At 34.6% G+C, this 72,089-nt stretch overlaps 3 protein-coding genes across 3 annotated transcripts; all 3 read right to left on the bottom strand.

The window, feature by feature from the left end:
- Positions 3,301 to 3,726, bottom strand: LOC108661598 (glycine-rich cell wall structural protein 1.8-like). Its single transcript, XM_018119048.1, has one exon. It carries the CDS (start codon positions 3,724 to 3,726, stop codon positions 3,301 to 3,303), a length of 426 nt encoding a protein of 141 aa, XP_017974537.1.
- LOC108661597 lies at positions 20,802 to 21,773 on the bottom strand. Its single transcript, XM_018119047.1, has 2 exons — positions 21,261 to 21,773; positions 20,802 to 21,167 (listed from the first exon to the last, which is right to left on the bottom strand). The coding sequence occupies exons 1-2, from the start codon at positions 21,771 to 21,773 to the stop codon at positions 20,802 to 20,804; spliced, it is 879 nt and encodes a 292-aa protein (XP_017974536.1).
- LOC18601909 (protease Do-like 7) lies at positions 43,359 to 62,303 on the bottom strand. The gene is made up of 24 exons (XM_007033002.2): positions 61,829 to 62,303; positions 61,341 to 61,411; positions 60,867 to 61,001; positions 60,493 to 60,551; positions 59,729 to 59,765; positions 58,744 to 58,869; positions 57,672 to 57,761; positions 56,744 to 56,809; positions 56,592 to 56,648; positions 56,420 to 56,485; positions 55,705 to 55,812; positions 54,453 to 54,533; positions 54,215 to 54,264; positions 53,582 to 53,747; positions 50,983 to 51,447; positions 50,512 to 50,694; positions 50,334 to 50,439; positions 49,809 to 49,979; positions 49,637 to 49,716; positions 49,286 to 49,513; positions 48,903 to 49,115; positions 48,543 to 48,700; positions 45,533 to 45,644; positions 43,359 to 44,029 (listed from the first exon to the last, which is right to left on the bottom strand). Exons 1-24 carry the CDS (start codon positions 62,112 to 62,114, stop codon positions 43,862 to 43,864), a joined length of 3,282 nt encoding a protein of 1,093 aa, XP_007033064.2. The 5' UTR covers positions 62,115 to 62,303; the 3' UTR covers positions 43,359 to 43,861.

Below are 72,089 nucleotides of genomic sequence, written 5' to 3'. Positions count from 1 at the left end.
CTTGCATTTTTTTCTCATTTCCATGCAAAATTAGAAAGTGGGTATGGACACCCATGTTGGCCAAACCTCCATGGATGAGTTTTGAGCTTGAGTTTTAGTTAATTTTAATTGAATTAAGTGATTTTAGTTAGGTTATATTGTAATATAGCAAAAATAAGCTTTAGAAATAATTTTCTCCCATTGAAACCCATTATGCCGAATTTTCCAAGGAGGAAAGTGAGCTGATTTTGATGATTTTAGAAGGTTATTGGCTGATATTTAATGGTTAGAAATGTTGGAGAGAAAATGGGACAATTTAGAGCTAAAATGGTGCGCGTTAGCAATTTATAGGGTAAAGTGTCAAAAATAGGTTAATACTATGTTTAAGCCGTTTTAGGTTATTGCATTTCATACCATGCATTAGTATAGGATTTAAGTCAGTTATATAGTGATTTAGCATCAATGTGGTGAATTGTGTAATTTTTGCAATGTGTCTAAGAGGAGAGCCTTCTGGTAAAGGCAAAGAAGTCGTACCCGACGAACAATGATCTGAGCACGTAGAAAGCATTTAATTTGTACAAACGGTCAGTAAACCTATTATTATTGTAAATTATCTAGAGTTTATTTTTAAATGCTCTTTATGTATTTTATGAAACGAAAATGAGATTAAAATTGGACTTTTGATGTTTTAGAAATAAATGTGACAAATAAATATATTGTGTTGATTATCTGAAATAAGAAACTTTTGATTATGAAATTGAGTAAATGGGAGGCTGCCAATTGTCTTGAAAAATATATTTTCCTATGAATGGCTTATTATATATGAGTATATGAAGCTATATTTTATAATTGCATTGAAAATTTATATAAGCTGTCTTTTACTATGCAGGCTGGGTAAATAAATAAAAACCACGTTATACTGTCGAAATTTTATTAAAGTTGGTGGGTTTAGTCACTGCAATGATGGGTTTTCGTGGACTGCCTATTAGTGGGGCACGATAAACCCGGTTATATAGTTACTCCGGTTGTAGAGGCGAGGAGGGTAACTCCCAGGGTAGTGTTAGAGTTCACTTCACGTCGAACCCCCACGTGAATGTGTAACTCGGCTAACGCCAAGGAACATCTTGTTTTCAAAACTAACATGTGTTTAACATGTGAATATTTTAACAACCTTGACGGACTCAGTTAGATGCCTCGGCCAAGGTGTCTTCGAGGATTAGTTTTTGGCTTGAGCCCTGTTTTTAATCAAAGTCATAAGCCTTAACAACTATTTTGGTAAATTACAAATATTTTATATTTTAAGAAATAAATTGAAAACCTTATGAAATGGTTTGTGATTTGTTGTTTAAACTTGCCTCTATTTTACTCGCCTTTAAATATTTATAATAATATCTGTTTACTCATTGGGATTGCAAACTCTCACCCACCTCCTTTCCAAATATTTCAGGCCTGTGGTAGCTTGTAGATACCCGATTTTGTTGAAGATTCCAGTTGACTCCTCTATCTCACAGACAATAGGTTACTATCACCAACACTTAGTGTATTTACAGGCCACTTGTCATTGTAATTATTATTGTACATTATAACTTTGTAAATGATTGTATGTATGAATTTATTTTACTTCCACGTTACAAAAGATTACTTACACATGTTTCTATAAATATTGTTTTATATAAAAATATTATATTTTAATCAATATTTTGAATAGTAATATTTGTCTATAAATCCTTTTAAAAAACAAAAATAATAAAATAATTTTTGTCTTTTGATTTACTTGAGCTGGAAACGACTGGTAATTGTTTAAAACGGAATGTTTAACAACGATTGCTCACAAGAAAGGCAAGAAACTGATACGTAAGCCTTGCGGGGTTCCGATTGGCATTCCGGGTAATGAGTGTAAATCGGGACGTCGCGGCGGTTGTCATGGACTCGAGGGAGGTTTCGGGTCGTGACATGTCTAGTAAGGACAACACCTAATACTTGTTGAGATTTTTTGTAAATCAAAGAGCTCTATATGAAGATTGTGTAAGAGCCGTGTGTTTTAAAAGGAAATGGCTTTGAACTTTGGTTGTTCCTACTGGTAGGTTGCTACGGTTTAGGTGTGTTCTATTTCATTATACACAACTTATTTCATATTAGGAGTATGTCCTATATGTTTTTGCTACAATACTACCAAAATGAGTTAGCTTTTGTACACATCTATTAAGGAATGAAATTTTATAGAATGTTTTTCAAAAAATAAAAATTAAAAAGATAAAAGAGAAGTGAAGAAAAAAAGAAGAGAGAGAAAGAGGAGTAGAGAAATAAAGTTGAATAGGACTTATTACGTCATTTTATTATTTTTTATGTATATTAACTATTTAATAAAAAATTATTTTGAAGGGAATTAAAAAATATATAATAATTAAACATTAAAAATTTTGAGGGTCACAACCCTAATAAATATACTATCTTTCACCCCTAATTAAAAATTATATAATGAATAAAATATTTTAAGAATTTTGAAGGGACCACGACCCCTATCACTTAACTACTCTCCATCACTGCCTTGTGATGACATTATTATATAAAAAAATTAAAATTGCGAATGGGGATAAATTTATCACAATTGAAATATATAATCATAATTTTTATTTTATTTAATTTTTTATAAATTAAATTTAATGATTACGATTAAATCTAACTGCGACAACAAAGTTAAATATATTCTTAATTATCACTACTACATATATTATCATGAGTAGAGAAAGGAAATTATCACTTCTATTTCTATCTATCTTTATCTAGGTTTTATAGATTATAAAAGTACATATATATATATATACCCTCTTTATCGGCAATTAAAACAAGTACTTAAGTTCAAGGCTTGAAAGCATTTTTAGCATATACATGTAGGGTAAAGTTATGCAATTCAATTTGTATCTCAAAGAGAGATTTATGCAATACCTTAAATACGTATTCAATAGGTTTAATTAATAATTCAACCATCCTCACTAATTAATCACCTCAAGTGGGCCAAATACACCCTCCCCAGTCCTTCTTCACATGCATTTCTCTTAATTTATAATTACCACTCTCTCAAAAGGCAAATAGTGACCCATTTTTACACCCTATAAATCTTTTTATCAATATTTTTTATAGCAATAATTAAGCTCCTATAGGTTGCTTTCATAATTTCTTGTAATACTTCAGTCATCCATATTCCTTTAAAGCTCGAGCAATTTCAACAGATCACCACACATATCACACCCCCACTCAGCCTCTTCTCTCCCTCTCATCTTTCCAAGGCCATAATCATCAAATCATGGCCCAAAAATTCAATCAAGAAATCTTTGCCTCAGTCTTGGTCATTTTCTTACTGAATTTTCCTGCCTCAACCTTTTCAGAACCTGAAATTTCTGACCGAAGCAAAACAATTGAATGCGCCAACCCTTGTCTACCTCCACCTATACCCGTTAACTGCCCACCACCACCACCACCACCATTACCGCCAGGGCCACCACAGCCACCACCATTGCCACCAGGACCACCACTACCGCCAGGGCCACCGCTGCCACCACCATTTCCAGTCCCCCCATGGCCGCCATTTCCATTGCCACCACCTCCACCATGGCCAATGTATGCACCTCCACCTCCTAACCCCATTTGGCCTTTCTTTCCGTGGTACTTCAAGAATCCTCCGCCACCACCAGATTTTTCATCAGCGAGGCGTGTTGAAATACTCTCTTTGGTTATGGCTCCATGCATGGTTTTCCTAGCAATATTATTCTCTTTCTTCTTCTAATTGGGTGGTACATTTTCTTCTTATATTTTGTAACTTTGACTATCAATTGGAAGAATTTTATGCTTTTCCATACTTTTAGCAGGTCGTATCTACATTGAAGATCGTGCACATTGGATTAATTTCTTGCTTTTTGATATATTTTTATTAGATGGAAAAAACGAAAGGAAATGATTTTGTCTCCCACCACGTGTTGAAGATCATGGCATCTCTAATAGTAACCAATTGCATCGTGCCAAGTCGCAGTTAACCTTATGGTTTCAGATTTGTAGGTTTGGAAGTATACATTTGCCCCTTTTTGCCATATTCTGCAACTCAACGCTGATACTGCCAAAGGGGCAGTGGTCACCGACAGATTCTCTTGTTTTGGGAATGTTACCAATTGCAGCAATGTGCCACGAACCTTATTCATCACACTTTTTTTATCATGATAGTGTAAGGATGTCAATTAATAAGGTGTTGGTTATTTTTTTAAGTATTTTATCTTGAATTTTATTAATTTATAAGATATTTCAATTTTATAAATATTTAATTAAATTTTAAAAAAAATCACTCAAATACATATCATAATATGTTAAAATTACTTGTTCAATACTCCAACAAGTTAAATATTTATTTAATTGTTTCTAGATTTTTCCTTTTTTTCTCAACTCTCAGTCTCTTTCTTCTCTCCTTTCAGAAAGCATATACTCAAATATCCACAAAATCCACAACCAAAAAATAACGCCCACTACCCAAACTTACAAACAATTGTAGCCAACAATCAACCATAATTTCAATTAAAAAATAAATTTTAAATTCTAAGTTTTTTGTGTATATGTATAAGTAAAAATTAAGAAGTAAAAAGGAGAGAGGAATTTTTAAGGGGGTAAATTTGGGGTGATACCTTGTCGAGAATAAGAGAGAAAGAAAAAAAAAGGAAAAAGAAGAAGAAGAAGAAGCAAAGATTTTACAGAAAGTGGAGAGAAGAGCTGAACTAGGATTTTAAAAAAAAAAAAAGATGATTGAGGATGGAAAGAAAAAAAAAGGAAGGAGCAGAAAAGAGCGGTAGCAGAAAAAAGATGTTAATGATGAAAAAGCTATGAATTACAAAAGCCTTAATTAAAGAAAGGACACATGATATGCACATTGTATAGGTAAAACAAAGAGCACATGACTATCATGTGTAAGCTGTAAATTTGCACAGCAGTAAATTTGTACGGCCAAAATTATTATTACTAATTTTTAGCCTAGGATTTTTCTCTTTCAATTCCAAGGAATTAGAAGGACTTCTAAATGGTTTTGACAAGTCATATAAATGTAACCGTATATTCATTCAATGGTGCTTTGAGAAATAAAGCAATACTTTTTTGAGTCATTTCATTCTTGATCAATGTCTATTCTCCCAAAATGACATGTTATCAAAGCATGTTAGAGTTCTTGGGTGTAAAGGATTTACAGCTTTAGGCTTTTCATTGGTGCTAGTTTCTTGATGCAAATCCACTAACTGTTTGTTGATTTGTCAAAATGACATTTGGTATGTTGATTGTACATGATTTCTTTCTAGACCTACTTGCCATTGATTCCTAAATTTTACCTTGAATCATTTCTTTATTGTTGCTTACCGTATTAGTTGTCTTTGAGTTTTTGAACCAAGCTTTGTTAATGACAACCTCTGAAAAAAATACACCAGTTGCATCTAGTGCTTCCAATTCGAGATCAACCTTTTCATAGATCCAGATACACGCTATCCATATTACCTTCACCATATTGATCTCATGGCTCAATGGTTATAACACTTAAGTTGACTTCAACCAATTTTGTGACTTGGAGTCATTCCTTTATGTTGGCACTATCTATCAGGAATAAATAAGGATTTCTTGATGTTTTATCCCTAAACCAGATTTGTCTGATGACTTATATGTCCCTTGGAAGAGATGTAACAACTTGATTGTAGCTTGGCTGCTAGAATCCATTACCCCTTCTATAGCTTCAATAGTCTTTTATATGGATTTAACCCTAGAAATATAGGACACGTTACAACAGAGATTTGCATAGCTTAATGACACAATAATTTGTAATCTGCAATACTTTTTAGGCAACATTACTCAAGGCATTAGACTAGTGGATGCCTACTTCACTGAGCTGAATTGCATTTGGGACGAACTCAAGTCATACTATCCCCTACCTTACTGTGAGTGTGGAACTTGCAATCAAAAATGCTTCAGAAGGTTTTCAGAGCAATACCAGAAAGACACAATGTTCAGATTCCTTAATGGACTCAATGAGTCTTATTCAGCCTTTAGGTCCTAGATAATTTTAATGGAACCTTTTCCTACTCTAAACAAAGCCAACAATATGGTGTTGTGAGAGGAATCACAAAGGAAGCTACTAATACAATCACAACCTTTATTAGAATCTGCTGCTATGTTGGTGACTACTTATAGGAAAAGAAAAGGGAAACCAGATATCACTTTTGCACATTGTGGGAAGAAAGAATACTTTAAAGAGAAATGCTTCATATTGATAGGCTTTTTAGAAGATTTTAAATTTAACAAAGGCAAGAATAGTCTCAAAAGGAGGAATCCTAATCACTTTGGTAGCAAATCAGTGAATAGTGTTATGACTACTGATGATTCCCATTTTGATCAAGATGAGAATTCAGGCACTAACTCCATGTCTTAGATGTCTTTTGCAAGGACTCAATTTTAGAAACTACTTGCTATCATCAAAGAAAATGATTAGATAGTGAGGTTGGTATTTCCCAAAACACTCAACAGACTAGGCCTTCCTTGGTAAACTCAACTCTCACAAGTATCATTTTTTACCATTATTGCTTAAACATATTTTATTCTCATTCAAATAGCTCATTGAATTTCAATAATTTCATGATTAAACAAGTTCTTGGATTACGGACACTGGTGCATTGGATCACATAGCTTGTAGTTTTGATAATTTTATTTCTTACCATCAGTAAATAATCTTTTTGTTCACTTACCAAATAGAGCTAAGGCAGCCATTTCACATATAGGTACAATTAGGTTAAGTCCAATCTTGATATTATACAATGTCCTATGTGTTCTTACTTTCAGATTCAATCTTTTGTTAGTAAGTTAGTTTACAAAATCCAAAAATAATTGCCTATTTTTTATTGATACTTGTTGTGTCATTCAAGACCTCAAAACATGGGCAGTGATTAGGGTTGCTAAGCTTACATCAAGACTTTACTTTTTGCTAAACAAAAATGATGCACAATATCTAAAGTAATTTAAGTTTGAGAACACTGTCAAATTTCCTTCAAATGTCTGTGTTAATGATTTCAAAATAGATTCTACATGTTTTGACGTATGGCATTATAGGCTTGGACATGTGGCTATTGATAAAATAAAGATGATTCACAAATTTTTTCCAGAAATTTCTTATAATAGTGAATTACCATGTGAGGTTTGCCTTCTAGCAAAACAAAAGAGATTATCTTTTCCTAAACATGTTCAACGCACTACATTTGCTTTTGAGTTAATTCATATTGATATTTGGGGACCTTATACTACTGCTACATTAGGAGGTCATCATTATTTCCTTATAATAGTTGATGATTTTTCAAGGTTCACATGGATATGTTTAATGAGAGCAAAATCAGATGTATTATCATTAGTCCCTTCCATTTATAACTTGATTCAAAATCAGTTTAAGTTTCCATTACATTGATAAGATCAGACAATGGCTCAAAATTCAACTTAACTCAATTTTATGCATCTAAATGTATTGTGCATCAATTGTCCCATGTAGAAACACCACAGCAAAATGATGTTGTTGAAAAAAAACACCAAACATTGCTAATGGTTGCAAGATCCTTGCTATTTCATTCTTGTATGCCAATTAAATTTTAGAGGGAAGCCATTCTTACTGCAGCCCATATAATAAACAGAATTCCTTCATCTATCCTTAGGAATGTATCTCTATATGAAAAGTTATTTGAAAAACCCCATTTTTACAATCACCTTAGAGTATTTGGATGTCTTTGTTTCACATCTACTTTGACACCTAATAGGAAGAAATTTGATAAAAAGAGCATCCAAATGTGTCTTCCTCGGTTATCCAGCTAGTGTTAAAGGTTACAAAGTGTATGACGTCGATGCACACAAGGTCTTTATTTCAAGGAATGTGGTTTTTCATGAAAGTTCCTTTCCATTCCACACCATTACTATATCTACATTACTATTTGACTTTTCACAAAGATCTACTCTGCATGAGTCCCATCTTCATATTTTTGACACTTTTCTTGACAATTTCCTTTCTAGCCAGAATTCAATGTCACAAACAGATTCTCTTGAGTCAACCACTTCACCTAGTTCAGTTCTTGTCCTTGAAACTAATCTTAATTCTCCTACTTTACATCAAGAAAATTATTTGCTTGATGATTCTGTTTCACCTCAAACTCAGGAAAACATATCCTTTGTTGATCATTTAGTTCCTAGGAAAAGTACTAGAGTTAGACATTTGCCTAGATATTTGGAAGCCTACCAGCATAACCTTGACCCTTAATCTAACAATGTCATAGCATATCCAATTACTAGATATCTATCAGATGCTAAACTGTCACCTGCACATAGGATTTTTACTGCCTCTCTATCACATATACCTAAACCTTAATATTACCACCAATTTGTCAAACATTCTCAATGGAGGGTAGCAATGAAATTGAAATTGCAAGCTTTGGAAGATAATGGTACATGGAGTATGTCGTAACGTGCCGGGTCTAGGAACCCGACCGTTAGATGTGAGGTATTTTAGGGAGTCGCCATTAATCTTTTGTTACCTAGGTGTGATTTGCCACCTATTAAATTTGTTTTATTTGACGAAGTTCTAAATCGATTTTAGATCCGTCTAAGGAACAACAAACTGGTCTATGTATTTTATTTAAAGTTGGGTTCGCGAGTATAGTTACTTATAGGGAAGGATTATGTCACGACCTAAATTTCGGGCCATGACTAGCACATGGACCCAATGGACATAGCCCACTAAGCCCAAGCAAGCCTATCTATATGACCTGTTCATCATTCCATCAAAAGTTGCTAAAGTTATATTTCATAATTCCAATTCAAAATAATGCTAACCATTACCATTTCATAGTGGCATTACTAATAAAAAATACATATATTGTCTAAAACATATATCTTAATAATTTATATCAAGTTTGCCTATACACAACCAAAGGGATACTCAACTCCCACCTGAGAGACCCGGGCAAAAGTACAACTATTGAATGTTGAGATACCTACAAAGGAGACCAGTCTATAAGGACACCTTGATTTAGTTACTAGCTACCTCCTGATCTGAAAACATGAAGTTGAAAATGGTGAGTACAAACCCAGTGAGTGAACATAGGAAAGGAACAAGCAAACGATAAGGAAAATTTAAAGAAATCATGATGCATTTATCTTCAACAACTATGTAATTTAGTTTAGTTCTTATTAAACCCTTCATCAAACCTTTAATGAGTTAATCACTAGACGATAAAGGGTCCATGCACAACAAAGGGTTTGAAGAGTGAAAACTTTAATAGCATTCAAGCAAGTCAAGTAAAATGATAGGTCTGCAGCGAGAATGAATTTTCACTGCAGCGAAATTTGGCTCAATTTATCAACTGACCGAGGGTTTCTCACCAAACCTCCTCATTTCAAACTTAATTAATTAATTCCTTAATGTTGGAAGTCCATGCTCAACTATGGTACCAAAGAAGTGAAAAATAGGGCAGCAACCGAACGAGATAACAAGTAAGACAGAAAGTTTCTCGCTACAGCGAGAAGCTTCAACGACTTTCTCAATGCAGTGAGAATCAAGCCAATGTAATCCTCTAAACCCGAGAGCTTTTCGTTGCAGCAAGATTCATTCTCGTTGTAACGAGAAACAGGACATCAACAATAAGTTTTCATTCTCTCAAGAAAAGGCCATTTAGCTACAAAGACAAAATCAACTTGAACATGCTTAGAAATTTCCGAGGTTCAACATGCAATATTCACACATATTACAACCATATACCATACTCATGAACTTTCTATAACACACATATTTATATATATATACATCATCATGCATACCATCCCACCACACTTCGCTCATGTGCACTCCTTACTCGCACATAGCTAGGTTATCATTATCACACAAAAAGGAACATCCAATGCATATTATACATATCAACATATTGTGATAACACATAAACCATTTATATGGCACATTTTCACAAGATAGAAACATTTCACCAAAGGCTTATTCCTCAGGTATATTTTTAAAGAAAAGTTGGATAAAATCATTCAAATGTTTTACCCCAAATACATATACATTTCCCAAAGAAATTTTGAAATGCAAGTTCACTCACCGGTATTCGTTAAATCTTTACTCAACTCCAACTTCCTCTAATGGTCCAAATGGGGCGGTGGGGCTTCGTTGGAACCTATCATCACATTGGCATCACAATTAACTCAATTCACACAACTATAAATTCTAAAAGCTATCTCCTAACTAGCATCCAATAGCATTCAGTAGCTATCTATTTTCACTATTCTAATCACTCTAAAATGAATGAACAACCTCAACTACAAAACACTCACAAGTCTAATCACTAGTCATTCTCAATACTTAAAAATCAACTTTAATTTACTACTCACCTTGGTAGCTTTGTAAATTTGAAATTCTTTTCAATAATTTTTCAAGCTATTATAGAAGCTCCCTCTTTCTCTCTCTAAAATACCTAGCTAGTGAGAGAAAGTACGAAAGTAAGACCTTTCAAGGGTTTTAAAGTGAGAAAGTGAAAGAGCACAAAGGTTATATGCGAAAGTGCACAAAAGCATGAAAATTAAAGCAATCTTGTGAAAAGTTATGGAGGTTTCAAAACAAGCTTCCATGGAGGATGAAAGCAACGTGAGATGGGTGGAAGAAGAAGAAGCTACTGGAAGATGATATTTATAGCTCAAGCTTATCCAACTCCACTTAAATTACGAAAATTTCCTTAACAAGTTGGCTTGTTCTCCTCTAATCTTTGATGCAATCTTTTTACTCTTTTAACACTAGGACAAGGTCCATAATATTCTAGAAATACTAGGGTTCACAAAACTTAAAAATTTTGATCCGAGACAAAAAATGACCATTTTGCCCCTATCTTGGGAATCATCATTATTTTTGTTTCCTTCATCATTTTTTCCTAATTTTCATCATTCATTTATGGCTTAGGCCTACTTAGGCCTTAATATTGTTTAAAAACTTACTTTTAGGGGCTAACTAAAGAAATAACAAAATTACCCCTAGTTAGTGATATCGTGTCTACTTGTAGGTATGAGTCTATAAAGGTCAAGGTCTCACAAATTAGCACCCCTATGATGCTTGTTCCATGAACAGTACCACTTAATCATATATTATCCTAACCCATTAATTTTATTTTTATGTTTCCTTACTTTGATTTATTTAATTCATCTTTTATTCTTTTAACAAGTTAAAATGTTTCATTTGGTTTTACAGATTTGACATGCACTTTGATGTAATTGTGAAATGCATGGCATAAAATCGAGATAATGCCAAATGAAAACCTTTTATTGAGCGTACTTTTTAAATTCGCCCATCATACTAGTGGGATCCGAGAGTATTCTCTCACCAAGGGAAGTACCCGGGGAATTCACCTTCGTAAATTTACTAGGTAGATACCATCATTGGGATAGTCGTTTATGAGTAAAAATAGTATTTTCATGAATGAAAATCCTAATACGGGGCAAAAGCTTTTTATTAAAGATATTTCTCTAAACCCTCCCATCATACTGGTGGGATCCAAGGGTATCTTTTCACTTAACGAGTTTACCGAATAAACTTGCCTTCACGAGCTTCCTTGGAAAGTCCCATCATCAGGGCTTACACTCACACACAGAATATGTCTATATGCCATGACATTTAACAATGCAACCATGGTACGTGATGCACTTATAATTCTAATGTTTGTTCCTTATTTTATTATTTCTCAGTGTGAGCATATATACCATGACTAAATATTTTATATTTACTTATTGCTCCATTTTTATTTCGTTATGTATTTTGCTATATAACTACTTATTTATTTTACTATATGAAATTTTCCAAAATCATATTTTTAGATCAAGTTTTTCTATTATTCTTAATTATTATTATTTATGCATATGTATTTTATCTATTTTTGTATTATTATGATTAACAAATTTATTGTTATCATTAATTTTCTATTTCTTTTATTTGTAGATTTTGATTAATTGGTGATTAATTATGTATAGTTTTTTTATTTATTTAAAATTAGGAACATTGAAATTTCAAATTAGGACCCTCCCATCGTACTGGTGGAGTTTTAATCGAAATCCCTAACCTAAGGAAATTCACTTAGAATTGAGACTTCTCACGTTCCGAATGGACATCCTATCATCGATCTCGATCCTAAAACTATTTTTACATTTTTCTACATCATTTTTATTGTTATCATTATTTATCATTATTTTCTTAATTATCATTATTATTATTTTTGTTCATTATTTTTATTTCATTTTTGTTGTTTGCTTTGTTATACGCACATGTATTATATTTTTTATTATTATTGACTATTCACTTTTGCTTTATTATTTTATCGTTCTTATATATATATATATATATATATATATATATTTAGCCTTAGTTAAATCTACTTATTTCCTATTTATATAAACCTCACCTGTTTAAATCTTTTTTTTTTTGCAAATAAATATTTATTTAGGTTTTGGTTTACCTAACATGTTTGAAACTAATTTTCTATTTTATTTTTATTTTCATTGTTACTTTCACTACTATTTTTTTCTATTTTCTATTTATTTTAATTTCCTAACACTCAAATTGACATTTATATATATATATATATAACCTTGTCCTACAATGATTTAAATTAAACCAAAATTACATTTTAATTAAGCAAAATAACTGGACCCAAAACTAATTAAAACAAGCCCAAATCAAAGAAAAATGTTATACCTTTTCTAGGTTGAGATTAACCCAGCTCAAAGATCCATGACAGGCCCAAGCCCGCTACACCAAGCCCACTCCTTTAAGTCCATAAGGCTGCACTCCAAACGCACCATTTTGGTGCTTGAATGGTTGGCTGTTCTTTCTCTTCTTCTCTCTTTCTTTTTCCTTTCTTTCTTTCCTTCCTTCTCTCTTTCCTTTTTTCTTTCTTTCCTTCTCTTTCTTCTTTCTCTCCTTTCCCCCTTGTCGTCGGCCTCTTCTCTGTCTTCTTCTTTCTTTTTCTTTTTTCCTTCCCTTTCTTCCTAGCCTTTCTTTCTTTCTTTCTTCCTTTTTTCTTTTCCTTCCTTCTCTCTTTCTTCTTCTCTCTTTCTCTTTTTTCCTCGTCGGCATCTTGTCTCAACGTCGGTGACTCTTCCTTTCTCTCTTTTTTTCTTTTTATCTCTCTTCTTTTTTCTTTTTCAGATTTTCCCTTCTCTCCTTCAAACTTCCAACCTTAGTCCTCTCTCCTACTCCCATAAAAAACTCACCACCAACTCACCTTCCCTACCATTAACCCATATAACAAATTTCAAATCTGGCTCTTTATTTTATTACTTTTTGGTATTTTTTGTTTTTTATTGTTGTAATTTTTTTTCTTTGATTGTGGCTAAGGTAGTCTGCTGGTAGAACTTAGGATTTTTGTTACTATTTTTTTTTTATTTGAAGAAGGTGGGATCTTTTTTGTTGTTGCTATTGAATCTATTTTTGGTTTCTGGAAGATTTTTTTTGGATTGTTTTCTGGTTTTCAAAAATCTTCCTTCGCCGTTTGTTTGAGAACTCCTTTTAAGAGTTGGATTGTCCAAAAATTTAGACAATCCAGAGGTGAAATCATGCTATTTTGAGCATGATTTTAGAAGGCTTTGGCACAAATTGGGGGGTTAGTAGCTGAAGGTGACCATTCCTCCCTAAATCTAGTTGTTTCCCAAGGGCATTAAATGCCCTACAATGATTAACAAGAAAGGGAGGCTGAGCATACGCTCAGTCATTGCCCTTCTCTGTTCTCTTTTATTATTATTATTATTATTATTATTATTCTATTATATTATTATTTTTATTTATTTTTGGATGATTTTGAATGGGTGTCTATAGAGTGTAGTTCATTTACCTCATGATTCACATGCAATAGGCTGTAACTGGGTCTATAAAGTGAAGATGAACTCAGATGGCACAATGGAAAGGTACAAGGCTCGATTGTTTGCCAAAGGGTATAGCCAAAGAAAAGGTTTTGACTACCAAGAAACCTTCAGTCTAGTGGCTAAGAAAACCATTGTTAGAGTCTTCTTGGAACTTGCAGTAGCTCATAATTGGTTCTTGTCACAACTTGATATCAACAATGCATTCTTGAATGGAGATTTGGAAGAAACCGTCTACATGGAGCTTCTTCAAAGGTATGTGTCTAAAAGGGAGTGCTCATCTAATTCAGGAATGGTGTGCAAGCTACACAAGTCCTTATATGGGCTTAACCAAGCTTCCAAGCAGTGGAACTCTAAACTCAATGCTTCCTTGATTCAATATGGATTTTGTCAGTCAAAGTCTAATTACTCATTATTTACCATGACCAAGAATAATGATTATGTTGCAATTTTGGTGTATATTGATGATATTCTTATTGGAAGCTCGTCCATGGGTGTGAGATCTTGACCTTTATAGACTCGTAACTAGAAGTAGACGCGATATCACTAACTAGGGGTAATTTCATCATTTTCTTAGTGAGCCTCTACAAGTAAGCTTTCAAATAATATTAAGGCCTAAGTAAGCCTAAGGCATAAATGCATGATGAAAATAAGGGTAAAATCACGAAGAAAATAAAAATAATGATGATTTCCAAGGTAAAGGCAAAATGGTCATTTTTCATCTTAAGTTGAAATTTTAATTTTTCATGAACCTGAGTATTTTTAGACTATTATTGTCATGATCCAAATTCCGGACCATGACTGGTGCATGGGCCCAATGGACATAGTCCACTAAGCCCAAGCAAGCCTATCAATCTGACATGTTCATCATTCCATCATAAACTGCTAAGTCATATTTCATAACTTAGAATCAAAATAAAATTAAACATTTGCCACCTCATACTGGCATACTGAACAAGTGTATATACGTTATCTACAACATGTATCTTAATAATTTACATAAGGTTTGTCTATACACAACAAAAGAATACTCGACTTCTAGCGGAGGGACTCGGACGAATGTACAGCTATTGAATGCCGAGACACCTACCAAAAGATGGATACAAGTCTACACGGACACCTCGTCCTAGTTATCGGTTGCCTCGTGATCTGAAAACATGAAGTTGAAAACGGTGAGTATAAACCCAATGAGTGAACAAGGAAGGGAACAAGCAACAACAAGGGAGAATTTAAAATCATGATGCACTTGTTTCAAAACAATGCAATTTAGTTCCATTCGTACTAAAAACCCCTCATCAAGCCTTTAAATGATTAATCATTTGAAAATCATGAACCCATACATAACGAACCATTTGAAGAATGAAAGCTTCAATGATACGCAAGCAAGTCAAATATGACAAAAAATCTTCGCTGCAGCGGAAAGGCATTCTCGCTGCAGCGACGTTGGGATTAAGTTATTAGTCGAACGAGGGTTTCTCACTAAACCTCCTCATTTTAAACTTAACTCATTTAGTCCTTAATGTTGGAAGTCCATGCTCAACTATGGTAGCAAAGAAGTGAAAAATAGGGCAACAATTGGACAAGATAGGAGACAAAATAAAAAGTTTTTTGCTGAAGCGCGAATTAATCTCGCTGCAGCGAAATTGTAACCTAAAAACAGAAAGTTTCTTATTGCAACGAGAATGAATTTCGCTGCAGCGAAATTGTAACCCAGAAACAAAAAGTTTCTCGCTGCAGCGAGAAGCTTCAGTGTTATTCTCGCTGCAGCGAGTTTTCGACCAGTTTACCCCTCCAAACCCGAGAGTTTCTCGCTGCAGTGAAAATGATTCTTGCTGCAGCGAGAAACAGGGCACCAATGAAGAATTTCCCCTTCTTCCCAAAGAAAACCACCTTGCTGAAATGTCCAAACCAACATGAAACGCATAACAATTTTTCACAGTTTAACATGTCAAGTTTCACATGCATTACAACCATATACCATTACTCATTAAGTTCCTATAACACACATATTTACATATGTATATATGTATACGTATACCCATCATCATCATCATCACCAGCTCATGCGCACTCCTAACTCACACATGGCTGGGTCATCACCGAGTTATGTGCACTCCCTACTCGCACATAATCGGGTCATCCTCGGCTTATGCGCACTCCCTACTCGCACATAGTTGAGTCAATATAATTACACAAGACTATACTCAAACATATATGTATATCAACATAATGCTGTAGCATAGAGATCCATGATAACCACAAGTCATAACATAAAAATTGATTTATCAAAGGCTTGTTCCCAAGGCACTTGTTTTAACAAAAGTTGTATAGAATCATTCAAATACTTTGTACAAAACGATCATATTCCCAAAACAATTTTGATAAGCAGTCCACTCACCGGTTAATTGTAGAGCCTTTAGCTGACTCTAATTCCCTTAATGATCCAATTGGGATGATTGGGTTTCCTTGGAACCTACCATCACATTAACATCACCATTATGTTAATTCACATACTATAAACCCTAAAAGCTATCTCTTAACTAGCTTTCAATTGTCACTTTAAATGGCTATTTATGTTCACTATCTTAATCACTATAAAATGAATGAACATACGCAATAATAAAATAGCTCATAATCCCAATTACTAGCTATTATTCACAACTAAAAATCAAGTTTAGTTTATCACTTACCCTAGGGCTCTTTTGTAGTTGAATTCTCTTCCAATAGCTTCCACACAAATGGGGTAATTCTCTTTTTCTCTCTCTAGAACTTCCAACTAGTGAGAGAAAGTATGGAAATAAGATTTTTCAAGAGTTTTAAGGAGAGAGAGTGGAAAAATACAAGGGTTCTAGTCATAAGGGCACAAAGGTATGAAAACTAAAGCTAGAGAGAGAAAATCATGCAAGCTTCATATCAAGCTTCTATGGAGGTTGGAAGCAATGTGAAAGAGAAGAAGGAGGAAAAAGAAGAAGCTGCTAGAAAATGGGAGAAGAAGCTGCTGGAAGAAAGATATTTATAGCCAATCTTATCTATTCCACTTAAATTACCAAAATGCCCCTCCACCAATTAATTTACTCTCCTTCAACTCTTTATGAAATCTTTTTACTCCTTTGACACTGGGACAAGGTCCATAATGGTCTAGACATACTCGGGTTCATGAAAACTTAAAATTCTAACCCAAGATAAAAAATGACCATTTTGCCCTTACCGTGAAAATCATCAAACTTTTGGTTTTCTTTCCATTTTACCCCTAATTTCACCATCCATTTATGCCTTAGGCCTACTTAGGCCATAATATTATTTAAAAATCTTACTTTTATGGGCTTACTAAGAAAATAACGAAATTACCCCTGATCAGGGATATCGCGTATACTTCCCTTTATGAGTCTATAAAGGTCAAGGTCTCACATTCTCCCCCACTTAAAGAAATTCGATCCCCGAATTTGAATTCACTGTAAGGTAACGTACCTCTAAATATCAAAGAGATAGGGATACTTTGTTCGTATTTCCTCCTCGGCTTCCCACATTACCTTTTCACTAGTGTGGTTTCGCCACAACACTTTCACGATGCTACTTCCTTTGAACAGAGCTTTTTGACTTGCCGATCAAGGATAGCTACCGGTTGCTCCTTATAGGTCAAATAATCTTTTAGTTAGAGGTCTCATACAGTATTACATGAGAGGGATCCGGGTTGTACTTCTTAAGCATGGACACATGAAACACAGAGTGAATATTCGAGAGGTCTGGTGGTAACGCTAAACGACAAGACACTACTCCAACCCTTTCTAAGATCTCGAAGGGTCCTATATACCGAGGGCTTAATTTTCCTTTCTTGCCAAACCTCATTACCCTTTTAGTTGGTGAGACCTTCAGGAATACGTGATCTCCCACTTGAAACTCTAAATCTCTCCGTCTATTATCAGCATATGACTTCTGTCTACTTTGTGCTGACAACATCCTCTGCCGAATTATATGTATCTTCTCAGTGGCGTTCTGCACCAACTCAAGCCCCAAAAGTTTCTTTTCTCCCACCTCTAGCCATCCAATAGGTGACATACATCTCCCTCCATATAATGCCTCAAATGGTGCCATTTGGATGCTAGTTTGGAAACTATTATTGTAGGTAAATTCTACTAAGGGTAGATATTGATCCCACCTAACCCCAAGGTCTATCACACAGGCCCTCAACATATCTTCCAAAGTTTGTATTGTCCATTCAAACTGTCCATCAGTCTGTGGGTGAAAAGCTGTGCTAAAGTCCAACCTAGTGCCCAATGCTTCCTGCAACTTTCCCCAAAACCTACTGGTGAACTGAGCTCTTCTATTCGATACTATGAAATAGGGATACCATGCAGTCATACTATCTCATCCACATAAACTCGAGCGTACTGGGCAACCCCGTAAATAGTCTTAATCGAAAGAAAATGGGCTGACTTCGTTAACCGATCTACTATGATTTAAATCGAGTTGTAGCCCCCACTAGTTTGAGGCAAACCCGTTACAAAGTCTATGGCAATATGCTCCCACTTTCACTCGGGCACTAGTAATGGCTGTAGCAGTCCCGCGGGCCTTTGATGCTCGGCCTTAACTTGCTGACAAACCAGGCACTTGGAGACGAACTCAACTACATCTCTCTTAAGTCCTTCCCACCAATACACCTCCTTCAAATCTTGATACATCTTTGTAGCCCTTGGATGTACCACATAGCCTGCCATGTGAGCTTCCTCCAATATTTCTCTCCTCAACCCGTCACCATCAGGCACATAAAGTCTGGTTCCATACCTCAACACTCCATCGGTGCCTTTGGTAAACATTTTTCCTTTCTTTCCCTGAGGATCCTTTAAGGCCTTAGCCACAAACTCATATTTACCTTGTACTTTTTTAATCTTGTCCATTAAGATAGGCCGCACTCTAAAATGTGCTAGCAATGCATTTGCCTCTGAAACATCCAAATGCACTCTTATGTCTCCCAAGCTATGAATCTCCTTAATCAAGGATCTCCTATCTGTAAAAATATGTGCCAGACTTCCCATCAATTTTTGACTCAAGGCATTCGCCACTACATTTGCCTTACCAGGATGGTAGAGAATAGTGCAATCATAATCCTTTAGCAACTCCATCCATCTACGTTGCTACAAGTTAAGATCCCTATGCTGGAATATATACTTCAAACTTTTGGGGTCCGTCTATATCTCATAAGTCTCACCATACAAATAATGTCTCCAAATTTTCAAGGCAAACACGATTGCTACCATTTCCAAATCGTGTGCGGGGTAGTTCTACTCATGCCTTTTAAGTTGCCTTGATGCATACGTAATCACCTTCCCATTCTGCATTAATACACACCCTAAACCAACCCGCGATGCATCACAGAATATCGTATAACCCCTTGTGCCTTGCGATAGGCTTAATACTGGAGCTGTGGTGAGACATGCCTTAAACTTATCAAAGCTATCCTCACAAGCATCAGACCACTCAAATTTTGTATCCTTACGTGTCAGCTTAGTCAGAGGGGTGACTATTTTAGAGAAGTCCTTCACAAAACGACGATAATAGCCAGCCAAACCCAAAAAGCTTCTAATCTCCGTAACTGATGTTGGCCTTGGCCACATTTCCACTGCTTCAACTTTATTTGAATCAACTTGTACCCCATCTTTAGATACCACATGCCCAAAAAATACAACACTTTCAAGCTAAAACTCACACTTAGAGAACTTAGCATACAATAGATGTCCTCTCAAAATTTAGAGCACTATCTTAAGATGCTGCTCATGCTCCTCCCTACTCCTCGAGTATAACAAGATATCATCAATAAACACTACTACGAACTTATCCAAATAAGGCTTGAACACTTGATTCATCAAATCCATAAAGGCTGCAGGAGCATTCGTGAGTCCAAATGACATCACCAAGAACTCATAGTGCCCATACCTTGTTTGAAATACGGTCTTTGGTACATCTTTATTTCGGATCCTCAAGTGATGGTACCCAGATCATAAATCTATCTTAGAGAAACATTGTGCTCCTTGTAATTGATCAAATAAATCATCTGTCCTTGGAAGAGGATACTTATTCTTCACTGTCACTTTATTAAGCTGTCGATAGTCAATGCACAGCCTAAGTGACCCATCTTTCTTTTTCACAAATAACACCGGTGCTCCCTATAGGGATACACTAGGACGAATGAAACCTTTATCCAACAAATCTTTTAACTAATCCTTAAACTCTTTAAGCTCTACAGGCGCTATTCTATATGGGGGTATGGATATAGGTTTAGTGTCAGGAATTAAATCTATGCAAAATTTAATCTCCCGCTCGGGAGGTCAACTTGGTAATTTCTTAGGAAATACATCCATGAACTCATTCACCACTGACACTTGGCTTACATTTTCAACCTTCGCCTGAGTATCCCTTACTACAACCAAATAACATAAACAACCCTGTCGTAATAATCTTCTGGTAGATATAACTGATATCAAATTGGTTGGAGCATTACTCCTATCCCCTTGAATACTAAATGATGGTTCACCAGAGTAATCAAATCTAACCAATTTATGATAGCAATCCACACTAGCATGACAGGGTGATAACCAATCCATCCCCAAGATCACATCAAAGTCTAAGGTGTCTAACACCACTAGATTCATCGAAGTGTCTTTGTCTTTGACTTGCATTACACAGGACTCATATTCCCATTCGATCACAAATACCTCCTTTAAAGGAGTAGACACCACTAATTGTTCCTCTCTCCTAACACGATCTATACTCAACCAAGATGCAAAACATGGAGAGATAAAAGAGTGGGTAGCACCAGGATCAAACAAGACTCGAGCATTCATATTACAAACCGAAAGTATACTTGAGACCACTGCATTAGATGTCTAGGCCTATTGTTGTGTTAAAGCAAACACCTTTGCTTGGCCCCTACCGGTAGAACTCTGACTTTCGGACCTAGATGGGCTACCTTGAAAAGAAGTACCAGCACCTCTACCCCTTGATCCACTAGCCACTCGACCCGATGGAGCAGCAACAAAAGAAGCAAATGAAATTGGTTGGGTAGAACCACGAGTAGAATCTGGTGATTGATGTGCCATCTGACAATCCCTCCTAATATGCCCAGGTTGATCGCACTCAAAACAAGTTCTTGTAGTAAGGAAGCATCGTCCATTATGTCGTCTCCCACAAGTATCACAAAGGTGGGTGACTTGACTACTTCGTCTAGAATCTTGTTGCCTCCTAGAATTGAAAGTTCTCTGTCCCACCCCAACATTAGCACTAAGTGAGTCACTCCCCCTCTAGGGTAATCGTGAGCCCCTTTGTGGACCCTAATGGCTAGAAGATGACACCCCACCGCTAAAATTTCTACGGCCTTGATAACCCTCTGTTTTGGTCCTTTTTGCTCTATCTCTCGCAGCCCTACTCTCACTGGTCCTCATCTTAATGCGTTGAGTACAATCCACTACTGTAGAATAGGTAGTAAAATCTCGGGATGCCACAGCCCTAAATAATGGCTCCACTAGCCCATCCATAAACCTCTGAATCTTCATCTCCTCAATAGAAACGAGATAGGGTGCATAGCGAGCCAGCTGCGTGAACTTGATGTCATAATCGGACACCGTCATACTCGAAGTCTGTACTAAAGTCTCGAACTTTCTAGCTCTAGCATTACGAACACTAAGTGATAGAAATCGATCCAAAAAAGTTGTACTGAACTCACTCCAAGCCAACGGTGCTGCATCCATCGGTCTGCCTCTACACAAAGAGTTATACCACTCCTGCGCCACATCCTCTAATTGGAAGGCAGCTAGCTCAACTGACCGAACACTAGAACATCCTAAAGCTTTACAAATCTTTTCCATCTTATCTAAGAAAACCTAGGGTTTCTCTGATGCATCAAACCCTGAAAATGATGGAGGCTTAAGCTTGAGAAAATTAGGAAGAGAAATATCTAGATTTCCCTTCTCAACCTCATGCTGTTGGCGATCGGCCTGTCCTTGGGAGCTAGAAGATTCTTGTACTGTAGGTCTCCCCTCTTCTACCTTCTGTATATCTTCCATACGGGTCGCCATCATCTCTACAACCCGATTGACTCCTTGTAGGCTTGTCATCAAATCCTCAATGGTAATACCCCCAGCTAGGTGTCTATCTATATCACTTGAGGACTGTCCCTCCTCTCGCCTACTCACAAGAGTATCGGCCCTCACTAGCCTAGTGGCCCTGCCACATCTACCTCGGCCCCTAAGGGTAGATGCCTGTGGCCTATCTGTCAACTCGATAGGAGCATCTTGCTCCCTCATCAGTCTTGAGGCGGCTCGTGTCTTAGGTTGCATTCTTACCTAGATAAGAGCAAACACTCGTTATAAAGCACATTTAGAGTCACACGTAAGGAAAAAAGTTGGTTTCTAAGATGGGAAATCTATGAGGTCACTTGGTTGTAAAATGTGCCGCGGTTCACACCTCACAACTAGAGTTCCCACCTCACAACTAGAGTTCCCACATAAAAACCCGACTCTCCGCTGGACCAACAAAAGGAAGTCCTAGAACCTAAATAAACCTAGAGCTTTGATACCAACATTATCACGATCCAAATTCCAGGCCATGACCGGCTCATGGGCCCAATGGACGTAGTCCACTAAGCCCAAGCAAGCCTGTCAATCTGACATGTTCATCATTCCATCATAAACTGCTAAGTCATATTTCATAACTTAGAATCAAAATAAAATTAAACATTTGCCACCTCATACTAGCATACTAAACAAGTGTATATACATTATCTATAACATGTATCTTAATAATTTACATAAGGTTTGTCTATACACAACAAAAGAATACTCGACTTCCAGCGGAGGGACTCGGACGAATGTACAACTACTGAATGTCGAGACACCTATCAAAAGATGGATACAAGTCTACAAGGACACCTCGTCCTAGTTACCGACTGCCTCGTGATTTGAAAACATGAAGTTGAAAATGGTGAGTATAAACCCAGTGAGTGAACAAGGAAGAGAACAAGCAACAACAAGGGAGAATTTAAAATCATGATGCACTTGTTTCAAAACAATGCAATTTAGTTCCATTCATATTAAAAACCCCTCATCAAGCCCTTAAATGATTAATCATTTGAAAATCGTGAACCCATACATAACGAACCATTTGAAGAATGAAAGCTTCAATGATACGCAAGCAAGTCAAATACGACAACGAATCTTCGCTGCAGCGGAAAGGCATTCTCGCTGCAACGACGTTAAGATTAAGCTATTAGCTGAACGAGGGTTTCTCAACTGGCCGAAGATTTCTCACTAAACCCCTTCATTTTAAACTTAACTCATTTAGTCCTTAATGTTGGAAGTCCATGCTCAGATACGGTAGTAAAGAAGTGAAAAATAGGGTAGCAATTGGACAAGATAGGAGACAAAAAAGAAAGTTTTTCGCTATAGCGAGATTAACCCAAAAACAGAAAGTTTCTTGCTGTAGTGAAATTGTAACCCAGAAATAGAAAGTTTCTTGCTGCAACGAAATTGTAACCCAGAAACAGAAAGTTTCTCGCTGCAGCGAAATTATAATCCAGAAACAAAAAGTTTCTCGCTGCAGCGAGAATGAATTTCGCTGCAGCGAGAAGCTACAGTATCATTGTCGCTGCAGCAAAAATGCATTCTCATTGCAGCGAGTTTTTGGCCAGTCTACCCCTCCAAACTCGAGAGTTTCTCGCTGCAGCGAAAATGATTCTCGCTGCAGCAAGAAACAGGGCACCAATGAAGAATTTGCCTTTCTTCCCAAAGAAAAACCACCCTACTGAAATGTCTAAACCAACATGAAACGCATAACAATTTTTCACAGTTTAACATGTCAAGTTTCACATGCATTACAACCATATACCATTACTCATTAATTTCCTATAACACACATATTTACATATGTATATATGTATACGTATACCCATCATCATCATGCACACTATCACATCATCATCATCATTAGCTCATGCGCACTCCCTACTCGCACATGGCTGGATCATCACCGGGATATGCACACTCCCTACTTGCACATAGCCGAGTCAATATAATTACACAACACTACATTCAAACATATATGTATATCAACATAATGCTACAGCATAGAGATCCATGATAACCACAAGTCATAACATAAAAATTGATTTATCAAAGCCTTGTTCCCAAGGCACTTGTTTTAACAAAAGTTGTATAGAATCATTCAAATACTTTGTACAAAATGGTCATATTCCCAAAACGATTTTGATAAGCAGTCCACTCATCGATTGATTGTAGAGCCTCTAGCTGACTCTAATTTCCTTAATGATCCAATTGGGATGATGGGGCTTCCTTGGAACCTACCATCACATTAACATCACCATTATGTTAATTCACATACTATAAACCCTAAAAGCTATCTCTTAACTAACTTTCAATTATCACTTTAAATGGCTATCTATGTTCACTATCTTAATCACTATAAAATGAATGAACATACTCAACAATAAAACAGCTCATAATCCCAATTACTAGCCATTATTCACAGCTAAAAATTAAGCTTAATTCATCACTTACCCTAGGGCTCATTTGTAGTTGAATTCTCTTCCAATAGCTTCTACACAAATGGGGTAATTCTCTCTTTCTCTCTCTAAAAAGTCCAACTAGTGAGAGAAAATATGAAAATAAGATTTTTCAAGGGTTTTAAGGAGAGAGAGTGGAAGAATACAAGGGTTCTAATCATAAGGGCACAAAGGTATGAAAACTAGAGCTAGAGAGAGAAAATCATGCAAGCTCCATATCAAGCTTCCATGGAGGTTGGAAGCAACGTGAAAGAGAAGAAGGAGGAAGAAGAAGAAGCTACTGGAAAATGGGAGAAGAAGCTGCTAGAAGAAAGATATTTATAGCCAATCTTATCCATTCCACTTAAATTACCAAAATGCCCTTTCACCAATTAACTTACTCTCCTCCAACCCTTTATGAAATCTTTTTACTCCTTTAACACTGGGACAAGGTCCATAATGGTCTAGACATACTCGGGTTCATGAAAACTTAAAATTCTAACCCGAGGTGAAAAATGACCATTTTGCCCCTACCATGAAAATCATCAAAATTTTGGTTTTCTTTCCATTTTACCCATAATTTCACCATCCATTTATGCCTTAGGCCTACTTAGGCCATAATATTGTTTAAAAATCTTACTTTTATGGGCTTACTAAGAAAATGACGAAATTACCCCTGATCAAGGATATCGCGTATACTTCCCTTTACGAGTCTATAAAGGTCAAAGTCTCACAATTATGGACCTTGTCCCAATGTCAAAAGAGTAAAAAGATTGCACAAAGGATTAGAGGAGAACGAGCTAACTTGTTAAGGGCATTTTCGTAATTTAAAGAGAGATTGGATAAGCTTTAACTATAAATATCATTTGTTCCAGTAGCTTTTTCATTTCTCTAGTAGTTTCTTCTTCTTCCTCCTCCCATCTCACGTTGCTTTCATCCTTCATGGAAGCTTGTTTTGAAACCTTCATAACTTCTCTCATGCTAGCTCCAATTGTCATGCTTTTGTGCACCCTTTCATAAAACCTTTTGTGCTCTTTCACTCTCTCACTTTGAAACCCTTAAAAAGTCTTACTTTCATACTTCCTCTCACTAGCTAGGTGTTTAGAAAGAGAAAGAGGGAGCTTCTATAATAGCTTGAAAATTTTTTGGAAGAATTTCAAATTTACAAAGCTACCAAGTTGAATAGTGAATTAAAGTTGATTTTAAGTGTTGAGAATGGCTAGTGGTTAGACTTGTGAATGTTTTGTAGTTGAGGTTGTTCATTCATTTTAGAGTGATTAGGATAGTGAAAATAAATGGCCACTTAATGGCAATTGGAAGCTAGTTTGGAGATAGTTTTTAAAATTTATAGTTATGTGAATTGAGTTAATTGTGATGCTAATGTGATGATAGGTTCCAATGAAGCCCCATCACCCCATTTGGACCATTAGAGGAAATTGGAGTTGAGTAAAGATTCAACGAATACCGATGAGTGAACTTGTATTAAAATGTTTTGGGATTAGGGCATATGTGTTTGACTAAATCCATTAAAATATTTTATTTGTTTTCTCTAAAATATGCATGGGAACAAGCTTTTGAATGAAACATTTTGCGTTGTGGAATGCAATTGTGATGAAGCCATGTGCCCTATGTTATGTTGATATATATGTATATTTTAAATATATATGATATGTATTGATAGTAATATTGTTTGTAATTATAATCGAGTCTGTGCGCGATGTAGGGGAGCACATACCGGTGATGATGGGTATGGGAGTGTGGATGATGATATTACTTATGGGGGATGCACATGGTGGTATTAGCTGTGCACGATGTGGGGAATGCACACGATGACTTCAGCTATGTGCTCGATGTGGGGGTTGCATATGAGCTGGGTGAGACGGTGGTGGTATTGGTGTTTACATATGTAATATATATATATATATATATATATATATATATATATATATATATGTTTATGCAATAAAAAGTTCATGAATATGGTATATGGTTGCAATGCATGTGAAATCTTGCATGTTGAACCTTGAAAATTTCTAAGTATTTCAAGTTGATTTTGTCATTGCAGCAAAATGGCCTTTTCTTGAGAGAAAGAAAACTTTTTTTTGGTGTCCTGTCTCTCCCTGCAGTGAGAATGATTCTCACTGCAGCGAAAAACTCTCAGGTTTTTTGGGGTTACACTGGCCTGGTTCTCGCTCCAACGAGATTTATTCTCGCTACAGCGAGAAACATTATGTTTTGCTTGCTACCTTGTATGGTTGTTGCCCTATTTTCCACTTCTTTAGCACCATAGTTGATCATAGACTTCCAACATTAAAGAATTAATTAATTAAGTTTGAAATGAAGGGTTTTAGTGAGAAACCCTAAGCTAGCTAAGAAACCCTCGGCCAGCTGATAAATTGAGCCCAAAGATGCTGCAGTGAGAATGCTTTTCAGCTGCAGCAAGGACCCGTCATTTCACTTGACTTACTTAAATGCTACTAAAGTTTTCACTCCTCATATTCTTTGTTATGTATGGATCATCATCATCAAGTGACTAACCAATTAAGGGTTTAATGAAGGGTTTTAATAAGAATTAAACTAAATTGCATTGTTTTTTAAAATAAGTGCATCATGATTTCTTAAACTTTTCTTATTGTTTTCTTGTTTCCTTTCTTTGTTCACTCATTGGGTTTATACTCATTGTTTTCAACTTTATGTTTTCAGATCAGGAGGTAGTCGGTAACTAGGGCGAGGTGTCCTCATAGATTCTTTTCCTTAGTAGGTACCTCGGCATTCAATAACAGTACTTTCACCCAGGTCTCTCCGCTGGAAGTCGAGTATCCTTTTTGTTGTGTATAGACAAACCTAATGTAAATTATTAAGATATATGTTTTAGATAATATATGTATATTTTGATTGGTAATGCCAGTATGAGATGGCAATGGTTAGCATTATTTTGAATTGGAATTACGAAATATAACTTTAGCAACTTTGATGGAATGATGAGCAGGTCATATAGATAGGCTTGCTTGGGCTTAGTGGGCTATGTCCATTAGGCTCATGTGCCGGTCATAGCCCAGAATTTGGGTCGTGACAATCAGAGTTGCCAATGAAGTCAAAAGTTACTTAAATGCACAATTCAAGTTGAAGGACTTAGGAATGCTGAAATATTTCCTAGGACTTGAAGTTGCAAAACCAATTGAAGGAATATCTATTTGTGAAAGAAAATACGCACTAGACCTCTTAGAAGAGCATGGCTTGCTAGGTACAAAACCAGTGTCCACTCCCATTGACTATAATCATAAGTTGTCCAAGGCTACAAATGAAGAACAACTACAAATCCCATAACTTACAGACAACTCATTGGTAAGCTATTATATCTTACTTTTACTAGACCTGATATCTCATATAGTGTTCAAGTTTTATCTCAATTTACAGATAAACCAGGGCATGAACACTTAATGGCAGCATACAGAGTATTGAAGTATTTAAAATCTACACCTAGACAAGGACTTTTGATGAAAACTGATTCAAAAATGGAGATCACAACATATGCAGATAGGGATTAGGGGGGATGTCCTAACACAAGGAAATCTATCACAGGTTTCAGTATTTTTATTGGAAATTCCTTAGTTAGTTGGAAATCTAAAAAGCAATTTGTAATGGCATGCAGTTCAACAAAGGCTGAGTACCGATCGATAGCACTCAGATGTTGTGAAATTGTGTGGTTAAAGTCATTGCTAACAGATTTTGGTTTTGAACATAAAAGCGCAATAAAGCTATATTGTGACAACTAATCTACCCTCCATATTCCCAAGAATCCCATGTTTCATGAGCAGACAAAACATATGGAGATTGAATGCCATTTCATTCGAGATAAGGTGTTGGAAAGTATAATCGAACCATTGCATATACATACTAATTCACAAATTGTTGACTTATTCACAAAAGCATTACAACTACGACAATTCCATCATTTACTCGGTAAGATGTTTGTTCACGACATTCACATACATTTTAAGGGGGAATGTTAATGATGAAAAAACTGTGAATTACAAGTCCTTAATTGAAGAAAAGACATGTGATATGCATATTGTACAGGCAAAACAAAGAGCACATGACTATCATGTATAAGTAGTAAATTTGCACAGTAATAAATTTGTAGAGCCAAAATTATTGTTACTGATTTTTTGCCTAGGATTTTTCTCTTTCCATTCCAAGGCGTTGAAGGACTTCTAGATGGTTCTGACTAGTCATATAAATGTAACCCTACATTCATTCGATGGTGCTTTGAGAAATAAAGCAATATTTTTTTAGTCATTTCATTCTTGATCAATGTCTAATCTCCCAAAATGACAAAAGAAAGGTAGACTGGTGTGGATATGTTAGGGTTAGAGAAAAAAAAAACATATATTTCTTTAGTTATGTGGGAATTTGGTTATATTGCCAAGGCTTTTGGTTGTCCAAGAGCATTACCTCAGTTTCATCTCCCTAATTCCTTTTGAAGCATACAAATATATATATATAAACGAGTTTGGATATCAAGTATGTAAAACTTGATATTCGTACCTTACTCGAACTCAAGATGAGTAGTAAAATTTCTACTCGAACCCATCCCGAACATAAAACATAAACTCTATTAATTGGTTCGAATATTCATGAGTATCCAGTTATTATATACCCGTTGACATCCTTAGACACATGTGATCGTAATTTCATCTTTGCATAAATTTCATTTCAAAATTTGAACTCTATTATTACACATGATCATGATTCATTAGGGTTATTATATTAGTATTTATATATTTCAAACTAATTGTTCAACCAATGTCTTCATTGGGTCGTATGTGAAATATAAGCCTACGATTTATTGGGCTCACACATAAAAGTGCTTGTTAAAAATTAAATATTAAAGTTGGACTAACAGCGGGGTAATTGCTCACCTAACTACATATATACCTAGAACTCCACCTTCAAGAAAGCATTGCATGTATTTCCTCAAACATGGGCTAAGCATAGCTCTATACTAAAGATGGGAGCTTAAGAAAGCGAAAGCATGAGACCAATATTGTTAAGGTTGAACAATCCATGGGACCTATAGCTTGGTTTGCATTTTGAAGCCTTAGCAATTTGAAAGAAACCCTAATGAGTCTACATTGCCAGCCTCGTTTGTTATTGGCTTCTTCCTAGAGGCCAAGACTAGCAGCAGCAGCAGCTGCTTCCTCTATATATATATATATATATATATGTAAACCTTTTAAGAGTGAAATCCCATTCAACTACTTCATTTGTTATGGTTTTAGGTTGAATTATCACTACTTTTTAGAAGCTTTGACAAGATACAGTAGGTCGTCTCCTTTTTTTTTCTTTCTTAGCCCCGTTTATGATAAGTTTGTTATTCAATTGATTTTTAAGTTTTTTTTTTTAAGCTAGTATCAATGATTGTAGGATTTCAAGTTAAATGCTCATCATAATTTGATGGCATCGACCACTAATATTAAGGGTTTGGAGTGCAATTTGATTTAATCAAGAATTAATTTTAGTGGAAAAGTTTAAATAAATTTATTTGTTTACTTTCTCTTACACTTGTTTTCCAATGAATTGTGATGGTCTTGAATTGAGTACAATATAACATGAATTTCTATATCAATCATCTAAGTTTGGAGTAAGAAATAACAAAAAAATATAAAAAAATTTCCAATAAAAAGTAAATTTTTATATTAATTAATAAGCAGAAGGCTTGGAAACACGACTACAATATTATAGCAGAAAAATAATTAACTACATAAAGTAATCTAAAAGTACCCTTTATTACTTCTTTTTTTAGAAAAAAAGCTAAATGCAAACATCTCTAAAATATTCTTACTTGAGATCCTTAAGGGCTAAGGCCTAAAAATAGAAGAATAATACTAAAGAAAACATGCATAAAAAAAGAGTTCTTTTGTTAAATGGGTCCTATGCATAAGATGTTTCTGACAATAGACCTCTTTATAATTTTAACTGTTTTTAACCAAGAGAATTAAAATTTGGACAAAATTACCCTTAATGAAATCGATCCATTTATTTGGCTCTGAGCCTTAATACGAAATCTATTAACGGGTTAAGTGTGTTTAGGTCTGCGCCTCAAACTGACTCATATTCTTTGAGCTTTCCTTTTCAGACTATTCATCTCTAAAGTATTCCTTACCAGAAAGAAAAACGTTTAAGCATTTTGAACATTTTAGAGTAGTTTTTAATGCACGAAGAAAACCTGTGAGCGTTTTGAGCATTTTTAAGTATTTTGGAATGATTTTTGATGTATAAAGAAAAACTTTTGAACATTTTGAGCATTCTTTGTGAAGTAGGCATATTCATTAATTATGTTGTTAAATGAAATATGGTGTATCGTTTGAAGTTATTGATCTTGTTAAATGGAATTCAATAGTTTTGGTGATTTTTGAGAATCACATGACTAGTTTTTAGGCATTAGGTGACTGACTTTGGACATTACGTGACTGACTTTCGGCATTGCCTGACTAGTTTTTTATAAGGCATTGTGTGACTAGTTGATAAGCATTGCATGACTTGTTAGTAAAGCATTCCGTGACTAGTTAGTAAGGCATTGCATGACTTAGGCATTACTTAAAAATCAGTCACGCAATACCTAAAACCAATCACGCAGTGATTAAGTCACGCAATGCCTAAAAATCATTCTTGTAATACTTAAAAATCAATCTAATCAATTTCACCTCTTTAACTTTGAGATTCTATGAATAAACCAATAAACTCAAGAACCTAAAACACATACTTTTTTTTTTTACTAAACCATGAAATTGTGCATTTCATAAAAAATAGGTTACAAAACTCCATAACCTTCCAAAGCAAGACAAAATAAAGCCCTATCAATAGAGCCTTGCTCACTCCCTTTATGCAAAAACAAAATATATTCCCTTTACAAAATATTCCTTGAACAACTTCAATTCAAAATCCCATAAAAAAATCAAAATCTCCAGCAAACATACTTAACAATCATCCCAATCCCAGACACAATAAAACTGCGAACCACCATAAAACCCATCAAACATACTTTAGTTATTTCTTCTCCCTGAGCCCATCATCTAAACCAATCTAATCCAACTCATCAACACAAGCACCTCCATTGCAGCAAATGTTTTGAACTAAGTCATCACCAGAAAGCATCCAATTACTAAATTCATCATGCTACCTGCAATCACCATAGAAGAGCAAAATTGCTATTCATCATCCTTGAAAACCCCAAGATCCACCATCTAAAAAAAATAAAACAAAATAAGAAAGAGCTTGATGTCATCTCTGGATGGTGAGATAGACAATATTTGACCAGAGAGAGAATCGAGATTTAATTTTAAAATTTTAGTTTGGATGGCGGAATAGAGAAAACTGAAATTATTTTAATTTGTCTGAAATTGTTTAAAGGGTATTGTTGTCAACTCATGTTAAAAATTGTATAAAAATAGTTAAAATTATAAAAAAAATGATATTTTTGAATTGAGCTTATGAGGAAGGTTATTTCTCACAATTTCCTCTAAACTCCTGTGTTTGATTGCTTGACAGTAATGGTCGATGAACAGTTCTTCTTATTTTCCTTTTCCCTCTTTTTCTCCACTTTCTTCTTATTCTTTTCCTCCTTTTTTCTCTCTTTCTCCTCCTCATTCCTCTCTTTTTCGACCTCCAAAGAGAGCTACTAAGACTCTGCGAGAGGTGAAGATGTTGGTGTAGGTTTGCTGTTGTTTCTGCTGACCATATTCATGGGCTGTGAAGATGATGCTTGTTGAAATCGATATAAAGGCTGATCATGGTCAAAATGCATGGTTTGGGGCATTGAGGTGGAAGCAAAACAATGACCCAAACTAGGATAAAATATGCTTGGCTTAACATCTTTGCCATGGTGGTGCTGCTGCTAAAGCTTTGGTTGAGACGTGAGATAATAACAAGAGACTTTGGCTTTAATTGTATGTTTATGTATATACATGTATAGGGATTAGTCAACAGGGATTTATATTAATAGTTCTTAGGTTTTATTTAGGGTTTTATGATTGTTCATCTTATTTTAGTGAAGCAGCTGCAAAGGCATTATATGTTTAAAAATGGAAAGCACACATATTTTAATACCCGTTTCATTTTGAATTCGATATCTATCTTTTTCCTTTTTTAATGTAATAAATATTACATTCTCTTTTTCTTTGTTTATACATTTAATGCACTTCTTAATTTTCATGATTTTTTAAAAAATTTTTGTCATAAAAAATCATGCCTAGAAATACTATAAAAAATTAAAATTTTAAAATCAAATATCTTGAAGTCAAAGTTATTTTTTTTATAATTTTTGTAATAAGTGAAACTTGAAAATTTTATTTAAAATGAAGCGAGTGTTAACATAATGTAGAAAGAGAAAATTTTATCCATTTACAAGATGCCACATGTCTTTTGAAATTTATTATAATTAGTAAATTTTTTAAAGACAAATTATGCATCATCATGTGGCTTTTATGACATCATTTAAGTTAAGCATATAATTAATTATAAAATAATTAATTTTTTGACCAATTTAAGATAAATACACATAATTTGATCAATCAAAATTCACTTATGAGTAACCCAACTTATTTTTAAATTAATTACCATAATTTAGAAATAAATAATATAGGTAATAGTACAAGTCCAAGGCTTTGGTGGGGCTAAAAAATATGTGACCCATTACTCGCAATTGGCAGAGGGATCATTTTGGAGACATGTAGTGGAAAATAGAAGCTTTGGAGGGGAAACTACATGATTTAGACTTGGAATGACAGTTGATGGTGACTTCAAAAAATGACAAAAGGTAACTCATAAACTTTCACAATTATGATTATTATATCGTATTGAGGAGCGATCATAGAAATAGAAGTCAAGACCAAGTGGATTACAGACAGTGATAGAAACACAAGATATTTCCATGCCAGAGTCTCGGCCAAAAGAAGATCTAACCTAATGGACGTCTTGAAGATAAATGATAAGTTGGTGGATCATCCTAGCAAAATTAAAAAGGAGGTGGCAAAACACTTCACAAAACTTTTCAGCAACAGGAAAGTTCTAAAACTTGATGATATATAGTGTGACTTTGGAAAGTTAAAGGAAGATTCTGCTCAAGAATTGGAGGCACCTTTCACGGAAAAGATGTTTGGGAGACAATTGGTGATTTTGATGGAAATAAAGCCCCGTGACCTAATGGCTACAATTTTAATTCCTTAAAAGCCAATGGTCCATTGTGAAAACAGTGGTCATGGAATTTCTGGATGATTTTTTCAGAAGAGATTGAAACTTTTGTTACTTTAATTCTTAAGGTGGTCAATCTTGCAACAATCGTTGAGTGTAGACCTATTAGTTTGGTGGGTAGCATTTACAAAACTCTTGCCAACATATTGAAGAAAGTGGTGGGAGATATTATTGGAACTCATCAGTATGGTTTTGTAAAAGAGAGATAATTACTAAATTGTTCTTTGATTGCTAATGAGATGATTGACTATTTGAAGAAGAATGGTGAAAAAGGGTCTTCTGTTAAAGATGGACTTTGAAAAGGCGTACAATTATGTGAACTGAGAGTTCTTAAATTTAATTACGGAGAAGATGAAATTCGGTATGAAATGGTGTGGATGGATTATGGAATGTGCCTCTACTGCAGCTTCAATTTATGTACTCATTAATGACACCCCAATGAAATAAATTAAAATAGAGGTTTTAGTCAAGATTGCCTTCTATCTCTTTTCCTTTTTAATATAGTTGCTAAAGCATTCAGTTGTCTTGTGATGAAAACAGGAATTGAGCAAATTTGCCAAGGCATATCCCAATTGGCAATTAATGGTGGCCTACAATGATCACACCTACATATGCTGATGATATGCTACTGTTTTGCCAGCCTAACATCAATAATTTGATGAAAATGAAGCGTGTATTGAAGTGTTTACAATTGATTTCTAGATTAAAAATTAATTTTTTGAAAAAGCAATTTAATTAGTGTAGATGTTGAATACTCGGGGTTACAGGAATGGTCAAATCAAATGGCTTGCAAGGTGGGGGCGCTACCTACATCTTATCTTGGTCTTTCTTTAAGAGCTAGTGGTACGTACCCTCCTAAGGATATGGAGGTTGGTGGTGGAGAGATTTGAGGTCAAATTAGTCGGATGGAAGTCAAAATTATTATCCATTGGTGGTCGGATTACACTCTTAACATCTGTGCTAAGCAAGTTGTCAATCTTCTTTATGTCAATGTTCAAAATGCCCATAGGAGTTAAAAATAAACTAGATAAAATACAAAGGAGGTTCTTATGGAATGGGGTGGTAAATAAAAATAAAACCCACTATGTGAATTAGCATAATGCATATAATTATAAGGAGTTTGGGCATAGTGGATTTGGAGATTAAAGATCTTCTTTTACTCAATAAATGGTTATGGAAAGGGGTGGAGTTAGTCAATTTTTTTTAGGGGGGCTAAAGGCTAAGAAGAATAAAAATTAAAAATTTTTAAAACTAATATATTGAACTTAACCATTAATAATTAAAAGATTTATAATAGACAATAATTTTATATAACATGTAGATCAAAAGAAACAAAAAAAAAACTTATAATAGTGCTCGAGGAAAATTTTGTTAGACAATGGCAATATCTTTCTTAATATAAACAACTAAATTATCTGTAAAAAATTTATCATCTATTTTATTTTGGAGTCTTGTCTTTCTCAATATAAACGACTAAAAAATTAATCTAGTCAACATTCAATATTCTTATTCTATTATATTTAAGCTTATAATACTAAATATTAAACTATAAAGCATAAAATATAAATAGTTAAATATGATATACATAATTAATAATTTTTTCTTAGACTCAAGATAATTTTCTTTCAATTAAATATAAAACGTAAAGCACATTAAAAATATATACTCAAGATAATTTTTTTATATAATTAGGATTAATAAAAAATAATATATTGGTGAAATTTTAAACAATAACCAATAATAGATGGCACACGTTAAGGCAATTTTACTAACTTACACCCCGAATCTCCAAAAACCCAAGTTCAGTCTCTTGACCACCTTTGCATGGAGGCGGACGTATTTGGTGACCCTCCACCAGATTCTGGGGGAAGATCTCCCTTATCTGTTAATCATGTGGGATCCAAAAGGATTCGATCTGGATTAGAAACTGAAGATCCTAGAAGTCAACCTATGGATACCCTGCCTTAAAACTAAAATGTACTACCTGGTGCTTTACCTTGTTTGTCTTACCATCATGTTCTATTTAATGAAAATCAAGAACATGATACGAATGGGGAAGCCTTTGACGATGAAGAAGAGAAGGCTGAAGTACCTGAGTTTGATGAGGAAGATACTGATCTGAATATTGGTGGCCATATATTCGATTAACACAGGAAGAAAAGCTAATTTGGAAACCTTGGAAAAATACCCTAATAGTTAAACTATTGGGTAGCAACATTAGCTACACCTATCTTTGTACTAGGGTAAAATAGATGTGGGGTTTGGTTGGTGATTTCCAAGCGGTTGATCTCAATAACGAATTCTATTGCTTTCGTTTTGACAAAGAATCTAATTATCTTCATGTGCTAACAGATGGGCCATGGACCATAGCAGATCATTATCTCATTGTTCAAAGATGGTGTCTAGGATTTAGATCAGATGAGGCCTCAGTCGAATCAGTAGTAGCATGGGTTCATTTGCCTGGGATGCCTCTTGAGTACTATGATAGGGAGATATTGGCTCGTATAAGTTATAGGATTGGAAAAACAGTCAAGATTGACCAAACTACTTATTCCCAATCAAAAGGGAAATTTGCTAGACTATGTGTGGCAATTGATTTCAAGAAACTACTTATACCAAAAATCTTCATTGGAGGCAGGTGGCAAAAAATCAAATATGAGGGACTGAAAATGTTAAGCTTTCATTACGGGAAACTTGGGTATAGTGAAGTGCGATGTGTCATGAAGCAGAAAGAAAAAGAGGGATTATCTGAAGAGCAATCGTTGAAACTATCAGAGTCCCATAAAATTGTTCAAAAAGATTACGAAACAACCAAGTTTGGTCCCTAGATGGCTGTGAAGAAGAATAACAGAAAAACTATAATGCAAAAGGCCAAAGCAACCACACAAGCGAAAAAACTACAACCTACTTCCAACTTGGGTTCACGGTTTATTGTGTTGGACAATGAAGATATGGAGCAAGATGAAGATGTGGTGATACCAAAGACTATAGAGAATGCCACTATAATGCCAGAAGTGATTAGAACAAAGAAAAGCATGACTGCAACTTATACAAAAAAGTAACTCAAGGAAAACTTGCAATCTTTCGCAAGTGTGTCGAATAAAGACCCTACATCTTCATCTAAGGTCCAAGGCAAAAAACAAGTCCCTAAAGACCCAAAAATAGCCTTTTATAGTGGTATTATTAGGCCTACCCAATAATCAAATCTAGAGATGGTTGAAAGTGTGGTACAAGGACCCTTATCATCGCCTCAATTACAAATTCAACACTAAAAAATGGCCATGTTCTTGGAAAGTGGCGGAGATAAAAATGAACAAGGTGTTGGAGTTAATGGTGCAACTCGTGAAAAGATAACAAAACCAATGGAACATGATAACCCTATTACTCGAGGAACAGATGATCTCTCTTGCTCCATGGAAATACCAAGTTTTATCATGCCATGGTGAAGAGTAAACAGAGGAGGAAACATATCTCTACCCTCAAACTGGAAGACAATACTTAGTGCGCGAAACCATCAAAAATTGAAAATCTAGTGGTTAGTTTTTTCATGAATTTATACACAAATGATGGGATTCACAAAACTCTTCCGCCAACTCCAAATTGGAGATCGAATATTGAAAAATCATCAACATTGGTCGTGCCTCTTACGAGTGAAGAAATTAAACAAGCTCTTTTTGCAATGAATCCCAACAAAAGTTCGAGATATGATGGGTTTCTTGCAAGCTTTTTTCAGAAAAATTGAAAGACTACTGGTAATGACCTTATTATATTTGCACAAGATGCTTACCTAAAAGGTTCCTTTCCACCATCATTGAACCACACACTTATTACTCATATCCCTAAATTGGAAAGACCAAAAAAAGTGAGCCAATTTCGCCCTATAAGCCTAAATTCAGTTCCATTGAAATTGCTCAGCAAAATTCTTGTAAATCGTTTATGACCAATGCTAACAGAGCTAATTGGAAATACCCAGAACAGCTTTATAATGAGGCGACAAGCTTCTGATAATGTCATTGTAGTGCAAGAGGCCATTCATACAATACGGACTATGAAAAGAAAGAAAGGAGTTTTGGCAATCAAAATCAACCTAGAAAAAGCTTATGATAGAGTCAAGTGGTCATTTCTTCAAGAGGTTTTTATGGAGATAGGCCTTCCCTCAAAATGGATATCATTAATTACACATATTGTCTAGACCCCTACATTTTCTGTCTTATGAAATGGTAAGCAATTGGAAATATTTGTGCCATTGAGAGGCATCAGGCAGGGAGATCTACTATCTCCCTATCTTTTTATATTATGTTTGGAGAAATTGTTATAGTTAATTAATGAAGAAGTTACACTAGGGAATTGGCAACCTCTCTTACTGACAAAAAATGGAACGGCTCTCTCTTACCTATGTTTTGCAAAAAACATTATGTTGTTTGGAACAGCTACTCAGACCCAAGTACAAGTTATGATGTGGGTTATTTAAAAGTTTTGTTCAGCATCAAGACAAAAAGTAAGTCTTGAGAAATCTAGAATACTTGTCTCCTCAAATGTTCACTCATTCAAAGCCAAAGCATTAGGTCGTGTTGCTTGCATTAGCCTCGCAAAAGATTTTGGCAAATATTTAGGGACCCCGATGCTTCATGGTAAGGTTACAAAAGCCACTTACTCTAATTTATGCAGCAAAGTGAGGAGGATGCTTGAACAGTGGAGTAATAAATTCCTTTCAATGGCGAAGAAAGTCTCCTTAGTGCAAGCAATTACTAGTACAATGGCTTCGTACGTTATGCAAACCACATTACTTCCAAACAACATGGCCATGGAAATCGATAAGTTAAATAGGAATTTCATCTGGGGTCAAGTAGGTGGAGAGAGGAAGATCAATGTAATAAACTGAAACACCTTTTGTTTACCTAAAGAACTTGGAGGTTTACGGATTAGAGAGACTAAAAAATTTAATTTGGCTCTACTTACCAAGCTTGGTTGGCAATTGTGGCAAGGAAACGAATCTTTATGGGTTGAAATCTTACAGAAGAAATATCTAAGGAATCACGTGCTTTTTTCAGTCCCAGCTAAATCATCTGATTCCCACATTTGGCATAGCATATTAAAAAGTAAGAAGGTTTTTGCAAGGGATTAGGGAAAGGTAGTAAATAATAGTCTCCATATGAAATTATGGTTGGGCTCTTGGTTACCTTGTGGCCCATCAATTAACTTTGCTACCAAAAACTTGTCCCTAGTTGAAATAAAGTTACCAATAGCATGTTTCTATGATAAATATGGAAACTGGGACTTAGATTCTCTTACAGATTTCTTACCAATGGAGGTTCTTCAGAAGATTGTTTCATATTCCATTAATTCCAGTAATACCGACACTGACAAATGCTTTTGGATTTTGACAAGTAATGAAGAATTCTCTATAAAATTTGCCTATGAAAGTCAATCTGCAACAAATCTTTCTGAGAAGAATAAATAGAGACAAGTATGGCATTAAAAGAATTGTAGGAAGGTCAAAATGTTTATATGGCGTGTTTTGCATGAATCTCTTCCAACAACAGCATGGTTGATGTCAAGGAACCTAGGCACTTCGAGTGTTTGTAGTAGATGAACTAATGATACAAAAAATCTTATACATGCCCTGCAAGATTGCTCTTCATCTAGAGACACATGGTTGGCAATTAAACCAAATTTGACTTTCGGGGATTTTTCTTGTGTTAGACTTGTAGCAATGGATCCAATCAAATATGACTAGCAATGTCCTACATGATTCTCTACCCTGGAATGTTATCTTCATTCATACACTTTGGATGCTCTAGCATTGGAGGAACTTGAGTATATTTGAAACAGACTTTCAATGGCTAGTTAATGCATCACAAAAGGTCTGGCTAAAAGCCAAGGAAGCTTGGGATATTCTAGATTGCTGTGAGCTGAACATGAGTTACGAAATTCCTGCAAGCTGGGTTAAACCAAATTTTTCTTATGTGAAGCTGAATATGGATGGTAGTGCGAAAGGACAACCAAAGAATGCTGTTGCTGGAGGCTTAGTCAAGGATGAAAAGGGAAACTGGTTGTTGGGTTTTGCTTTCAATATAGTTACTTCCTTCTCCCTTGGAGCAGAGCTTTGGGCAATTTTAAAAGGTCTTGAACTATGCTGGGAGAGAGGCTTTAGGAAGGTCTTGGTAAAAACGGATTCTAAACTTTCTATTTAAAGGGCAAACCGATTAGGCTCTCATCTGGAACCATATTCCAATATTGTGGAAACAATACAAGAAATGCTCCAGCAAGATTGGTCTTGCTCAATCATTCACGTATTCCGTGAAGCCAATAGTTGTGCAAACTAAATGGCAACCAACTGTAATAATCTTCCATTAGGACTACATACATTTGAGACTCCTACTTCTAATATGTCTTCTCTATTGTTAGCTAATAAATTAGGCCTATCCTGGCCTAGACTCTTGTAATTTGTTTTGAACTAATTAGATTTCTCCCTTAAAAAAAATAACCAATAATGTAACGTTAGAACTTATATTTGAGAATTACATATACAATAATATTTTAATTTTTAAAAATTAAAATTATTAAAAATAAAATCTACATAACAGAAAAAAAAAAGAAAAAGAAAAACATGATAAGTAGAAGATAAACCTACATAATAGAAAAAAAAAAGAATATGGTTGATGATTCATAGAAATTTAAAAAAGAAAATCTATAGAAACTTAAAACATATGAGCAAATAGAATAGAATTGAAAAAATAATAATAATAATAATATAAAGAGAAAAAATTAAATAAAAACTTTACTTCTTTATAATTTCACAATACAAGGACAAAAAAAAGAAAGGGAAAGATGGGTAGAGAAACGTAAAAAATTTAAAAATTTGAATAAAATTGAATGAGACTTGTAAGGTCATTTTATTATTTTTTAATTATATTAATTATTTAATAAAAAATTATTTTGAGAAGTCATTATGGTTATGGACGTATGAAAATGAAAGAGAGAGATTCTAGAGAGATTTCCTTACTGCCAAGAATGGAATTGAACTTGATGCTTCGCTGCCAGAAGCTATGTTACCCAAAAATACTCAAATGTGTGGAAAAAGATAGTTCTTCCATTATTTTCTATTATCAAAATTTTTTTGCAAGTTTTATTCAATTTTAGTGTAGTAGTTGATGATGGCAAAAGCATATGATTGTGGCATGATGAGTGGATCAAAAGTACCGTTTTTAAATTAGATTATTCAATAATTTTTGCTTTACCATTGAATATGAATGGTAAACTTACTGATTTTAAGTCATGGGTAGAGGAGAGTTCGCAATGGAAAATCGAACTTAAAAGATGATTATTTGAAGGAGAAACATGTCAATGGTCTTCTTTATGGGATAGATTAAAGGATCAGATTTTGGAAAAAAAATTTTACTGATTGTGTGATTTGGAAAAGGATAACGAGTGAATGCTATTCATCAAAATCGTTTTGTAGGATGGTCCTTGAAAGTGAGAGTGAAAAGAGTGAAATTTGGAACACATTTGGGGAGGTACACATTACATAGAGTATAAGTGTTTTCATGGTAATTAATGCTAAGAAAGGTTGCAATAAAGAGTGAACTTGCCAAAAGAAGTCTTGTCAGAGATAACCAGTACATTTGTTTATTGTGTAAACCTGAGCAGGAAACAGTTAATCACCTTTTTCTTTACGAGTCTTGAAAAATTTGAAACTTTTGGTGCCAAGAATAGGGCTACACATGGGTTGGACGCAATGAACCTAAATCCTCTCTACTATCCCGGAATGCGGTGCAACTACAACAAAGAACTTAATAGGCATGGAAACTGGGGCACTTTACCATTGGGATGCATAGTAGGTGTTGGAGTTAGTAAAGCTGCGAGTTGCAGCATAGGCAAAAGGAAAGTGACCTGAAGGGAATGATTTTACTGCTGATTTATTTTATAATCCAATTAATTTGGTAGTTTCGTAAAAGATCACAGAATCAGAGTCAAATGTGTCCTAGCAACCATCATCAAAAAGATAATTGAAATTTAATATAGATGGTGCGGCATCCGGTGATACAAGTTAAAAAAGCATTGGAAGGCTATTGAGGGACAACAATGGTAGGATTAAAGCTATGTTCTTCAAATCTATTGGGATAGGTTATTCCAGTTTAGCCGAAGTTTTTGCCTTTAGAGAAGCATTTATAATCTTTGCTGCATCAGAACGGAATAACTCGTTTAAGCTAATGATTGAAAGTGACTCTACAAATATTGTGCCATGAACCAACAAAATCTACTAGAGGTCCATGTTGATTGGGGAAATGGCTTTTACATTTAGAGCAACTCAAAGCTCAGGTGGTGGATTGGAAGATCTCACATATTTTTAGGGAGGTAAATATGGATGCAGACTACCTTGCAAAAGTTGGTGTACAACGTGACTCGAACTTATTGCGGACTTTTAATCCGAGAGTGGTAATCTCAGAGATAGAATAATTTGTTTAGTGCACATTTAGTTCTGAATTTAGTCACTGGATCCAATGTGGCCAGATGTCCATGATGGTATGGAATTGGCACGACTAGCGCATGAGAAGGGCGTGAGTTTTTTGAGAGAATTTGATTATTCTGGAAGTCAAAAGTATGGGAACAATAAGCAAGCTACTGATTAGGCAGGCCAGCAAACAAGGACAACATCAACATTCCAGAAAGAGTGGAAGAGGTTGTTAGTGGTCTTCAACCATTCCTATCTAATCATCTAGAGATAAGAAGTTATCAAGGTTTACATTTTCCTCGTTGTGTTTGATGTGCCAAATTTCGTCTCACTTGTAACATGTTGTCATCTTCCACCTCTAGGAAAACTACCACTGCTCAACCGTCTTGTATTATAGAAGCCATGGATGCAATGAAACACTGTAGTTAACGGGGAATAAAATGGAAATGGGATTAACTAGCTCGTTCCCGTCATTGGGGAGCCTCAGTGTTCATTCCATGTCTAACAGTAAATGGAAGAGAAATGTTTCATTGACTTCATGGCTTGTGTCTCAGCCACTGCCCAAAACAATAAAAGATTTGGAGAATCAATATTTTGCCAATTAGGTTAGCGACGTATCTTACATCTCTTTGCATTTGTGATCTTCCTAGCTCGACAATGGATTGTCGCAAAATCATACACTTCTTGTGGAGTTTAGTGTGTATGGCCTACCTAATCTCGAGTCTCCGTCTAATCAAACTAGATAATATGCTTCTTAAGAGGATAATGTATATATATTTCGTGTAAATATGTTTTCAGAGCCTGTAAGTGGACACATGAACTTTCAAGAAGGATTCTGGGAGATCACAAGGAACATGCTGGAGGATGGGCAGCATGGATTTGGTAACAAAAACTGTCTAGCATAGATAGACAGATATCTGTATCAATGCGGTGATCTGTGGTCTAACATTGTTTGAGCAAATGCATTGTTTCATTGTGCATCATTGCCATGGTTTATGCACTCTATGATTACTTATTATGATGACTGTATAACTGTAATATACTATAGCCATTAACAAATCTCCTCCAATATTGGCAACACAGCTTTAGCTTCTTCATTTCCTATGTTTCGTATGATTTTGTTTGATTACATATGAGAAAGTTCAGAGGAGAGAAATAGGAAGAAAACAAAGAACAGACGCATGTGCATCTGGCAAGAAGGAATTCAAGGAAAAGTGGAAAACCGTGTCAATATCATCAAGTCATTTTGCTTCAAATCCAGAGGAGATGGGGACAAGTGAATGAGAACTCAAAATGGAAGCTATTAACTTCTCTGCCACCATACATGCAACCCAAATGGACTACACTACAGAAATTTTATTCTTTTATTTTTGTCCAACCATTTACCTATGTCTATAATTGATTTTACACAATATAATTATCTTTCAATACAATATATTATTTGCTGACAGATTTCGTGCTAAATAAGTGCTTAGCCCTCACCGGATTGTCGTAAACTTATGCTGAAACCTATAGCTCCCAAGATGATGGCACCAATTCTCTATATAATCGAACCAACTGTAAAAGTCATTCCAGCACCAACCCTCTGCCCAAATTGACAATTGCCCGCAGGCCATATCAAGAAAAGTATCTGATTCCCTCGTACAGCAGCTGCCTCACCAACAACAAATAGAAATTCCCATTCATGAGTTTCAACAATCCAAGGTCTTGATCACCCTTCGACGCCAAATTGCAGTTTCTGGATCAAATCTCAGTTCCCATGTAGGCCAGTAGTGCAGATCCTGCTTCAATGTTAAAACTCGAGGCTTTCCATTCAAATGGACTGTCCTCACACGAACAAACTCCCCATGTTCCAATTCCTGTTAATATAGAAAGATCACAAAAATATTATTCAAGTAAACTGACTAGAGAAGAAATTTAACAAACCAAAAAAATAGCAATGGAACACAAAAAACAACTAATTAACCATTCAGTCTGAGTTGGTTAACTGTCTTACAAGTTTTCTGATAGCTTAAATCTTGCACAATTTGAAATACACAGTAACACGAGTATGAAACAGAGACTTTGTTTCTTGTGTCATTGCTCACAAACCAAACTAACAATTCCAGTAATGTGTTGGAAAATCATTATGCTTAAAACATTAAAACCCAACTCAACTAAGACTGTTGATCAAAGAACAAATAATAATTCAATCATGGCCTAAGTCTATTTAAGTTCAAAATTGCAATATGTAGGTAAGAATAAAGACACGAAACAAGAAAGAATAAAAATTTAACTAATGCAAAGTACGCTTCCTATCAAAAGCAAAAACACTCTTATGCACTCCATCAAACCCAATTGATTTGAAAAAATTTCAATGTTACAGTACTAGCAATGACAGATACACAATATTGAATACAAGTATTTGCAAAATATAATAATGTGTTTGCAAGTTTCGAGAGATATAAAAATAGGATAAATGGGTAGGAGGATGGAGAGTAGTGGAGTGGAAGAATTTCCTCTTCACCTTGTGTAGGAAATAGAGATAAGAAGGGTTTACTGCTATTTCAGTAATAATCCAGTTAGACTAAATTAAACTTCAGTAGTATTTTGCAAGAGAGTGACCATAAGAAGAAACCATTAACCAAACCCCTCTTCTTCCAAATCTCTCGATCCAAAGAACTTTAAAAAGTGACATTTCGACAAAGTTTGAAAGTTTTAATCAACCTCAAAGCCACTATATGGAAACCTCTTCAACAGAGAATGGTCCAACCTTTACTCCCTCCAATCTAGTCTCCTCAACCCTCCTCCCTCCCCTTGACCCCCCACCCCTGCCCCCCAAAAAAATTGACACTCAGTAATTAGGGCCAACTAAATCTTCACATTGCTTAAAGGTGCCTACTTAGCGGCTTAAGAACAATCTACTGCTATTGCCCTCAAGGCACTCAATGGTAGGATTTATCCTAGCATATGTGACACCAATGAACCACACCCATACAAATACTGCAAGCACTTATTAACTCCTACATGTTCTGTATATAATCTCCAATCTGTCATGTAAGAGCTTTGTGCATCTCATACAGTATAAATAAATACAACAAATGCTTGTCCCAACAGTAAAAACTCAGGAAACTCAAGTTAAAGTCTTAAGTTAAAATCTTAGGAAGTCCGTTTAAACTTATGGAATGAAAGAGGCTATTTGCTGTTGTGTAGTTGAAAACCAAATAGGCTTCAAAATAACCATTAAACATTCAAAATCTAAAACGTGATGAAGAAAAGGAAAAGATTTTAACTTCCAACAGCACACCATACAATCATATAACTAAACTTTTATGTATGAAGCACAATATACAAAGAGGGAAAAAGGAGGCAACTAGGCTTACCTTTGTCACATTAACAAAAGCATCTAAATCAGGAGTTGCTTTTCCATTAACCTCAACAATCCATTGTAGAGCATATAACCCATATCTATGAACAGGACTACCATGACACCACCTGAGAAAAGAACAAATTGTCAAGACCAATACCAACAAATTGAATATTACTAGCATAAACTTCTGTTGATTAAAAATTATCATTCTTAGAATAATTGTAGATAGAGTATTGTAAAAGCCCCTTAGCATAGCATGGGGTCCCTTAATTTCTAATAATTAGCATGTGGAGTTTTATTAAATAATTTCATAAACAAGAGACTTAGAGGCAAAATTAGTGTTGACAATAGTTAACTTCGTAGCCAAATTAACCAATGTAAAAACGAAAAAAGGATACATTATAAATGTCTTTTCTGTAGGGTTGGAGATTGTGCAAGATCAAGCTTGAAGATAAAAAAATCAGAAATCATAGTCGGATTTCTCTTTTCAAGAGTAAAAACCATCTTATTGACAGTAAAATTTCCTTCAGGCTGTTAGGGATTTAGGATTAAAATTTGTTAAAAAGCTACAAAATTTCTGTGATTTACATTTCTTCTTGTATAAACTAATTAAATCGAGTACTAGATATTATTCAAATCATTCAAAGAAGTTATAATGATTAAAATTAGGCATAATACCCAAAAAGGCTCCTGAGCTATTCAGAAAAATTTAAATAAACCTTTATTCCTTTATTGCTTTCAATTAAGCCCTAGTACTTTTATTTTGAGCCAAACAAACCTTTATGACTAATATTTAACTAACTGATGTTAGTCAAAATGCCACTTGTCATTCTATGTCACATGGCGTTGATGTAACATTCTAACATGTCATACTAGCTGTGGTATTTCACCCTCCATGTCAGCACTAAGTCAACATCACGTGAGTTTAAAATGACAAATGGTATTTTTGACTAATAACAATTAGTCAATTGTTAATCACAAGAGCTTATTTGATCCAAAATAAAAATACAATGGCTTGATTGAACGCAAAAGAAGGATAAGGATTTATTTGAATTTTTCTTTTTTGAATAGTTTAGGAGCTTTTTTAAGCATTATGCCATTAAATTATTATGGGATTAAGGCTTGAGCATGAAAGGAATTATAAGGAGCACCACAAGATCTGCCATTATATTAACTGAAATCCTTACAACACTTAAGTTTAAATAATATTCTTGTATTAATCCATGAAGTTTGACCAACCAAAATTTTATGTGGTCAAGCTATTTAAGTCTAGCTTTTAACAGATCAAGGAAAATGAATTTGGAGTTGCCTAAGTTCAGTTAAGCCATTATCTTTGTAGGGTGCATATGCTGTCAGGCAGCAACACCAAGGGCTAATCTCAAGATTTCTTTGTGTACTCTAGGTTGAATTATGGGTTGTTGAATTAGAAACAAGACTAAATAGGCTTTTCAGTCATACAAGGCTCCAGGTTAGACACAAGACTCAATAGCTTTAAAGTCATATAAAGCTCTAACCATAACTCAACTTAGAGAATTTGCATCCTGAAATTGTTCCTAGATGCTATAGCCTAACAACATTTGCACCCAACAAAGAAAAGTGGCAAATCTCAATGTAAAAAACCCCAAATTCAATTCTGTTTGATCCCATTATAAACTAGACTCAACTAGCACTCAACGCATACAAAATTCAGATCATAAAACTTGAAGTTTATACTGAAACTTTTTTTATTGCAATACAGAAACTCACATGTTAGGATTTTTGTGGTTTTGTGATACTCCTTGTGAACCCTAATTCTTCCATATTCCAGTTCTTAATCCCATAAAAAATTCATCCTTGTATCTTTTTTGAATGAGCAGAATAATTCCTAGTTATCCAATTAAATTAGATTATACAACAGCGAATCAGAATCACATAAATTTTGAAGTTTTTTAACAAATTTTAATCCTAAATCCCTTACAAGTCAATAAAAGTTTTCCTATATATAAGAGAGTTTTCACACACGTTAAAAAGAGATACAATTACGGCTACTGATCTTCAAACATTCAAAAATTATAAGGATGGCCCTAATTTTGCAGGGAAGTCCCTCGCTTACAAAATTATTGCAACAAATATCCACATTAATTATCAAATACTAAGGAAGGGCTTTTATAGTACTTAAACACAAATGATACTTGGGCTGGGGTATTACACCTAAAATGTCCTTGGACCAAATTTTAATTGGTTTGGGGTTGTAAATATACCTCTCATTTTGTTTCTTTCTAATAATTGAAAGGGTGGCCTATTTCCAAGTACACTTTTTCAAATTCAAATCAGCCATATTTATTGACATGTGGGTCTCACCTGTTTACTCACATGATAACCGAATTTTGGGTTGAAGAAACTTAAACATGCGTGGAAATAAGCTCACCCTAATTGAGAATATAATTTAAATATCATAGAATGATCTTTAATATTTGGTTGATATTGGTGCATATATTTCTTTTACAGCAGCTATCTTACGTGAACTTTTACTTATTGAAACTCCTTTCAGAAAAGTATGAAAAACACTAAACTAATTATTTTTCAAATGCAGCTATATTTAAACATCAAAATCCTTCTGTGAATCAGTCAAAAAGAGGTTCAACTAATTCTAAAAGGTATCTGATTGTCACTCCCTTGTACTCAGGCAATAAGGGACAGCAATCTCTTAATATATGCCAGATCCTTAAGCAATCAATTCATGAAAACTATGATTTATAACTGCCTTCAAACGTACAAGTTAAATTAGATTGATATCGTGTTTGCTTTATTAGATGCCGATTGCAGCCACAAGCAATCAAACTTGCAAGCATTTTACTACCTTCAGGTATGTTCATGAGTTTTCTGGTTAAGGAATTCAATTAGTAGTGTAGCAGTGTTCTAATGCCTTCAAATATATTGAGGCTAAAATGGTTCCACTGCCTTACTGCCACCTTCTACGTTCTCATCATTATTTTCCAACAAAAATGAATATGAAAACATTTTACTAAGAGAAAAACCCTTACCGTGCCACATAAACACCATGACCTTCTTCAGGAAGAAATCCAAGAGCACGCACGGCTGGATGAGGATCCTGAACAATACACCCACACCAATTAATCACTCGTGTTGTGCCATTCCCATCCCTAACATCTGTCCCCACAAGAAGATCAATTTCTCGTCCCTGGCATACCATACAATTAAAAACACAATAAGGCAAATCATTTCTACAGTTGCATATTAGCATTAATAAAACTTAAAGTAAAAACACAATACACTAGATAGAACATAGAGCTTATGAAAATTCTTTCAGTCAAATTAATAATAGGAATAATTACAAAGTGGAAAAAGACAGATACTCTTTCCACCTGTATCAATTTGCTTACCTGCCGAAAAATGGTCATGCTAAGGTTCCCTCCGTTGTCACCATTGTCCAATGCTTGACAAACATTTTCTATGTCCCGAAAGCAAGTAACTGGCTCTTTATTTACTGATAAAACCATATCACCTTGTTCTAATAAATTTTCAGCTTTTGATCCCGCCAAACAACCTTTTACACGTAAAACTTGACGTCGCACTGGGTCTTTCTTGACTAGAGCCTACAGAAAAGAACAATTAATGTGATAATTTGATGAGATAATATGAAACTGACAAAAGGACTTAAAGAGAGGGTAAAAGACATTCTCACAGCATCTCTGTTAACATATTGCCAAGATCTTGATTCAAAAATTTGCTACACAAATAGATAAAATAAAGAAACAAAACATACTTGGATCCAGTCATCACTTAATCCAAAGCTTCTGGCCTTTGAAAGCAACGTAGGATAAAGTTCAACCTCTAAGATCCTAACAAGTGGCATCGGCCTTTTGGCACCATTTATGAGAAGAGGCGGTCCATTAGCACCAGATATGATCTTGTCAAGAACTTGGCTTATTGCATAAACTGGGACACCTCTGACAAATTGATGATCCTCTGATGTATTGCAACCAAATTTCAGCTGAAATCAATGATGGGAAGCATCAGATTATATGGCGATAATGGAGTTTATCCAAGAAGGTTAATAAATAGAGGAAACCTTTGGTTTTTTTTTCTTTTTATATTTTTTGGTCAGAGTGGAAACCTGTGTCGAAAAGCTTCCCCAAACTGCTTGAACCTTTCCATGCTCATCTGTTAGCACACCCGAAAATGTACTACCAAAATCTGCAAAAGCATACAAGATCCATTTTGAACATTTTGAAATCAACATGTGGGTAAATTTAGATTCCACCTTCAAGTAATAGCAACAAACATACCCGTATCAAGCTCAATAACTTCCATATTTGTTGCTCTGTACCGTGGACAGTCAGCAGAGCCAATGTTCAGAGCAGCACATGGATTGGTCACAACTGATTTCCTTGATGTCGCTTGTAAGCTTCTACTTAAACCCACAAGATAGACTGAATCCCCACGACGTAATGCAGGCTCTGTCTCAAACAGAACAAAATGTCAATCCTTGTCAAAAGTAGACTCATGGTGTTTTAAATTAACAGAAAAAACACACTACAGAAATCAACATTAACTTTCCATCCCCCGGCTCCTCTTTCACTGCAGAACTGAGAACAGACTTCCTTTTACCAAATTGGACTTCAAAGAACGTAAGAATAAAATCTTTTTATCCTTTTGTCAAATCAATTTCCCAACCAAATTTTCAGGACAAGATGAAGCATATGGTATAATAACAACAAAAAAGTGTAAAACCGGTTGCATGGGAGAAACATGAGCAAGTAAGAATACATCTAATGACCAAACTGTAGAGTAATTGCAAAAGTAAAACCTACCAGGAAGTAGTTCCGCAGCACGAACCACGGAAGCACCAACAGGCCCTAGAGCCGAGGGATCATATGCAACTACAGCATAATTGTGAACAGGATGAAGAAAAACAACCTGCAGTTGAAAACAGAAAACTCAACAAACTATGCTATGATTTTTCAATGTTGTTTCACTAAAAGAGCATACCTCTCCAGGAATTTCAATTGGATAAGCAGCAAAGGACAGCATCACATCGGATGCAGAAATTGCAACTGTATTCTTGTCAACAGCAACCAAACCCATACTACGAGAATGATATATAATGACACCAGTCCCAAAAAAATGTTGTGAATGAACACCATCAAGCATGCATGATGGTGGCACATGAACCTGTAAGCATGAAAATCAACTTAGATTGTTCTATTGAGAAAAACGAGAGACAATAAATTGCCAATAATAACAATCTCAACAACAGTCATGAAAGCAACATGAACTCATACAGTATAACGGTCATAGAAGAATGGCTAAAAACATAAAGAGAATGGAAACATCATCATCTACCATCAAAGTTATGTTGTGACAAAAATATTTAACAGAAGGATATAACAAAAGGAAAGGACACAGCTGAACTGTATAGTTCACAAGAAAAGAACTATGCAATCAACAGAAATTTGTTACCTCAAACATTACAAGGGTAGGCTCTATTACTTGTTCAGCAATTGAAGCATTAGCTGCTGTAGCTGTTGCACCTTGATAGTCCCTTAAAACAGCATTTTCCGTGGCAGTTGTGTCCTCCAACTTAACTTCACCAGTTTCATTTAAGGAACAGTCAGCAACAACTCCATCAAAAGACATATCCTCTTCAACTCGTCTTTTTTTTGATCCAATACCTGTTTCATCCCGAGAATGCAATTCTGCAGAAGCATGCTCACAACTGGTTTCCATACTAGTAACACCATCAGTCAACTCTTGGTGATTATCTTGATGTATGTGTTCCATATGAGTTGCCTCACCATTAACACCAGATGATGGCAGCATGGACTTAAAGGCTGGCTTGGCTGTCCATAAACCTGAGCTATCATCACGAGTGTATATCCGTGGAGGTGCATACCATTCATGGCGATCAACCGTGACCAATACAGACTGCAACCATCAACAGAATCACAGAGATCACAAATAGCATGGATAATCTCAATTGAAGCAAAAGCAGAACATGTCCGCAGAGCAAACAAATAGGACACAGAGAGAACGCTGGCAACCAGAGGAAGAAGGGAAGAGAGGATGCAAAGAAGTAATAGAAGGAATAACATGGAAGCAAATCAGAGAAATGATGAATTGTAAGTTCCACTACACACTTGAAAAGATAGGAAAAAATCAATTCCTAAAACTAATAAAAACAATTTCATAATAAATAACTGCAACTACTATCCTCACAACATTTTCAGTTCTAAATACTTAAAACTTAACCATTCAAACTAACCTGCAATACTAGTGAATTTTTCAGAACTTAATATCAGAGTAGCTCAAATTCTTACATTATTCGAATAGGTAGAATTGAAAGTGAATTGAGGTTTGACCAGATCCAATGATCCAGATCAAAACCCTACCATGATCCTTCCTTTTAAAATTCTAAACAGAAATTGATGTTGGAGCACATAGGATTCAAGTCACAGAAATTTAGAATCATTCAGTGTAGTCAAGGAATATACGCAGGTGCACCTAGGGGCTAAGGAGCAACAATCTAGTAAAAGTGTCTTCCAACCCCCAAGAAGAGGCACCTTCACAAAAAAGGCATGCCTCAGTTAAGTTCCCTTTAGTCTTCTTCAATACCTTTTTTTCTTATGCATAACATTTTCAACTGACAGAAAAGGAGAATGCATGTGTGCTATCAAGAACAAGAAAAAGTGGTATTGCCCATTATAACTACTTGTTGGAAATAAACAATACTTAGAGCCAGAATCTAATGGTGACTTTTTGTAAAACTTTAACACATTAGACAAGGAATTCAGTCAAATTATCAAAGAATATATAATTTTACCTTCGTTGGGTATAACAATAGATAACAAGTTTTTTTTCTTTTTGGTAAATATTTATGAATCTTTTTATAATAAGCCCCTTGCTTCACTAAATTAAGCACCTTTTTGTGCTTGATGATCAAGCGATAGCACACCTTGCATCTTTGATCAATCTAGGATCATAAGACCAGTCAAGAGCCTAAAAATCATACCTCTAATGTTTGCATAACCAAATCCTAAACAACCCTTTCTCCAGGCTCTTTCTAATTGACAAATGACATTTTAGGAAAAATAATAGAGGATGATAGCTATTTTAACAATCCACACACAAGTAACTAAAAATCGTGGGTTGCTCTAACGAAAATAAAAGAACTAAAATCATAATAACATATTGAAGGTTTGTTTCTTTTATGAGTCAGTTTGAACCTGAATTTACCACCATCCAACCCCATCACATTAATACTCAGGTCAATGCCTAAGGAGTCAAATTTATGCCGACTTTGTTTCCTTTTGTCAATCATGTTTGGAAGCCATTTGATCAAGCCTCCATCAACATAAATGAGTCAAACTTACCTCTGTTCAGATTTGGCTCATTTATTCAAAAAGCTTTAAATCTTCATTCAAACTTGATTAACGTAATAAACAAACACAAATAAATTCATTTTAAGCTGTTCAACTAGTAAACTGGTTTGTTTTTACCCCTAATTTCTCTCAACAATAGAAGTAAAATACTGGAAATACTTCTCAGAGACCTTTAGGAACCAACCCAATTCCAAAGCAGACTCGACTAAAGGTTACCAGCTGGTCTTTTCCTTTAATTTACATGCTTCGTGTTTCCCTTGAACAGAGAAAGAAGCCCCTGCACTTTTGCACAGCATTTTTGAACAGAAACATCCCATGCAAATGTTGGGTCAAGATGGGTATCCTACAACAAGTTGATAAGCCCACCAAAACACGAGGCTTACCAAAGCTCAAAGCCCCATAACAAGCCTAGTGATACTGGGACAAAAAACCATGTACAGTACAGCCCAATACCAGGCTAGGTCAGAACTCTTTACTACATTGATGGTGCCTCCTTCAACCTCAATTCATCACATACTCCATTCAATGTTAGAAATATTTATGGCATAAAGGTAAAACTCACCCATTCAATTTTCCAGGAAATGCAAAATTCATCAATAGCTTATATGCATAATGCTCAACAACTGAAGTTTGCAGAAACATAGGCATCAGGTGAAACTGCATAGTCCATGATAAAATACCTTTCTTCGATGACGATCCAAGTAGCTTATATATTCTAAAGGCACCCGAGCACCCCGAGACAGCTTAGATAGAACAGAAATTAGATCCTCAAGTTTTGATATTGCCTCACCAGCAAACTTCTTAATGATGGCATGTCGAGGAACTCCAGCTCTAAATAGCATATATCTGCAACAGATGAAATCAAACCATTAACCAACTGAAGAAAGCCCAAAGCAATAAAGAGCAATCTCAGTATTGATACAGATTAGAGTAAATCTAATTGTGTCATGCGTAAATCCAGTATTTCCCATTTTGGTGTAAGGATAAGCAATTAAAGATGCTTGCTAAAAAACACTATATAGTGTTGAAAATAATATTAAGCATAAATTAGTCTTTCAACCTCCAAAAGAGATGAAGCAATCCTTGATGCCATGCGTATGGAGGAAAAAGAGCTCATTAAATGATAAAAGGTAACTCAGAACTTATATCGTGGATTATGACCAAACACCAAACCTTACTTATTAGATAAATTAGCATAAAGAATTTAGGCACACAAACATATGCATACATTAAATATTTTTTTTTTTCTTTTCAAGACACATTTTGAATAAATAGATATGACAATTTTCATAAATATATTCAGTTAGACTAACCCAGGTTCTGAGACATATACAAGACCACATTGGAAACGGAAATTTCTTGCCTGTTTCAAGTAACAACAAAATAAGTCAAATTATCTGTCAGCAACAGCAGCACCATCCTCACACAGAATAAGGGTAAAAGCAAATAAATAATCCTATTCAGGGAACAATGTATGGAAAATCAGAGTGAGAAGGGTCAGGGGGCAGGGGGCAGAGGGGCTCCACGTGTTAAGCAGAAACTGCATCCTACCTGCTGGTAAGACAGGGGGTGTATTACTGCACCACTTACTTCTAAGAAGTGAGCAGGAGTTATTGAGTGTAAATCCTGAACCTGAAGCAGAAAAAGGGAAACACATTAGCTTTTGCATTCATTCTCAACATAAAGTAAGACAACAAACTACAAGAACGAGCATCTGGAAATTCAGTCAGTAGCTACTTCTCAAAAGAAGTCCTGCAGCACATTATACTAACTTATTTCAAGACATCATTGTCATTATTATCATGCAAACAAACCGAGATTGAATCCCACAATGATTAGTATCAGTGTCAATGATCTAAGAGAAGGGTGCCCCTGATATCTGTTCTGGTGTCTCGGGTGGGATGGAAATGCAAGGAAGAATTTTACCAACTAATGTCCAGAAAAAATTTTTCAAGAAATTTGACAGTTTGAATAACATATATGTACCAAAATAATATTTAGGATGCACAATCCAAAGCAATCATAAAAACATATGCAACGGCTTTAAACCAGCTAATACTAAATTCTGAACCATTGTCCAAAAAATGCATTAATTTCCTCCCAATATACTCAGTACAAGAAGGGCATAAAAATTAAGGAATCTAGGCACATGGTGCAATCAAAGTGCCAAATCCTTTCCTCAAGAAGCAAAAGACCGTGTAAGAACCATATTTTAATGACAATGAGAGCGATTTAGAAAACAGTTAATCTACTATAGCATCCGTTTGATTAGAGTTAGCAAACAGCAAATTGTGTCAACAAGTTCAACACCACAATTGGCATATGCATCAAAAACCAAAAAAAGAAATTGACAGTCAAATTTACTAAATGATATGAAGCTTATCATTTACTAGAACATTTAATTCACTGGTTAGTAACATACCATATACACTCTTTGCTACTTCAATGAGCATTTAAATTGAAAATTCATATTAAGTTTAACCAGTGGCCCTCCAATTTATTATTATCTACTTCAGGTTCAGTGGGAACTAGGCTAGCCAATTATAAAGATAAAAAATAACTCAATTATCAAAATATACATCAACATGCAGATCACTGATAACAATTGTTCTTCTTGAGACCAAGATAATTAGTAATGGTGCATGGGCCACACTGCCACAGTTACAAATAAACCCTTCATATTAGCCACCAGGATCAAAGTCAAAATTAATCACAAACTATATAAGGTGAGATCTAATTTGATCCTCAAGGCATCAAAAGATCATGAGCTATATAGACATAAATTAGAAGGAATAAGTCTTACCAGTAATTGCACAGTCAACGGTGTGCCACCTCTTTCAATTTGTAACTCTATCGTCTGCTCAACACTGTCATCAAGTAAAGTTTCCAATTTCAGAAATTGAGTAATTACCTGCAATAGGTTTTCAATAACATATTAAAGCCAAAAAACATAAGTATTGTCTTGGAATTTCAAATTGCAATAATTAAGCAAATTCTATTAGGGGAAATGAATAGCTGCCGCAGTCAGTTTATTTTACAAAAAATAAAAAAAGAAAAAGTCTTTCCTCTATGGTCATAGTAGAAATTCCTACTTGGGCAAGTATTAAAAAATGGTTTGTAGGCACCCACAAATAAACGTCCACCAAAAATTCATTGAAAGCACCTAAAGCACAATAGATGTCACTTATTGAAGGCAGGTAGGATATCTTCCAGAGTTCCTTATAAACCATACACGTTAACAATAAGTTCTCATCAAATGAGGGGAGGTGAGTCATTAGGAAGATACTTTATCACAAAAATTAGGAAGATGCCCTAAAATCCATTCATGACTATATGAAGAATTTCATACTTAAATTTATACATAATGTCAATAACCAATATCAAAATTTTGCCAAGCAGAGAGAGCAATGAGCTTCCTTTAAAATTTCAATCATATAAAAGTACGACAAAAGAACAAATCCATAAATTACAATACAGAATCAAAACTTGTTTCTTCATGACTGTATGCTTAAATTTACCTCCCCATTCACCCGAACAAGTACATCACCTGGCTCCAAGTGGTTATGAGCAGGGCCACCTGGCACCTAAAAGTAGGTTCAGATTCAGAGGATAATGAAATAAACTAAAAAAATGGGGGGAAAAGAACAATTTGAAACACAATTTGGATAAAGAAAACTGAACTTTACTCACCACAGAGTCAACAACAAGCATTCCAGTTTCACCTTGTGCAGATGCACGCCGTGCCATCTAAATTTGGAAAAAGAATATAAAATGAGGAATCACTTTTCTAAAATGAGCCATGGGAAAGCTAGAAAAAATAATGACAACAAAGAAACAGGAACCTGCTCTGTTTCACTTTGAAGACCAAGCCGACGTATCTCGTCAAACCCCTTATGGAGAAATGTAGCCTATATAAAATATAAATCCTACATTAAAATCATCTAAAAGCAAATTCTCAAACATTAACAGAAATGCCAAAGGGCATAAAAACATCAAGAAAACAATCTATATAGTGCAGCCATTGATAAACTATGCTGTGTATAATCGTGATAACCAGCAATAACACTTAAGTTGTAGTGCTTGAGTGGTTATGGCCCATTCAAGGATGTTTTATTAGGCCTTAGTTAAAGGAAGATCAGCAATTTTATGTTAGGATTTATGAATAGTAAGCTATATATAGTTGGGTTTGCAATTTCCTAGAGAACTTTCAGATTATGGATTATCAATATAGTTAATCATTGGAATTGGATATTCACTCCACTCTTCCTCACAATGTCTCTCATTCTTCCTCTGTCTTCACCTCTTATTCCCCCTGAGCCTCAATTCTCTCTCTTTTCCGACTGTTTCTCTCTCCTCTCTTTTACTCCCCTTACCACCTATTTCTCATTCTTTCGTCCTGCCCACGTCACATCAAAAGGAGGGATCAGGGAGCGTTTACTGTTCTATCTGTAAGTTAATATTCTCAGGGTTTGTTAAGGGAAGGAGAGGTGCAAGCATACCAAGTCATTTTATTTATTAGGGTTTTCCACAAAAATCCAAAAAACCAAGATCTAGCAGGACATCATAGCATCTTAATTCTAATAACATACCAGGAAAAAAAAATAAAACAGGTTGTTCTATTTTTCAGTTTCATATGATTGCTTGAACATCTAGACATGAACATCACCATATTTTCCAATCACCTAATCCAATACTGAACCTTATGTATTCTACAAAACAAAGGGGGAAAAACAGAAGTAAAGCTCTACAAGGATAACATCAACAACAAACCTGAAGCGTACCACGAGGTATAGAAACTGCTTCCCACTTACTCATGTACGAGTCTCCTCCTTTCTGGAGAAATTTTAATGCCCTTACTACCTGAAAATCAAATAACTAATGTTTCAATGTCTGATTTTTCATAGAAATCAGACAGAACTAAAAATGTGGTTCTGTTTGTTCAGAAAATCAAGGGCAAAGCCCATTTTCAGTGCAAATAAAAACTATGGACATAAAATCCAAAAAGAAGTTGGGAGTTCTACAAAGATTTCATGGGCCAATTTTTTGAGGCCAATTTTTAGAAGCATGTGTGTGTAAGTTAAAAGTACTTTGGATAGTAGAATACTAGAAAATATTAAAAGTTTAATAATATATCCGATAAGGTAAAATAAACTTGTTCTGCAGAATCCTGACCCAATAATACAACTGCCAAATACAGGTGGAGGAACATGGCAAGTCAACAAATAACGTAGACAACAACAATCCATGAGCAGGTCAATATGGTTTATAAGGCTTCAGAGGTTCTCATCCAGTCAACAATTAACTGGCTGGACTAACTTTGAGAATCCTATTCTTGCAATCCAGAAACATTCTCTATTTTAAAAACATTAGTATCAAGAAAAAGCAATGTAACTTATGCACCAAGTAAGCACATATCTATAAGCTATAAGGTTCAAAATTCAACCCATAGAGGCATAACCAGACTGGGACTGACTTTTCTAGGCTCCAGATCTGTTGAGGATAATCCTAAGCAAAAGCAAGCCCCAATAATACTTACAAGACATTCAACCAAAAATAATAAACAATAAATAATACAAATTTTACCAAGGATTAGGCCTTTCCAGGAGCAACCTGACAAAAGGTTTCAAGTGCATAGATTCGGGTCTTTTAGTTATACACTCCCTTTTTTACAATTTCTAAGGGAATCATACAAAGCTTGAGTTAGATGAACCATTAAATATTGTAGCCCAAATCTCCAAATTCGGCTTACACAATCTTCAGTCCTCCAGAGACAAATGGAGTGGAATCTCGGATAATACCAGAAGCATGGTATAAAGGGTTAAGCAGTTAAAGTACTACTCACACGTTCTAGAGGTAGAAAAAAGGCTGATGCACTGGATGACTTGCTACCAGCATTCAAGGCCACTGCCCTGCCTTGCCAATCAATCACTGGGGAACCACTTGAACCACCTTTAGTACCAGATGCTGCCTGAAAGTTAAGCACAAGTGTAAATGATACAATCAAGCACAGACAAGCATACATGCAAAACTCAGATACTTGCAGAACCAAGAAGGTTGTCTCTTCGACAAAACTATCAAAAATGATAATGTCATTGAACATCATAACATGCCACACCAATTGAAAACATTATAAGTAATACTTTTCATAATGCTGCAGATCCATCATAATGCTAATCAGGTTTAAAGCATTTAATACCATCCACAATTTTTCACTTATTCTGAACCTTGTTAAAAATCATATCCACATGATTGCACTCTATCATCCCAAAGATCACTGTTTACTTTAAACTTACTTATACAAAGAAACTATAGAGCTTTCCAATGACTTATCATGAACTTCTTCCAGAGATGAATACAATTACACAGTCCCTCTTCTCCAACTTGAATGTTTACTTTTCAATTTTAGGAAGCTTGAAATTATGTCCCTCCCCCCCCCCCCCCCCTCCTCTGTTTGGTACAGATCTTTCTTTTTCAAACACAAACTGCAGCTTTTTTATATTCCATATTATATTTTTTTTCTTTTCAGCATTAAAAACCATTAAACATCAATATTAAAAAAGAATTGGAATTTTTTAAGAAATTTAAAGTAAGAACCTCTTTTCTTAAACGATGTGCAAGTCAAAAATGGGCATTCAATATGGAAATGTGGGTGCATATATTTTACTAAACATGTGTTGCATGAGATATATTTTTATACACTCCAGGATTAAACCATGTTTTTGATTATATTCAAAGAACATCAGACGAAAGAAATTACAAATTAAACCAGAAAAGGTTAATCAACCCCCCAAACATCCAATATGTGGTATAAAGAATAAGCTACATACTTGCATGTAGAAAGTGTTGAAATCATTATAGCCATCCCTGCAACAAATAAGCATGTCAGCAAACATAACAGATATTTCTAGAAATCATAGCTAGAAAGCATAGATCAATTATTGACCAGAAGTCATGACTAAAACCGAAGAAACTGAACTCAAGCATTCCTCACGATATAATACCAGCAAAGGTAAAGGAAAGGTCAAATCAATTTTAAAGTTATGCCGACTAGACAAAAATGAAACCTCATGATGATCACCTACAACGGAAAGTGGTGCATGCAGTGTGCATGTAACTCCTATATGGCACACACCACCAGGTATAAAGCATTAGCATGATGTTTGCAGAAATCAAAGTAGAGTGGAACTATGCCTTGATTTGGTAGAAGATGCCAAATGAAGATATGAACGAAATCAAACATAAAATCAATCTCAGTCAGATTTGGTGACAACTGTATTTGAAACATTGCATCATACAGAAGGTAACACAAACAGTAACTCAAAGGCAAAATTCAATGAAGGCAGAGTTGCCATGATAAAGTTTGCAACCACAAAATTCAGTAATGCTGATGAAAATATGTCAAACTATTACAATGAAATCAAGAGTATGAGACACAATGCCAAAATCAATAATGGTACAAGAAAAACCAGTTTAATAAGACAAAAGCATGAGATCATCAAAGATAGCTAATGTTTGTTAAAATAATATCGATGGTATAACATTCTTAAAGTAGATGATTCAAAAGAAAAAAATTAATAAAACTACCACATACTTTTTATAGTGAGGAGCATCTCTATCCAAACGAGCAAGAGTACCAGCCAATATGGAAACCTACAAATTTTGATTCAAATCAGCAGAATAACTGTTAGGTACCTGGTTTTCATGTTCTCAAATAGCATGACATAGTGAGACATCACTCATGAAAAATAACTGGTATCTAATCAGAAAAACCATGAATTTCTCCAAACCGATGTAAAAGGACTCCTTCATTAAATGATTTTCTTTTCTTTTCTTTTTTTTTTTTTTTTTGGCAATCCCTTCAATAATTGGAATTCAACATTAAACTAAACATAATGTTAATAAAATAGAAATAAGAAATGAAGAGAAGTAAAACAAAGACTACTACTGTGATTCGAATTCTATTACCTTCTCTCCACTATCATTACCAACAACCCTGATTTCTAATCCAACACAAGCAGCATCTGGGGCAAGCAGAATCTCCTCATAGTCTAAAAATTGAATGGCATCAGGATTGTAACGAAAGAAGCCAAAATCATGAACCTGAAAAGAATAACATGATGTTAGTCAGTTAGTGCCATATATAGATAGAAGAACCCACAATATAATAGCCGCTGTCACAAGAGCAAGTAGAAATATCAACTTGAATGCAAAGCATATCATGTGGCAGATGATCTAACACAACCTAACCAAGTAGTCTCAAGCAGTGTGAGCCCACAAATCAGTCTTCCTAGGAGAACAACCAAAACCAAGCACATTGCCAATGGTTTATTTCAAAAGTCATGCCCGAATATCCTACTGCGGAATAATGAACTACATTACACTCAGAATAAGATAAATCACCAAGCATAAATAGAGTAAAATGAAGAAGAGTTCACTCACCGGATCTCTATATATAGGATGCACAGTAATTTCTTCTCGATTTACAAACATTGCTTCGGCAACAACAGGTCCTACAAGCAGACAAGACAGTAATTAATTCACAAATGAATGTTCCGAAATTTTATGAGGCTCAAACAACAAAAATAAACAACGCTCTCTTTTCCTTGCTTTTTCCTAGTACTATTAGTTTTCTGCTCCTTCAAAAGTTACGCAAAAGTAAAAGCAACAGTAAAAAAGAAACAAAAAAGAAAAAACAAAATCAGATCCAATTAAAAATAAGCATATAGGTAATGCGACGCAGATTCAAGCATAACTGATCCATATAATACTAAAATCATCAATTTTATTACTCAAAACAGTTAAATTTTTAATTTTAATCAATTTTTATAACTACATTTCGGAAAAGAAAAAGTAACTAGCAAATAAGCAAAACCAAACAAAAAAAAATAATTCAAAGATGATACTAATAAATTCTTCACGAAGTCAACCTGGTTTGACTACATGCCGATTAGTGAGAATAATTCCTCTTCGCTTATCAACAACAAAGCCAGTAGCATAACTAGCACCAGCAGGCTCCGTATCAAAAGCACGGCAAGCTGTGGTACGGAGGACGACGACGGCCGGAACAACTTTATTAAGAGCCTTCCGCCAATCCTCGGCAGTTGCGACGTTTTCTTTGAACGGAGGGTCGATCTCCATACAAAGCTCCTCTTTGATTGTCGATTCTAATCCCATCGCTGTCTCCGATCCTAACCTCTCCAACGGATCCCCCATTCAAGTTAGGGTTTCGAAATTCACAGGAAAATGAAAGTTTCTTTTTCGGGCTTTTTTTTTTTTTTTTAAGTCTTTGTTAAGTCCAAATTATTGAAGGAATGAAAGCTGATTTTATATTGGCATTTCTTTTTTCGTCTTTTCTTGGTTAGTTCGTGGAGTGCAAGCTTTTGTTTTTTTTTTTTTTTCTTTGAGTGGGGGTGCATGGTGCTTGCTAGTCTCCACAGGGTAGATTCAAAGCACGTGAGACAATTTTTTCAATAAAAGGTGCCCAGGTGGTCCAATATCTACGATGGACGTTGGACGTTGGAGTTTGGACCTTTCTATCCGGCTTTTCTTAGTTTGGTATACTTCTATTTTTCCTTTCTTTTCTTTTTACATGTCCTAATTCAATAAATTATTTAATTCTACTTATAATTTTTACGCTGTGATATGTGAGTTGGTAAAAAATATCCCAGTTAACATTTGAGATTTTCAATCTTTCTATTTAAAATCTAGGGTCTTATTTTGATTAGTTTAGAACAATATCTAATGTCTTTTTAAAAAAAAAAAAGTTAAGTATTGATTGTTTGAGTAAATTTTAAGAGGCAATCTTTCATTGCATAGCATAATTAAAGTTGAATTTTCTTTTTTTTTTGTGTATTTTTCTTTTCTTTTTCTTTTTCTCTCTCTTGGCAATGCTAACCAAATCCAACTCCAAGTGTCATACCCCACATGACGAACTTAGAGGTTAGGCAAGCCCACAATAACACTGCTTGTGCGCCACGCGAGCCAACCTACATGTCAACAAGCAAGCAGTGCACCTAACATTGCTCTGATGGTCTACTCATTTGTGTCAAAAATAATCTTTCAACGAGCGAGAGGTTTGAAAATATGAAAGAGGATCTTCCTAACCATTAGAAAAAGGGAAAGCTTTGTAAAGGGGTTCCATTGGTTTATAAAAAGGATCCCCACCCTAGCAAAGAGTAGCTAGGTGGTGTGAATGTGTGAAGTGAGAGGGCTTATCACCATCCCATGTCACGGGCAAAGGTTTTTTAGAGGTTTTTCTTGCGTAGATATTGTAGCTTTGTGAATATAATATCTTTTTCCTCGCTTTCATTTTGTTTGCTTTTCATTACATATTCTTAGTTCATTCCTTTCTTAGAGGGGAATGGGAGTTTCTAGATTGACTTAGGACGGTAACGGTTATCACTTAAGGCTCAACAAACTCTTCCTAATTAGTTTTCACAAACTATTAGGGATAGCAAGAACAATAGGAAATTAAAACTAAAAAAAAAAAGAAATAGAGAACTGTGACGTGTATTGTGAATTGAGGTAGAGGTTGGTATTTATAGGTTGAAAATTGAAGTTAAGGTTGCACAAAATCAAGGAATTCAACGTTAAAATCAGCAATTCAAGAAAGTTTGAGGCGTGAAACATTAGCCTTAAAGATAATTTTTGTCCCTTTGGAGTATTAAACTCAGTGTAAAAAATACGATAACAGTTATCACCCAAGATTCAACAGACTCTTCCTAACTAGTTTGCATAAACTATCAAGGATGCCAAGAACAATAGGAAAATAAAACTAAGAGAAAAGGAAGGTAGGAATTATAAAGCAGAGAAAAGGAGAAATTGAAAGGTGTGTTATGAACTAAGGTAGAGGCTGGTATTTATAAGTTGAGAATTGAAGTTAAGGTTGCACAAAATCAGGAATTCAACGTTAAAATCAGATACGTTATAAAACTCAGTCTAAATTCAATGTTAAAATCTCAAATTAAGTTAGCAGTTATAAAACTCAGTCAGAAGGCAATGTTTGAAATTGTTTCAACTAGTAGTTATAAAACTCAGTTAGAAAACAGTGTTTGAAATTTTTTTCATCTGCTTTAATAAAAAAAGAAACTAAAGCAATGAGTCAAAGGTTGAAGCAAAAAATAAATAAAACCAAGGTATAAAATTTTACTTAAGCCTATTTTAACTGCTTTAATAAAAAAAGAAACTAAAGCAATGAGTTGAGGTAAAAAATAAATAAAACCAAGGTACAAATTTTCACTTAGGCCTAGCCCACATGTATACTCGCATGCAGAGGTAAAAAGTCTGCATTTTCTCAAGGCTTGGTCAATCTCATGTGTGCACAAATCCACTTTTTTTTTCCTTGCAACAAGCACATAATGGGTTTACTTATTTATAGTACTTACTTCTTTTTGTACCTCGCAATATGGGATATTGGAACTATTAGGAAAGTTAGCTCAATGAAAATATCTAAAAGGGGGTAAATTGGATTTTAAAAAATGTTTTGAACTTGAGAAACTGGAAGACATTATAGTAACCAACTACAAAAAGTTTCTAGTCAACTATGCTCATGAAGAACTTGATTTAAAGCAATTTGAAAATCTTGTAGTCGACTCTACTAGTCTTATAGTTGACCCTTAACCAATAAAGTCATTTTCAAAAGATGTAAAAAAAATTTCAAAGGGAGTTATAATGCATATATAATTTTTTTACAAAACTACTCAATCAAATGCAAGAAAATGATTATTTTTGAAATGTTTTAAATGTTTTTAAAGTACAAATCAAATAAGTGTAACACAAAAAAATTGTTTCAAAAGTAAATGTGTATTGACGATAAAGCAAGACTTAATAAAAAATCAAAATTAAGATGTTAAGAATATAAATCAAACTACAAGCACTTTATGAAATAGGTTCTCTTGAAAAGAAATATAGCAAAACAAAACAATGATAAAATGAAGACACTAGGTGAAAATCAAAACTTCTTCAAAATGGATTTTCTACATGTGATAGAATCAAAGCAAATGATTTTGCTAAAATAGAGTTTCAACAATAAATCACAAAGTATAAAAGTAAATCAAGAAACAAAGATTTATAGTCGTTCGACTTTTCAAGTGCCTACACCCATTCCTTTAGTTCACAAAGGAATTTACAATCCATTAAAAGGATTTTCGCTTTTTAATGGGAAGCGATAACTCTTACGATGGCTTTTAAAGGGTTCAATCACAAACCCATGGTTTTAACGGGTTCACCACAAACCCATGGTTTTTAACGAGATCACCACAAATCCATATTAACTTTTTAAGGCTAAGTTAGAACCTTTACAAGGATAGCAATAATGCCTCTAAAAGGTGGATTTTGTTAGTTTGGTACAATGTAGGAAGAATGCCTAACACTGGATATGAAGATTGGATATAAAGATGAGAGTGAAAGCATAAAAAAATTTTAGCTAAAAAAGGGTAGGTTTTCACTCATTTTCTTTCAAGAGCTTGATCCTTAAGAGTTTGGCCTTTTTCTTTCTTCTTCCTCACTTTGAAATGCTCCCAAATGGTCCTTTTTATAGTTTAAGAGGTCTTGGAGCCGTTGGAGATGATTAGAGCAAGAAACTAGTAGTTTTCCTTTTGAATTTTGTGTCTAACAGTCACTTGCAGTCGACTATAGAAGTTTTCTAGTTGCTCCTCTTTTAGAAAGCTTGTATGTTTCTCATCAAAGCTTGAAGGGTTAACTAGCACTATTCCAATGTCAACTATAGTCACTATTCTAAGGTTGACTATAGGCTTTATAGGGTCGATTATTGTTGTCTCCTTTTAAGTTTCTTTGTCCGTTCTTGACCATTCTTCCATAGGATTGACTTGCCTTGCTCCAGAATCAATTAGAGCTTTGTTTCTTCAAGATTCCTTAAAATTTTAGCACATAGCTTTGGCCATATCTTCCTTATGATCAAATGTTGAGTTAAGAGTAAACTTCTTGGCTTGAAAACAACCTTGGTGTTGTGAAGATCAACCATCATTGAATGCTTTGAGATAAGCTTCAACACTTGTGAACCTATCTTGCAACTTCAACATCTCAAAGATGAATATTAGAGGGATCATAAATAGAAATCTTTCAAGCAAATTTAACACTCATACAATTAAGTCATTCAAGCTTGTAAACGTTTGTTAAGTAAGTGAAAATTCAATGACTTCATGAATTTACACAACTAAGATAAACAAGCTTGTCATCATGTAAGAACAAGTGTATGAGAATTAAATCATTTCGAGAACTTGTCAAGAATCACTCAAATAATATTCAAGCAAATTAAGATCGTTTTTTCATAATCAAAATTATATAATCATTTTAAAGCTAACAGAAACATTTTGAAATACCACTATGTCCAACAATCTTTCACATATTTCATAAGGTTTTGTAATAGAAAGTTTTTGTTGGGTTTAATCTCACTTGAGTGTAATGCATTGAGATTGGTGCTTTTGAGCTATGAACCAAGCTTAGAAAGAATGAAATATAAAAGAATTTTGGTGAAGTTTATAATTTATATGATCCAAAAATTCTTTATGTGAAATATGATTTTCATTAATCACATTACACCCCCACAATTTCTACTGTTCAACACGGGTTTACATGAATAAGCCATGCCTGTGCCTAGTTATTCATAAGTGCTTGAGAGAATTTGCCACTATTCTCATAAGAACGGCCCCACTCCACACTTATATAGGTTATTCCATCAAGTGCATACTGTAATTTTATACGCCACCCTTAAGGTATATGGAATTTATTAAGAGTTTAACTTACCTTCTCTTGCATTGCAATCTTGCATTAATCACACACCATAAGAGGGACAATAATTTTAATAGTGCATCAATTTATCAACAAATAACTTGTTATTACTCATATAAACCTAATTCATAAGATCACCATTCACATAGGTTGGGTTGTCATTTTGTTGATTTTTCTTAATTGGCTTAAGTCCCTTTTCCCTCAATGAATGATTAATTAATTTTCTTCCTAAAGGCTTAGTCAAAGGATCAACCAAATTCAGCTTTGACTTCATATAATTAATAGACATAATTTCATCTTTAAGCAGTTTCTTTACCACATCATGTCTTAAGTAAATGTGTTTATTCGTACCATTGAAAGTTTTATTCTTCGCAATAGCTATTGCCAATTGGCAATCATAATGCATAGACACAAAGAGTGTTGGTTTCATTCCCAATGGAATATCTACTAAAAGGTTTCTTAACCATTCAACATTACCAGCCAACTTTAAAACTACAAATTCTGATTCTATCATAAATTTAGTAATTATTATTTGTTTAATTGATTTTCAAGTTACAACACCTTCACCAAGGGTGAATACATAATCAATTGTAGATTTTATCTTATCTAAATCTGAGATCCAATTAGCATCACTATACATTTCTAATACAACGTGAAATCAATTATATAAAATACCATAGTTTATGGTACCTCTCAAATATTTCATTATTCTGCTCAAGGCAATCTAATGATCTTGATTGGGATATTGTATATATTTGCTCAGTTTACATACAACATAAGCTTATCAAGTCGAATATAATTCATCAAATGCATCAGACTCCCAATAATCTGAGCATACTCAAACTGAGTTACATTATCACCTCTATTTTTCTTTAATTGGGTATTAGCATCATTAGAAGTATTCACAAGTGTGACATTAAAATGTCCAAACCCTTTAAGTAGCTTCTAAATATAACACTATTGTGTTAGCATTAGGCCACTATCACATCTTAAGATTTTAACACTCAAAATAACATTAGTTTCTACTAAATCTTTAATATCAAATTTAGAAGTTCAAAAATATTTTGTTTTATTTACTAAATCAATGAATATATAAAAAATAAGCATATCATCAACATATAAACTAATAATCACACATTCACTATCAATAGTTTTTGTATACACACATTTATTAACTCTAATAGTAGAAAATCCATTACTAACAAAAACTTAATCAAATTTCTTATATCATTATTTTGGTACTTGTTTTAAGCCAAATGAAACTTTACAAACTTTGCTTTCTTGACTAGGAAGAACACATCCCTTGGGTTGTGTCATATAAATTTCTTCTTCTAAATCACTATTTAGAAAAGCTGTTTTAATACCCATTTGATGAACAAATAGTTTGTAAATCAAAGGTAAGTTAAATAAAACACGAATAGATGAAATTCTTGTTACTAGCGCAAAAGTATCAAAATAGTCAATATTTTGTTTTTAAGTAAAATCCTTAGAAACTAATCTAGCTTTGTATTTATCAATAGACCCATCAAGATTAAATTTTCTTTTAAAAATCCATTTACAACCAATTGATTAGGTCCAGGTAGTAAATCAATTAATTTCCAGGTTTAATTTTGTAAAATAGAATCAATCTCATTTTTTATAGTTTATTTTCAAAATGGACTTTCTTTAGAAGAAATTGCATTAGCATAAGTCAAAGATTTATTTTCTACAAGATAATTGTAATAATCATTAGCAAAAGAAATTTCTTTCTTTGGTCTTTTACTCCATCTCAAATCATCATTTTGTATTTCAAAATCATTTTTACTAAAAGGTGCATGAGATATTGTATCAATTCTCAATAGAAAAATATACTAAAAAAATCAACATTTTTTATTTCAATAATTGTATTATTATAAAAAACATTACTTTTTAATGCAAGAAATCTATATACAGTACTACGTTCGACATAACCAATAAACATATAGTCAAATGTCTTAAAGCTAATTTTTCGTTTCTTAAAATCAAGAAGCATAACCATAGCAAAACGCTCCCAAACTTTTAAATATTTTAAATTAGGAGAATAACCTTGCTACAATTCATAAGATGTCTTACCAGTTTTCTTATAAAGAATTTTATTTTGAATATGACATGCAGATAACAAAGCTTCACCCCACAAAATTTCATGTGCGTTAGAACTAACAAACATAGAATTCATCATTTCTATTAATGTTCTATCTTTTCTTTCAACTACATTATTTGATTCAGAGGAGTATGGAGAAGTTTTTTCATGAATTATTCTTTCTTTTTCACAAATATCATTAATCGATATATTCATCCCCTCTATTTGATTTAACTCTTTTTATCATTTTATTCAATTGATTTTTTACCTCAGCTTTATACTTAAGAAAATTGTCAAAAGCTTCATTTTTATGCCTAAGTAAATAAACTTTAGTAAATCTTAAGTAGTTGTTAATAATTGTAACATAATATTGCTTACCACCTTTAGTCATGGTTTGTTTCAAATCTCCCAAATCAGTATGAGTTAAACTTAACAATTCAGATTCTCTATTTATTGAAATACAAGTTTTCTTAGTCAATTTTGTTTCAGCACATCTTACACATTTACTAAAACATGTATTTTTAATACTAGAAATTAAACCTAATGATTGCATTTTCTTAATAAAAGGAATGCTAACATGTCTGAATGTACCATGCCATAAATCAATTGAGTCAATCATGTAAGCAGAAGAACTAGCATTTTCATTGATAATATTTGCAATCTTAAATACAAAACGTCCCTGATTACAATATCTCTTACCCGCAAACACATTATTTTGTTATTACGATCTTGTCATATTCGAATGACACACTCACCCCAACCTTGCCTAATAAAGCCATAGAAACTAGGTTTGCTCTTATATTAAGAACAAGTAGAACATCATTTAGAACTAAAGTCTTGCTAGATGTGAGCTTGAGAATGACTTTTCTTTTACTAAGAACTTGAGTAGTTTGTGAATCACCAAGATATATTGTCTCTTGACCTTCCCCAACTCGAGTATAGGAAGCAAAGGAATTTTTGTTTGCACAAATATATTTCTTAGCACTTGAGTCTACCACCCATTCCTTCGCATTGGCCACCATATTTGCTTGAGAAATGATTATAACAATTATATCATCGGATTCATTTGCTTTAACCAAGTTAACTCTTGAATTAGTTGGTTTGTTATTTCCTTTTACTCTCTTCTTACACTGTGCTGCATGATACCCTAGCTTCCCACAAACAAAACAACTACCTTTTTTTTTAAGGTGGGATAAGGAGCTTTGGGTTTATAATTAGGTTTGTCAGTGCATCTTTGTTGATGATGCTAGATTCTACCTTGTTCCAAATTGGCTTTAGTTGTCACTTCTTTAGCTTTGGACGCCTTAATCTTTTTCCAAGTTGTATCTTCTATAATGCTGTGCACAATGAGGTCTACAAGTGACAATTGCTTTCCTTATGCTCCAATTGTTACTTGTAGCCATTCCCAAGGTTCTAGCAGCTTCTCAATTAATAATCAAACAACGAACTCTTTTTTGAAGTTGATATTTTTTGCCTTCAAATCATCTACTACCTTGTGATATTCATTAATCTAATTCTTGATATCCTTGTCACGACCCGAAACTCCCATCGAGCCCGTGACAACCGTCGCGAAGTCTCGTCAGACACTCATTACCCTGAATGCGGACCAAAACCTCGCAAGGCTTTCGTATCAGTTTTCTTACCTCCCCTATGATCGACAGTAACAAAAATCGTGTTTTGAAACAATATGGACCATTTTCCCATCCAAAAACAATGAAAATTTATTTTTGTCTCACAAGGGTATTTTTATCATTTTTCTTCAAAAATATCGAAACCTGCCAAAAACATAGTGTAAAAGCTAAATATGTTCATACATACTTTAAATTAGATAACTGAAGTATAAAATTACTTTTACAGTGATACGTGTGCTCCCAACTGACCAAGAAGGTGTAGGGCTACGAACCCTTACTTTCTAGGATGCAACTCCGAGATTAATTCTCATCTTAATCAACTATCAACAAACTGTCCTAAGCTTGAAAAATGGATAGAAAGAGGGGTGAGATTACATAATCCCAATGAGTAAATAATTACCATCAAAAGCATATAAAACCGAGTAGATAGAGACAATATAAAAACGTTATATCTCAATAATGTTCATAACGCAAAATTCGTTTTGATCTATACCAAACAATTTCTTTTCATCAAAATTTCCCGACTAATGAATTTTTTAAACTTGGCACCTGCCAGAATCATTCTCGCGAGTACCTTCGTCAAGGTATCCCATTGAGACCGCCAAGGCTGCTAAATGTCTCATACCCATAAACATATTTTCGCATCTGACACACAGCCGTTCATTGACGTTGGCTGAGTCTCACTCTCACGTGGTGGCCCGAACGTGAAGTGCACTCAAATCTTACCTCAAGAGATGCTTCATCTAACATCTCCCTTTGGAGGTAAGTATATAATTGGGTTACCGTTCCCTTCTCATAGGCAGTCCACGGAAACCCCCACCACTGCAGTGACTGTTTAATATGCCACCAGACCCATAAATTTTTCAGTAGCATAATATGGTGAATAAAATTTAATCCAGTCTACCGAGACCAATCCAAAACTGTTGATATATTTCATACTAACCCCAAAAATTTAGCCATCATACTACCATAGTGTCATAAGCCACAATTTCAATAACATATTAAATCATAAATTTCAACACAGTTTCCATATACTCAATTTTCCCAAAACAATATTTGATTTCAAAACCAGTATAAATCTCATTTTTATTAAAAAAAGCATTTTAATTGAAAAACATAAAATTTTATAATTTAAACTCACTATTCAATAAAAGCATCAAACATGCATAATTACTCTAAATATTTAAGATGATAAATTATCCACTCACAGTATTAGGAGTAAAAATACTCCTATTTTTAATCCGCAGGTACAATCCTTTACTCGTATCTAATGGCTCACCACCTAGCCATAATCCATGACACATATTCCAATTAAATTGTGTCTAACAGTCATAAGCTATTTCAGGCTCGATATATATATGTGTGATATGAAATGAAAAAAAAATGCACGGGTAGCCATCTAGACCCGGTATTGGCCTAAGTCAATTTTTTATCCGATAAATTGGCCAATGCGTCCAATTTCACTCCAACTTGCTCCATTTCTTTTCCAATCCCTCAATTCACCAAAGACTATTATTTCTTAATCAAATTGCCTAGAATAACATCCCATTCTTCCTCATTATTCACTTAGAGAATTCGGCTATTGATGGGCACCAAACCTTTAGTGGTTTTCTTCACTTGTTTTCATGCTACACATCATTAATCACCTAAAAACACTAACATACCTAAAAATCAAACCAATCCAAGATCATTCTTTCTCCATACCCATTT

This window comes from Theobroma cacao, chromosome 4 (genome assembly GCF_000208745.1).
Source record: "Theobroma cacao cultivar B97-61/B2 chromosome 4, Criollo_cocoa_genome_V2, whole genome shotgun sequence".
Taxonomy (NCBI): Eukaryota; Viridiplantae; Streptophyta; class Magnoliopsida; order Malvales; family Malvaceae; genus Theobroma; species Theobroma cacao.
The sequence above is the reverse complement of the archived record's forward strand: the minus strand, read 5'-3'. Positions and strand labels throughout refer to the sequence as shown.

Bases quoted from the DNA above. Each gene is read 5' to 3' on its own strand.
- LOC108661598 (XM_018119048.1), bottom strand. From the start codon at position 3,726: ATGCATGGAGCCATAACCAAAGAGAGTATTTCAACACGCCTCGCTGAT.
- LOC18601909 (XM_007033002.2), bottom strand. From the start codon at position 62,114: ATGGGGGATCCGTTGGAGAGGTTAGGATCGGAGACAGCGATGGGATTA. The intron at 58,870-59,728 runs GTATGTAGCTTA...CTTAACTTTCAG, and splicing joins TCAACACTTTCTACATGCAA to GCAGCATCTGGTACTAAAGG. The intron at 56,649-56,743 runs GTTCCTGTTTCT...TTCCAAATTTAG, and splicing joins TTCAAAGTGAAACAGAGCAG to ATGGCACGGCGTGCATCTGC.
- LOC108661597 (XM_018119047.1), bottom strand. From the start codon at position 21,773: ATGGAAAAGATTTGTAAAGCTTTAGGATGTTCTAGTGTTCGGTCAGTT. The intron at 21,168-21,260 runs GTGTCATCTTCT...GGGGTGGGACAG, and splicing joins GTAGAAATTTTAGCGGTGGG to AGAACTTTCAATTCTAGGAG.